We start from the raw sequence: 72,089 nt of genomic DNA on the forward strand, positions 1-72,089 counted from the left end.
GAAGAAAGATTGTCCGATGCTCAAGGCAAAGGGACAAGGTACGTCACAAGTTTTAGTAACTGAAACATGTTTAGCTTCGTTTTCTACTCATTCATGGGTAGTGGATACGGGGGCAACTGATCATGTTTGTTACACCTTGTAGGGCTTAAAGCCGACAAGGGAGCTGGAAAGTGATGAGATCACCATCTCCATGGGCAACGCGTCGAAGGTCGCAGCTGTTGCTATTGGAGATTTATCTTTATGTTTTGGTGATGACATTTTAGTTTTGAGAGATATTTTATATGTGCCGGATTTTCGGCGGAACATAATTTCTGTTTCAAAATTATTTTTGGATGGATATTCTGTTACTTTTGATAGAGGCGTCTCTATCGTGAAAAATAACATGACTATTTGTTCTGGAATTTTGAACAACTCTCTCTATACTATTACATGTCCAATTAAAAATTATGTCCATGTTGCATCTACATCACAAATCTGTCCTAATCCGAATAAGAGGAAACATTTTTCTCATGAACAATATACACATGCATGGCACCTAAGATTAGGCCACATCAATCTAAATAGGATCCAAAGGCTCGTCTCAAATGGAGTCTTGAAAGACTTTCAAGCTGTTCCATTTAAAACCTGCGAATCCTGTATAGAAGGAAAGATGACGGCAAGGCCTTTCAAGGCCAAGGGGAATAGGGCCTCACATGTGTTAGAATTGATTCACTCTGACTTGTGTGGACCGATGTCCACAAAGGCTCGTGGAGGGTATGAGTATTTCGTCACTTTCATTGACGATTACTCAAGATATGGGTATATTTACCTACTTCAACGCAAGTCTGAATGCTTTGAGAAATTCAAAGAATTCAAGGCAGAAGCGGAGAAGAGAAGGGGTAAATCTATCAAGTCATTGCGGTCTGATGGCGGTGGCGAATACCTCGGAAACGAGTTCTTGCAATACTTGTCAGAATGTGGGATTACATCCCAATTGACTGCACCAAGTACTCCCCAACAGAATGGTGTAGCAGAGAGAAGAAACAGAACTCTTATGGAAATTGTACGATCTATGATGAGCTATGCATCATTGCCTATTTCGTTTTGGGGATATGCCTTGGAAACAACGGTTTATTTGCTAAATAGGGTACCGTCCAAATCGGGTCCTAAAACTCCTATCGAGTTATGGTTAGGGCGTCAGCCCAGCTTGAACCATATAAAGGTATGGGGTTGTCCTGCATACGTGCTAGATAAGAAAGCGAAGAAATTGGAGCCTAGATGCAAGTTAATGCTGTTTATAGGATATCCTAAGGAAACGAAAGATGGTTATTTTTATAATCCTAAGGATCAGAAAGTGGTTGTTAGCACCAATGCACGATTCTTGGAACATGATTATATAAATGAACACAAGTCAAGGTCCGAGATTGTCCTTCAAGAAATCGAAGGCAATGGACAGGCGATTCCATCACCCCAGCCAAATGTGCAAGTGAATGCACCACAAGATACTGCACGAACCATTGTCACAGCTGTACCACCACCGCTTCGTCATAGTGGGAGGGTTGTAGTCCAACCCGATCGATTTATGTTCTTGGGAGAGTCTTCGGATCTTCTTCCTGTTGATGAACAAAAGGATGTCGACCCTGATAACTATAGACAAGCGATGAAAGATCTGGATGCAGATTCTTGGTACGACGCCATGGTTTCTGAAATAGAATCCATTACTGCTATGGATGTATACGAGAAAACTGAACTGCCTGATGGCTTCGAAGCTATAGGTAGTAGGTGGGTCTACAAGAGAAAGCGAGATTCGGATGGCGAAGTCGCTGTTGGGAAATCAGTTCCCCATCCAAACTTGGTAGAAGCAAGAAATAAGAATAAAAATAGACACAATTTAACAACACAAGAATTTAACGTGGAAACTCCAAATCCAGAGAAAAACCACGACACACTGAAAAATTACTATATGATAAATTTCTACAATCACACAGTATTTCTCACCCTCTCGACTCACAACCACTACACTCTTACAAGCCTTTGAAAACCTCTCACCCCTCTAAAACAAAGAGCAAGGAATTTCAAACTAGAAGTAATCACAAGACTAAAGGTAGTGATTGGTGCAATTGAATCAAAGACCTTGGAACTCCTTAAATAGCCTAAGGGTCTCCACCTACTTTGATAGCAAAACCAATGTGGGACAAAAATCCCCACTTTCATTTTTAACACAATTCCAACAATCTCCACCTTGTTAAAAATGAAAGAAAAACACCATTGTCTTCACCGACAATTATGATTCTTATCACAAAGAACCATCATCCTCAAAAGAGAATAAACCTACTCCATCAAATGAGTAGAACACTTAGAATAAACCATTCTAAGAATTTTACTTCGGCACATGTCGAAAAAACCTTGCTGAAATTTTTGGTGCAACCTTCTAGCTTTTGGCCCTCCTAGAAGTCATCAGCCATCGACATACTTTTCACCACACACCTGCATCCATGCCAAAAGAAAAACCATGCACATGTGGTCCAACTAACATCGTCACATCCTCTATCATGGCCATTGGACATGCCATAAGGATATTCATGTCCTCAAAGGACATCATCAAACACGATGTTAGCTGATTGTTCGGAGCTTTCTGCCGAATCCGCTCCACCTTGACAAGCTCCACCTGGACAGTTTCGCTTCGTATGGCCGGGTTTTCCGCACCTCCAACAAACAACGCCCTTGGAGTCTTTCTTTCTCCCTCTGCTAAAGGCCATCATTGCTGAATTTTCCGATGAAGTACGTCCTTCACTCATCAGCCTTCTTTCTTCCAAAAGAAGTTTGCCCGTGACTTCAGCAAAGACCAGAGTTTCCTTCCCATAAACTAATATTGGCTTCATGTGTTCATAGGAACGTGGAAGAGACAAGATGAGTCTCAACGCCTTATCCTCATCTTCAATTTTTGCTCCAATACTCTCCAGTTCAGAGATAATGCCATTGAGAATACTCAAGTGATCTGAAATCTTCACACCTTCATCCATCCGTAAGGTATGAAATTGTTCCTTCAAATACAACCGATTCGAGATGCCTTTTGCTTGGTACAGAGCTTCCAGCTTTTCCCAAAGCTCCTTCGCACTCGAAATCCCATGTACATTTGCAAGTACATTCTTGCCCAAGCAGAGACGAATTATGCTTGCCGCCTTCAGATCCAGATCCTCCCAATCTTCATCACTCATACCGGACTTGTTGTTTGCGTCATCATCTGCACCGGGCTTTTTGACTGCACCCGGACTTCCTTTCAGGGCCTTGTGTAACCCAGATTGTATCAGCGCATCCTTGACTTGCACTTGCCACAAGCCAAAATTTATTATTCCATCGAATTTCACCACGTCGAACTTCATTTGGACTTGAAGTTGACTTGACGTACCGCTTCTCCACCAAAATGAACAGCCGTCTCGCAAGAGACACCCCGCCCGGATCTTTCTCAAGAAATCCTTTCTGATGTGGAAGATCAGACAATGCTGCAACCACAGAGCATACTTGGAATATCAAGAGACCTCAGCCAGGCTTTGATACCAATTGTTGGGAAATCAGTTCCCCATCCAAACTTGGTAGAAGCAAGAAATAAGAATAAAAATAGACACAATTTAACAACACAAGAATTTAACGTGGAAACTCCAAATCCAGAGAAAAACCACGACACACTGAAAAATTACTATATGATAAATTTCTACAATCACACAGTATTTCTCACCCTCTCGACTCACAACCACTACACTCTTACAAGCCTTTGAAAACCTCTCACCCCTCTAAAACAAAGAGCTAGGAATTTCAAACTAGAAGTAATCACAAGACTAAAGGTAGTGATTGGTGCAATTGAATCAAAGACATTGGAACTCCTTAAATAGCCTAAGGGTCTCCACCTACTTTGATAGCAAAACCAATGTGGGACAAAAATCCCCACTTTCATTTTTAACACAATTCCAACAGTCGCAGCTTTTAAAGCTAGACTGGTGGCGAAAGGCTATACCCAGGAACAGGGTATAGATTATGATGAAACTTTTTCGCCGGTTGCCATGCTTAAGTCTATCCGAATACTCCTTGCCATAGCAGCCCACATGAACCTTGAGATTTGGCAAATGGATGTCAAAACCGCTTTTCTAAATGGTTTCCTTGAAGAAAGAAGGGATATCTATATGCAGCAACCCGAAGGGTTTGTGAAAAAGGGCGAAGAACATCTTGTATGGAAGCTGAAGAAGTCCATTTATGGACTTAAGCAAGCTTCGAGATCATGGAACAAGCATTTTGACGAGGTGATTAAATCCTATGGATTTACTCGTTGTGAAAACGAAAGTTGCGTGTATCGTTTAGATGACAATGGCGACGTGGTTTTCCTTGCACTTTATGTGGATGATATCCTCCTCATTGGCAACAATGTTGAGCTATTATCGGACATAAAGAAGTGGTTATCCGAACAGTTTCAAATGAAGGACTTAGGAGATGCAGCGTACATCCTGGGGATCAAGGTTGTCCGTGATCGCCATAAAAGGATGTTGAGCTTATCTCAAGCGACCTACATTGATACTGTGATTGCTCGTTTTAGCATGCAAAATGCCAAGAAAGGCTTGCTACCTTTCAGACATGGCATTCCTCTGTCTAAGTACATGTGTCCTAAGACGCCTAGTGAGGTTGAGGAGATGAGGAAGATACCCTATGCTTCCGCCGTAGGTAGCCTCATGTACGCAATGCTTTGCACGAGACCTGATATTTGCTATGTCGTTGGCATGGTTGCAAGATATCAGTCGAACCCTGGACCAGGACACTGGACTGCGGTAAAGCATATTCTCAAGTACCTGAAGAGGACTCGAGATTATAGGCTAGTTTACCAGTCAGACAGTCTATCTCATTTGGGTTACACCGATTCGGATTTCCAGGCTGACCGGGATGAGAAGAGATCTACCTCTGGATATGTGTTTACCTTGGGAGGTGGAGCCGTATCATGGCGGAGTGCAAAGCAGAAATGCATTGCAAACTCCACCATGGAAGCCGAGTATGTAGCTGCTTCCGAAGCTGCTAAAGAGGCTGTATGGTTCCGGAACTACCTCTTGGATCTAGGAGTGGTACCTAATTTGCCTAAGAGTATCATAATTTATTGTGATAACTCGGGTGCAGTGGCAAATTCTAAGGAACCCAGGAGCCACAAGGCGACAAAACACATAGAGAGAAAGTACCACATCATACGAGAAATCATAAGCAGAGGAGATGTGCTAGTTGAGAAGATTGATACTTTGGAGAACTTAGCTGATCCTTTCACGAAGAGCTTACCGCAAAAGGCCTACGAGAAGCATGCTCGAGGGATGGGGCTGCGGTTGATGCCACCCACTTAGAGAAAAAACTTTCAGTATAAGTGGGAGAAGAAGTGAAGTGTGAAGTGGATGTTGTAATAGCTAGTATTTAGACACATTGTATACTAAAAGTTTTGCTTTAGTATAAGTGGGAGATTGTTGGATTTGTATACTGAAAGCAAGAACGTTTTATGCTTGTATACAATGATTCCTGTGTTCACTATTTAATCTCCTATCTGATTGGGTTCATGATTGCATATGTATGTTCTTTATCTCTATATAGGTAGATTATATGGTGTACAGAAGACCATATAATTGTATTAACCTTAAGAGATATAATATGATCACAACCGAAATAACTCTAGGACAAGTTATTGGTTTAGGTTGCGGTATAGATGGAAGTAGTTTGTCTTGACTACTTATCTATACTGGTACGTTATACGTATTGATAGGACCACAGTGAGATATATTATTCTATCTGACTTAAGTGAAGAATTAAAGATCTTGGTGACTTGTAAGATCTTAATACTAATAAGATGTCAGATATATATGTTGATTCGTTTATCACTTTGACTTACTATGAGCGAGAGTTATATAGTAACTTGAGTACTCTGTATCTTGGGTGATAGCGGTTAATATATGATATCTGATTATCTGTATTGGTAATCGTATCCGTATAGGATAATGACATCCCCTTAAGGAGCTCAATAATGTTTATTGCGCTAAACCCTGCAGGTTGATTAAGTTCAGGCGCAATAATAAGGTTTGAGTGGTACTGCTTAAGGATTACAAAGAGATTAATTAATTTAAGCTGTCAGAGCTCTAATTAATTAATGGATGTCGGATATTTTAAATATCCGGATTTAATAAATCTAAATACAAGCCCCGACTCATCACCGGCAATAAAGGGGTAAGTCAATATTGGTTCTCTAGTGGAATGAACTGATATTTATAAATTAATTATGGTCTGGGCTGACCATAGATAAATTAAATTATTTGAGGCCCATCTTTATTCCTTGTATCTGGTCCCTGGACTGCCCAATGTCTCCTAGCCCAAGTGAAGGAATATTAAACTGAATTAACGTTCCGCTTTGCCCGATGATCGTTTCTTGGATTATTATTAATTTATCATACAACGATTAATCCTAACATGCTCCTATGAATTTAACAGCTGCACGTTGGAGTTCAGAAATACCTGAAGAATTCAGAAGAATTCGCAGATTCGCATCTGAACAGACCAGTCAGATTCAAGCCTTCGTTTGAAGCCTCAAACGTCCTCAACTCGTATTTCGCCCAGAAATACGACATCTTCGCCTTCGAGAGAGCTTTCCGTGGCCGCCTGATTCGTCTGAATCGGAGTTCTGTGGAGGAAGTTATGGCCGTTTTACGGAGACTGCCAGAACTTGGTTTCCTGCGAAAATCTGACTCCAGCTCTGATCTTCTCGACTGTATCCCGCTCAGCTTTCACCGTTGGATGGACAACGATCTATGAAAGTCCCAAGAGAGAAATAAGCCCCACACGTTTTTCTTCCCTGCGCCCCACAGCTCTCAAAACCCTAATATTTTATCAGTCTATTTTCCTGAGAGCTGACAGCTGTATTTAATTAAAATTAAATACGTGTGGGCACAGAATTAGTGTAGGAGGCGTCTTTCTCTCCTTCTAGGGCTAGGAGACATTGGGCCAGTCCAGGGACCAAATACAAGGAATAAAGATGGGCCTCAAATAAATTAATTTATCTATGGTCAGCCCAGACCATAATTAATTTATAAATATCAGTTCATTCCACTAGAGAACCGATACTGACTTACCCATTTATTGCCGGTGATGAGTCGGGGGCTTGTATTTAGACTTATTAAATCTCCGTATTTAAAATATCCGACATCCATTAATTAATTAGAACTCTGACAGCTTAAATTAATTAATCTCTTTATAAATCCTTAAGCAGTACCACTCAAACTTTATTATTGCGCCTGAACTTAGTCAACCTGCAGGGTTTAGCGCAATAAACCTTATTGAGCTCCTTAAGGGGATGTCATTATCCTATACCGGATACGGGTACTAATACAGATAATCAAATATCATATATTAACCGCTATCACCCAAGATACAGAGTACTCGAGTTAGTATATAACTTTCACCCATAGTAAGTCAAAGTGATATACGAATTAACATATATATCTGAATACTTATTAGTATTAAGATCTTATAAGTCACCGAGATCTTGATTCTTCACTTAAGTCAGATAGAAGAATACATCTCAACTGTGGTCCTATCAATACGTAATGACGTACCAGTATAGACAAGTAGCCAAGACAAACTACTTCCAACTATACTGCAGCCTAAACCAATAACTTGTCCTAGAGTTATTTCGGCTGTGATCATATTATATCTCTTAAGGTTATTACAATTATATGGTCTTCTGTGATCTACAACACACCATATAATCTACTTATATAGAGATAAAGAACATACATATGCAATCATGAACACAATCAGATAGGAGATTAGATAGTGAACTTAGGAAAACATTGTATACAAGCATAAAACGTTCTTGCTTTCAGTATACAAATCCAACAATCTCCCACTTATACTAAAGCAAACTTTTAGTATACAATGCGTCTATTTACCAATCACCTAACACTTCTCCCACTTTTACTTAAAGTTTCCTAAGTGGGTGGCATCAATCTGGCATCAATCGCATTCCCATCTTTCAATGACCATTTGCGATAAGCCTTTTGTGAAAAGATCAGTAGGTTTCTCCAATATGTGAGAATTTATTCTTTGAGCACATAACCTCGATTTACGAATAATCGTATAACTTGGTACTTACTCTCCATGTGTTTGACCCCTTGTGGTTCTAGGATTCCTTAGAGTTTGCAACTGCACTTGAGGTACCACGAAGGTGATGCTCTCACGCAAACTAAGAATCACTCTTAGACCCTGGAGGTAGTGGTCAAACCAAAAGGTTTTACCTCCCAAGGAAAACACATAGCTCGAGGTAATTATTCTTTGTTCCGGTCAGCCTGGAAATCCGAAACCGTATAATCCAAAAAAGGAACTAAACTGTCTAACTGGTAAACTACCCTTATTCTCTAGTCAAGGACTTGAGAATACAATTTACCACAGTTCAGTCTTAACTAGAACTATACTGATATCTTACAACCATGCTAACTGCATAGCAAATATAAGATCTCGTACATAGCAATCCATACATGAAGCTATCTACTGCGGAAACGTAGAATACTGCCTTCATTTCCTCAACCTTAATAGGCATCTTAAGACATAGTCTTTAGATAAAGGAACGCCATATCTAAAAGGTAGCAATCCTTTCTTGGCGGTATTCATACTAAAACGAGCATTCACAGTATCAATGTAAGACACTCGAGATAAGCCCAACATCCTTTTCTAGTGATCCCTTATAACCTTGATCACAAAGATGTATACTGTACCTCCTTAGTCTTTCATCTGAGACTGTTCGGATAACCATTACTTTATGTCTTGACAATAGCTCCATATTGTCGCCAATTAGGAGGATATTATCTACATAAAATGCAAGATAAACCACATCACCGATGACACGAGAGCGATTGACACGAGATGCTTCTCTCCCTCTCTCACGTAACCTCGATGGTTTAAGTGAGCTGCTATGGGTAAAATGATCCGAATGTTCTGAGCATGGCACTGGCAAAAATATCATCATAACCTATACCCTTATACTGGGCATAACTTTTCGCCACCAGTCTAGCTTCGAAAGCTACGACCTTGCTCATTCGGGCTTATCATTATCTTGTATACTCACTTACAACCTAAGGCTTTACTGCCTCCTGGTAGCAAGATTTTCTAGTATACACCCATATTCTTAATGGATTGCTCCATTAAGGCGTGCCAGGAATCTACATTCTCGTCTTCCACTAATTCCAAGTAGATATCTGGGTCGATTCTCTTATATTCACTACTAGGGACTGAATCCAAAGATCTTCCCAAGAACATAAATCGACCGGGTTGTCCCACAACCCTCCCACTACAATGGATCTGTGGTGGCACATGTGTGTCAACAGTGCGTGCAGTGTCTTGTGGTACAAAACTCTTGCACACTTGGCTTGGGTGATGGAATCGCCTGTCTAATGTCTTCAATTTCTTGAAGCACACTATCTGACTTGGATTAGTAATTATTCCCATAGTCCACTTCTAAGAATCGTGTGTCATTGCTAATAACCACATTATGATTCTTTAGGACTAATTGCAAAGATGTATAACTCATCATCGGACATATTTTTCCAAGAGTGACCTATTTCTTCTCTCCACCACACCATCTTATATAGGGATTACATGGTGTAGTAAACTGGGTTGGAATCCCAAACACTGACAATGAATCAGAAGAGATCATTCCTAACACATTATTGGCCCTTTATCCCCTTTGCCATGAATGATCTGGTCTCCATCTTTTCCTCTATACAGGATTCGCAGGTTCGAAATAGTACAACCTGGATTGAATCCAATGTACTTATTCAGACACGAGCCTTTGGATCCTGTTAAGATAGATGTGACCTATTTCTAGGGTATCAATATATGTGTAAGATCCTCATGAGAGATTAGCCTTAACTTTTCTCTTTCTTTTGTTCGATGATGTAAATGCAATATAAAGGTATTTTGAAGACAAGTTATAGTATGAAGAGAGATGTTCAAAATACCAGAATAGACAACTTTGTCATTTCTTATGATAGAAACACCACTATCAAAAATGACATAAGATCCATCCATTCAAAATTTTGGAACATGATAAGGAACTCTCAAAAAACTAAACTATGTCTTTAGGACTTAAAGATAGGTCTTCAATTGCAACAACTGCGACTCTAGTCACGTTGCCTATGAAGTCTATCATCTCATCACTTCTCAGCTTCCTTGCCAACTTATAAAAAGGCCATGCAAGGTGTAACAATCATTATCAGTTTCTCTCGTTATCCACTACTCACAACTGAGTAGAAAATGAGCTGATATGTCTCAGTTACTATAGCAAGTGAAGTACCTTAACCCTTTTCCTTGAGTATTGAAATAAGAAATCTTCAATACTCAATCTTATCACACCACTACTCCCACTATTTCCCTTATTTTTCTTGCCCCTTGGACCCTTCTTCTTCCCGTCTTTTGACGAAGAAGATGACCATCCTTTGGCAATAACAAGTGTTTGCACATCTCTTTCCCACAACTTCCTTAGCCGTAACTAGAGTAACTCAAAAGAAGTATCTTTCTTGCTCATAACAGCATTGAGGCGGAAGTTCTTAATTAAAAGACTTGGGAAGAGAGTTCAGGATAATATCGACTTTTGCCTCACCATTGATACTCCCACTGAGCAAGTCAAGTCCGTCAAAAATTGCATGACATGCTCGTGCACTGAGCTGTGCTCAATCATAAAAATAATAAGATTACTCTCATCAAATTTAAATGAGCAGCTCAGTCCGACTCTCCGAACACTTTCTTGAGATTCAGCATGATGCTAATAGCATCGTCCATGCCCTGATGTTGGAGCTACAAGGTTTGTGACATTATACTCATAATATAGCATATAGCCACATTATTCGTCTTATGCCACCTTTTATGTAATTACTTTTTCTCATCAGTTGACTATTGTTCGGACCATAAGAACGTGGAGTAGTAAGCAACACAAAAAATTGTGTTAGTTTGTGATAAAGATAAAAAAACCAAAAACTGCGTTTCCATTTTATATATGTGGACCGGTTAAAAGACTTTGTGCAAGAATAAATAAACAATAAGAGACATAGACATATCTGAAAGTAACGAACATAAAGCACATAATTCGTAACAATAATATTGTAACCTTTTGATAAAACAATATTAGTGAAACCTCCAACTGCCCAAGAAGTCTCACGAGTAAGCCACGTTAGGGTGGTCGTTTACACATGAATTCCTCAACCAGACTATTTACCTAGTCGTTTAACTTCCATCCATGTCAACTTGACCTTTTGACAAATGAAATTAATTGTTGGACTTTAACTAGACCATATCATATTCAAGAAGGGACTGCGTTGGGGAGTTGTACATTGTACTTGAAATGATATCTAAGCAGCGACCACAATTTAACCTTGAGCATTAAATTCTTGAAATTGGCATACTCACTAGGACCATACCGCTTTCAATTTAACCTCTTGGTTATCTTATTTAAAATCCATCCTCTAAAGTACTAATGAAAATCATACGAGTAAGCCACGTTAGGGTGGTCGTTTACCGTATAACTCTCACTACTTAAATGTATTTAAATATTTTTTAATAGAAATCTCAACTTAACAAACTTGTGAAATCAAATATGAAGTAAGCCACGTTAGGGTGGTCGTTTACTCATATTCTCAATCACTTTGTCTTGAGACCGCATGTGGAGGTCTACATAATTTTAAGAATAAAAATTATTTAGTAATAACCACAATCTAACTTTGAAATTAAATTCTTGAATTTGACATACTCACTAGGACCATGCCGCATTCAATTTAATTTCTTAGTTATCTTATTTAAAATCCATCCTCTAAAGTACTTATGAAAATCATATGAGTAAGCCACGTTAGGGTGGTCGTTTACCGCATAACTCCCACTACTTAAATGGATTTAAATACTTTTAATAGAAGTCTCAACTTAACAAACTTGTGAAATCAAATATGAAGTAAGCCACGTTAGGGTGGTCGTTTACTCATATTCTCAATCGCTTTGTCTTGAGACCGTTCGTGGAAATTTAAATAATTTTTAATCATCTATAAAATTATTAATACAGCTTAGTCTTTTTACTTTCAAAAGGTTTGATCATGCTCAAACACATAATCCTAAACATGCTCGCAGAATTCTAAAAACATGCTTAAGAAAACGATAAACCTAGCATGCTTGTCTAAGCGCAGTTAATAAACACATATTAACAAGCAAAGACAAAACAGCATGCAAAGAGCATAAAGGATTAACACCACGACATGCAAAGAACAGAATAAAAGATAAAGTTCTTCGTGACCCATTCGTGGAATCCCAATTTCTAATCTATTACATTTAAAACAGAAAAGAAAAGGCTCAAAAACGTAAAACTTGGCCCGAACAGCTTCATCAGGCCCGTCTTTGAAATTAGGGTTTGGGCCCCCTAGGGTTTGTAGAAACTCGCGCCTACCTAGGGTTTGGGACCCCCTAGGCGGCGCCGCCACCTGCTCTTGACAGCAGCTGGAGCAGCCCTCGGCACCAGCCACAGCAGGCGCACAGCCCCGGCGAGGAGCAGCTGCCCGGCGCACGCAGCAGCCCTCCGGTGCGGCAGCAGCCTCCTGGCGCGAGCAGCAGCAGCAGCCTGGGCACCTGGTCCTCGGCGGTCTCGGCGCACAGGCAGCAGCTCGGCAGCAGCGGCCGCGCGACGCCCGCCGGGCGCGCAGCGCGCAAAGCGCGCACGCGCAGCCCTGGGCGCGCACAGCCCCTGCTCGCCCCCGTCCAGCCTTGCCTCGCCACCAGCCCACCTTCTCGCACAGCATCCAGCACCGAGAGCAGCAGCGACCGCGCGGCGCCTGACTGGGCACGCTGTGCACGGCGTGCGAGCACCCGCGCGCGCGCAGCCCCTCGGCGCCCGCAGCCCCATCTGCCCGGTCCCGTACGCAGCCAACCTCCGTTCTTCGATGTTGATTCGTCGTCGTTCTCGTCTCGATTTTCAGTTTTACAGATTTACAACGGAAAAACAAATAAAAAAGAAATCCTAATCTAACCACGGATTTTCTCGTGGTGAAAAACGATTACAACGTCAAACGACGCATCCCACGAATCAACAGACCACGAAGAACAACAACAGTTAAAACAACGCACATTATTAATCGTACATAAATTAATAATAGAGCCAAGAAATTAATCCTGGGCTCTGATACCAATTGAAGGAATATTAAACTGAATTAACGTTCCGCTTTGCCCGATGATCGTTTCTTGGATTATTATTAATTTATCATACAACGATTAATCCTAACATGCTCCTATGAATTTAACAGCTGCACGTTGGAGTTCAGAAATACCTGAAGAATTCAGAAGAATTCGCAGATTCGCATCTGAACAGACCAGTCAGATTCAAGCCTTCGTTTGAAGCCTCAAACGTCCTCAACTCGTATTTCGCCCAGAAATACGACGTCTTCGTCTTCGAGAGAGCTTTCCGTGGCCGCCTGATTCGTCTGAATCGGAGTTCTGTGGAGGAAGTTATGGCCGTTTTACGGAGACTGCCAGAACTTGGTTTCCTGCGAAAATCTGACTCCAGCTCTGATCTTCTCGACTGTATCCCGCTCAGCTTTCACCGTTGGATGGACAACGATCTATGAAAGTCCCAAGAGAGAAATAAGCCCCACACGTTTTTCTTCCCTGCGCCCCACAGCTCTCAAAACCCTAATATTTTATCAGTCTATTTTCCTGAGAGCTGACAGCTGTATTTAATTAAAATTAAATACGTGTGGGCACAGAATTAGTGTAGGAGGCGTCTTTCTCTCCTTCTAGGGCTAGGAGACATTGGGCCAGTCCAGGGACCAAATACAAGGAATAAAGATGGGCCTCAAATAAATTAATTTATCTATGGTCAGCCCAGACCATAATTAATTTATAAATATCAGTTCATTCCACTAGAGAACCGATACTGACTTACCCATTTATTGCCGGTGATGAGTCGGGGGCTTGTATTTAGACTTATTAAATCTCCGTATTTAAAATATCCGACATCCATTAATTAATTAGAACTCTGACAGCTTAAATTAATTAATCTCTTTATAAATCCTTAAGCAGTACCACTCAAACTTTATTATTGCGCCTGAACTTAGTCAACCTGCAGGGTTTAGCGCAATAAACCTTATTGAGCTCCTTAAGGGGATGTCATTATCCTATACCGGATACGGGTACTAATACAGATAATCAAATATCATATATTAACCGCTATCACCCAAGATACAGAGTACTCGAGTTAGTATATAACTTTCACCCATAGTAAGTCAAAGTGATATACGAATTAACATATATATCTGAATACTTATTAGTATTAAGATCTTATAAGTCACCGAGATCTTGATTCTTCACTTAAGTCAGATAGAAGAATACATCTCAACTGTGGTCCTATCAATACGTAATGACGTACCAGTATAGACAAGTAGCGAAGACAAACTACTTCCAACTATACTGCAGCCTAAACCAATAACTTGTCCTAGAGTTATTTCGGCTGTGATCATATTATATCTCTTAAGGTTATTCCAATTATATGGTCTTCTGTGATCTACAACACACCATATAATCTACTTATATAGAGATAAAGAACATACATATGCAATCATGAACACAATCAGATAGGAGATTAGATAGTGAACTTAGGAAAACTGATATTTATAAATTAATTATGGTCTGGGTTGACCATAGATAAATTAATTTATTTGAGGCCCATCTTTATTCCTTGTATCTGGTCCCTGGACTGGCCCAATGTCTCCTAGCCCAAGTAGGGCTAGAAATCGTTCCCTACTAAAAGTTGGCGCCCCCTCTCTATTATGTATTATAAAATACAGCTGTCAGCTCTCAGGAAACACACACTGATAATTATTAGGGTTTGAGAGCTGTGAGGAGGCGCAGAAAAACGTTGGGAGCTTTTTCTGCCTTGGGACTTTCATAGTTCGTTGTCCATCCAACGGTAAAAGCTGAGCGGGATACAGTCGAGAAGATCAGAACTGGAGTCTTTCGACACGATCATCAACAACTTGTGCATCCGATTTACAAGTAAGTAATTCCTAACACCTACGTGCAGCTGTTAAATTCATAGGAGCATGTTAGGATTAATCGTTGTATGATAAATTAATAATAACCAAGAAACGATCATCGGGCAAAGCGGAACGTTAATTCAGTTTAATATTCCTTCAACAGTGGTATCAGAGCCCGGTTTCACGTTAACGTGATGCTTTTGGTTCGTTGTTGGCATGATTTAATTGTTGATTATGCTTGAGTTTATTTTGTTATTCAAAGAGTATGAAGGAAATCTGAAAATTCGCATGGTTTTTAATGAAAACTTGACTGTGGCATTTTGTCGAACACCTTAAAGGCGCAAATTGTATGGTGATGATTGGGCACGAAATTGCCATGGCTGGTCATGGCGTGCGACGCCTTTACCACTATGGACATTGAGGAATGCCTTAATATGCACCATGTCACTTGTGTAGCCTATAAGTACCGAGATTTGTCTCGGTTTCGCTCAAACTCGCTAGGGCAATGGAGCGCGCGAGTTTGGGGCTGAATGATGCTGAGTTTTGGGCTGTTTTGTGAGCAGCCTAGGCTCCACAATGCCATAAGCATGCTGCTGTTGTGCAGTTCGCACAGGTGGTGCGGGCTTGCTGGTGCGCTGCTGCGTTTCTGGCTCGCCCGCCACCTGTTTGGCGAAATGCCTCAACGAAGGCTGCTGTGTTGTGCAGCCTGTGTGCGTGCGTGCTGCTGTGTGCGTCGTGTGCAATTGTTGTTGCGGCTCGGCGTGCACAGTAGCTCTCACGGCATGCCGATGCGAATCGTGATTTTGACATTTTAGAGTTAATAGTTAATTCTAACAATGTGATAAAATTGTTTTATGCAAAATCAAAACTTTATGCTTTGAATAATGAAATAAATCATTAAATCCACTTGGTAAATTTATTATGCTTTATATCATGTGATGAATGTTAGCATGATTTATTTTGGGGATGATCATGAGCCTAAACCCATGTGATGGTTTTATTTATTTTATACTTTGGGTTTTAAAATGGGGACTGTGAGCCTCTTATTCCTTTCTATGTAATTGTTTTTCATTTATGCAATGAGTGTAGAATAGAAAGTGAGGTTTTTATTTTTCATTGTATTTTTGGAGGACATTCGTGGCGAAGAAATAAGAGGAGCTCAAGGCCCATATATGTATGGGATTACATATGATGTAATAGATAGGTCTTTCATTTTAAAATCCCTTAGATTGTCCTTTGACCCATTTTTGGCTCGAAACGGGTCGCATAGGAACGGCTATGATCATCCCATCGCTTTATATATTTAGCATGTTTGCTAGTATTTTTTTTAATGCTTATTTGCGCGAATCATGTGATGATGTTTGCATTAATATAACCCACCTAGTTAATAGGTTTCGATGAGGTCTTGAAAATTAAATCCCCAAGTTTTTGAAACTTTTATAAAGTTATATTTCAAGTTAAATTGGACAGGTTGAATTGGATTCATCGTTCCAAGCCTACCATATCAAAAGTAAAATCATGAGATGCTACCACACTATATCACTTGCCATGAGTCATGGAGTACGTGGTTTGGTGATGGAAAGCTGTGATTTTTACTAAGTATATAGATACTCATGGAATAATTTATCACTACGTTGTCCATGAGTCGTGGAACGCATTGATGCTTTATTTACATGAATGTTTGATGGGTATAACTTGACACTTAGTACTATATGGGCTCATAAATTTGAGGTGTTTAGGAAAGGTGATGTAAAATAATATTGAATGTTATATAAAGATATAATTGTCAAAGAGTTGACTACCGATAAAAGTATTTCATGGGCTCATAGAATTGAGGTATGGAATATATTTTGTTGGGCTTCAATTCCCTCTAGGAAATTTGATTTCCCGAATTTCATTTGGGGTTATGGAATTTGAATAAAATAGTGGGAGACAATTAATAATTAAAGACCTTATATTAATTGAATATATTTTTCATCATCTGCTAATTTTCTGCATCTTACTTGTAGATTGTCTGCACAATGTCGAAAAATCCATTAACATCTATCCTTGACCAAAACAAACTTACCGGTCCTAACTATGTTGATTGGGTTCGCAATTTGAGAATTGTTCTTAATTGCGAAAAGAAGGCTTATGTCTTGGATGCCCCAATGCCTGAAAAACCTGCTGATGACGCTGAAGAAGCGGTGCTTACGAAGTACCAAAGTCATGTGGATGACGATTTGCAGGTTCGTTGCTACATGCTAGCATCGATGTTGAATGAACTTCAAAGGCAAAATGAAGGTGTGGCTTCGGCTTATGAGGTCCTTCTCCGTTTACAAAGGTTGTACGGAGAAAGTGTTAGACAACAAAGATATACGATATCTAAGGAACTTTTCCAATGTCGTATGACTGAGGGCTCTTCGGTCCAAACTCATGGGCTGAAGATGATAGGTCTCATGGAAAGGTTGGGATCTCTTGGAGTCGAGATAGAAGCTGAACTGCAAACTGATCTCATGTTGCAGTCTTTGCCACCATCATTTGACACTTTTGTCGTCAACTTCACTATGCATAGCATGACAACTAGTCTTCCCGAACTTGTCAATATGCTTGTGACGGCGGAGTCCACTATGAAAAAGGACAAGCCGGTTCTTCTTGTTGGTTCCTCCTCCTCGTCAAAAGCTCACAAGGCCAAGACTAACAAGGGGAAGGGGAAGTGGAAGGGAAAGATGAAAGGTTCATCTAAACCAAACAAGTTGAAGGCACAGGGTGGAGTTGGGAAAAAGAAAGGGGAAAGTTCTCAATCCAAAGATGTTTGCCATTTATGCAACAAGCCTGGTCATTGGAAGAGGAATTGCAAAGAATATCTTGCAAGCCTGAAATGTTCAGGTATGTACTATGTTGAAGTTAACTTATCTGTTAACGATGCTTCGTGGGTATTGGATACCGGTTGTTCCTCACATCTTTGTAATGATTTACAGGTGATGGTGGAAACTAAGAAGTTGAGCAAAGGAGAGACGGTTCTACGCATGGGCAATGGAGCAAGAGTTGCTGCCTTAGTTGTAGGAACTGTTCACTTAGCTCTTGATAGTGGTTTTGAGATTGTTTTGAACAATTGCTTATACGTACCTAGTTTGATTAAGAACATCGTCTCTATTCCAGTTTTGGATAGAGAAAGTTATGAATTTTCAATAAAGGGTGGAATATGTTCTATCTTTAAAGATGCTTCTTTAATCTATTCTAGTGTATTGGTTAATGGTCTTTATACTATTATGCCTCGAAACCCTGTTTTGCATGTTCAACAAAGTAAAAGAAAATTAGATGATCGTAGTTCCATAGATCTTTGGCACTCAAGATTGGGTCATATTTCTGAGAGAAGGGTGAATCAATTGTCTCAATTGCTTGGTTTTTCAACCGAGGAAAGGATGGCAACTTGTGAATCTTGTCTCAAAGAAAAGATGACCAAATCACCATTTGTGGGACAAGTGGAACGATCACAACATATTTTGGATTTGATCCATACAGATGTTTGTGGACCACTAAGTGTGGGTGCTCGTGGGAACTATCACTATTTTGTAACTTTTACCGACGACTACTCTAGGTATGGTTATGTGTACCTCTTAAGGCACAAATCTGAAGTATTTGAAAAGTTCAAAGAATTCAGACATGAAGTGGAGAAACAAACTGGCTCTAGTATTAAAATTCTTCGATCTGATCGAGGAGGTGAATACTTAAGCGGTGTGTTTCTTGATTATCTAAAAGAGAATGGGATTCTCTCACAGTGGACGCCACCTGGCACTCCTCAACTCAATGGAGTTTCTGAGCGCCGGAATCGGACCATGTTAGACATGGTGCGATCTATGATGGGCTTCACTACATTACCTCTTTCATTTTGGGGTTATGCTTTAGAAACTGCAACACATCTATTAAATAGAGTGCCATCTAAAGTTGTACCCAAAATGCCGTATGAATTATGGTTTGGCAAAACACCTTCTTACAAATATCTTAGGATATGGGGGTGCACTGCTTATGTGAAGCAGTTAATGGGAGATAAGTTGGATATGCGATCCATCTTATGTAATTTTGTGGGATATCCAAAAGAGTCTATTGGATATTATTTCTATGATCCCTCGGAACAAAATGTGTTTGTTTCGAGAAATGCTACTTTCCTTGAGGAAGAATTTCTGTGTAACAGAAGCAATAAGATTGTAGAACTTGATGAAACTCAAGAACCACAAAGTACTCCTGTTGTGGTAGAAAATACTCAATCAGAAAAGGGTGAATGTTTTTATACACAGCCCCGTGAAAAGTCCAAAAGAGTTTCGAGGCCGCCTGATAGGTTGAACTTATTGATGGAAAATGATGAGGAAGAACAACCTATGGATAATGATCCAAGGACCTTTTCTGAGGCAATTAAAGATATTGACTCGGATAAGTGGCTAGAAGCTATGCAATCCGAAATGGAATCCATGTACTCTAACGAGGTATGGATCTTGGTGGATCTACCAAATGGAATAATTCCTATCGGATGCAAATGGATATTCAAGCGAAAGCTTGGAGTAGACGGTAATGTGGCTACCTTTAAAGCTCGTCTGGTCGCAAAAGGTTATACTCAAAAACAAGGAATTGATTATGAGGAAACCTTTTCGCCAATGGTGATGCTTAAGTCCATTCGAATTCTACTTGCCATAGCTGCATATTATGACTATGAGATATGGTAAATGGATGTAAAGACTGCATTCCTTAATGGAAACATTGAGGAAGACATTTATATGGTGCAGCCTGAAGGATATGTATCTAAGGGGAATGAACAAAAGGTTTGTAAACTCCAAAGATCTATCTATGGACTCAAACAAGCTTCAAGAAGTTGGAACATCCGATTTGATGAAACAATCAAAACGTTTGGTTTTCATAAGAATCTGGAGAGCCATGTGTGTATAAGAAAACTAGTGGGAGCTCGGTGGTGTTTGTTGTGCTCTATGTTGATGACATCCTTATCATTGGGAATGATATAGGATTAATGCAATCAACAAAGATGTGGTTGTCAAAACAATTCTCCATGAAGGACTTGGGAGAGGCATCTTTCATCCTTGGAATCAAGATCTATAGAGATAGATCGAGAAGGATGATTGGATTATCTCAGTCCATGTACATAGACAAAATGTTAAAAAGGTTTAACATGGAAGAATCCAAACGTGGATTCTTGCCAATGAGTCATGGTGTTTCTCTCACTAAAGCTATGTCTCCTCAGACACCTGAAGGGAGAGAAAAAATGACACGTGTGCCTTATGCTTCTACAATAGGGAGTATTATGTACGCTATGCTATGTACAAGACCTGATGTCGCACATGCTCTGAGTGTCACGAGTAGATATCAGTCTAATCCAGGTGAAGAGCACTGGAAGGTCATAAAATCAATCCTTAAGTACTTGAGAAGAACTAAGGATTTATTTTTGATCTGGAGGTGGGGAACTGAAACTAGAGGGTTTCACCGACTCTAGTTTTCAGTCTGATAAAGATGACTCCAAATCTATGTCAGGGTTTATATTCACTTTAAATGGTGGAGCAATTTGTTGGAAAAGTTCTAAACAAGAAACAGTTGCTGATTCCACCACAGAAGCTGAATATATTGCTGCATCAGATGCTGCAAAAGAAGCTGTTTGGATAAGGAATTTCATTCAAGAGTTGGGTGTCGTTCCTTCAGCTGTTGATCCAGTACCTATATACTGTGATAACAATGGAGCTATTGCGCAAGCTAAAGAACCAAGATCTCATCAAAGATCCAAACACATTATGCGAAGATACCACTTGATTCGAGAAATCATTGGTAGAGGTGATGTCGTTGTGGAGCGAGTTGCTTCAGCAGAAAATGTAGCAGATCCACTTACTAAACCGTTGTCACAAAAGGTATTCGAAGGACATCTTGAGAAGATGGGTCTAAGATACGCGGGTGATTGGTGCTAGGGCGAGTGGGATATTGAAAGAGTTACACCCGGCGCACCAATTAGATTGGTCATTTTTATTTATATGTAAATTCAATCTCATTGGAATTTATATTAATAAAGGCATTTACTTATCTAATGTATTTGTTTTTAATAACTTATGCGATTTAGATGAAGTCCTTAGACCATAAAGAGTTATAAGATATGATCATGCATATGATGGTGATTATGAAATATGTCTTTAAAGCTTTGGTCTTAAAATAGTTCCGAGTGAAATAACTATTCAAGAAAAGGATATTGAATTGTTGGAAATAGCTCGCACATATGATGCACACTCATAAGATGAGAATGTTGCGTTTCATCAACATTAACGTAGTTGACGTAAGTGTATATATGTGGGTGCTTGTTGGAGAACAAGTACACCGAACTGACCCGAAAGAAATTCTTATGTGGAATTTGTTTTATCGAAATAAGAATTACTATATTATGATAGTATACGATTAGTCCTTTGACTTGAGACATCATAGTAATCTTGTATTAGTTCTATTTCATTTTGATATATTTTCTGATTGCTAGTCAATCACTAAAGATTTTATGTTGGATGAAATATGAACTTATATGGAGATTAATGAGTGGTCAATAAAGAATCTATTACTTGTGAGACAAGAGAATTTCCTATAGTTTTCATTGTTCATAACTTGAAGACCTTGGCCAGGGCATAATGAATTATGATTCATTAAAGAGTTATTGAATTCAATTGAAAATATGATTATTGGATTATATTGAGTTTTCGATTTAATTCCATACTCAATATCCAATTGGGAAATTAGATGATAGAAGGATTGTACGTGTATGACGATTCATAATCAAAATAGGTTTACTCGCTATTTCACATAGTGCTAGATGACCATGCTACTTGCTAGATGGTCCCATGGTTTATAGGTTCTTGAAATTAAATAGTTAATTTCAAGTGAATTAATTTATCTGATAAATTAATTAAGTTGTAAAGTGTTACAAGCCTGTTACTAGTGCTACTCGTGAACCTAAGAGGGTCACACACAATTTAGTAGAATGTGTCAGATTGAATCGATTTAATAGTTAAATCCAATTAATTAATTTGATTAATTATATTGAGACTTGTTCTAAATTAATGAGTTAATTTAGATATTCAATTAAATTAGTTTTGTTGAATATAATTCGATTAACAAGTCTGATTCTATAATAAATTAATAGGATTAATTTAATTAGAGATAAAGTTAATTAGATTAATTTTAAATCTAATAAAATCAGATTTATATATATGGATATATATGTAGCTGTATCCGGATATAAGATATCCGGGTATTCTCTAGATTGGAGAAAAAGGAACGCTGCGTCTATTGAGTAGACGTAACTATAGAAATAAATTAATTCTATAATTAAGGCAGTTAATTATAGGGTTAATTGGATTGTTTCTCTACAGAGTTAAAAAACGGTTCTACAGATTTCTTTTCTCTCTCATTCTGGCTGCTCGCTCTCTCTCTGATTTTCTCTACAACACAAGAGTGCTTAGTTTTGCTAGCGAAGAACTAATCACTTGACACGGTCGCCACTCCAATTTTGATCTTTTCCCCGGACGCTCTCTCTCTCTCTAAACCGCGCAACCTCTAGTCTACTACTGCCTCCTGCTGTGGGGCAGCGGCGCCGCCGCTGCCCCTCTCCCCCTCCCGTGCTCAGCCTGCAGACCGCAGCCTTTCTCCCAGGTCCCAGCCCCTTTCTCCCTCCGCCAGCCTCGCCATCTCTGCCGGCGATCCCTGCGCCAGCGTCGCCCTCCGCTTGACAAGGCGGATCCACGAGAGGCCGCGGCTGCCGAGACAGTTGACGACGGCGGCGGTGGATCTGAGTGAGGCGGACTGCTGGAGGTTAGACCGGCGACCTCGATCCGATCTGGTGATAACCACCAGAGGACTCTCTCTCTTGGAGGCTCCTGGGTTCCCTCCGACCACCCCCTCCTCCTCCGCCGCCTCAGTTCAGCGTCGCCCTCGATGCACTCCACGCCTGGATGGCCACCTTTTCAGACGACTTTCAAAGGCATCTTCTCCGACCCATCGTTTTCATGGGCATTTACCCGATCTACCGATCTGCCGAGCGCCATCAGCCGATCTGCAGCAGGTGCCTCTCCTCCGGCTCCGACTCCATTGCCGATCTGCAGCAGGTGCCTCAGTGCAACAGCTGTTTGTGGGAGGTGATGAGGGATTTGGACGGCCGGGGGAATGTGTGGACTCGATAACTTTCCGTTGAAGAATTTGGCCAATCCTTTTCACGGAGAAGTTTGGATGGCTGCATAATGAGGATCCCGATACCTTCTTTGTTCCTGATGATTATTTTGTTTTGTTTGTTCTCTTTCTTTTGGAGGTTTTACTGCATACACTTGGATTTAAAGTGGAAGATACAATTGTTGTTTGGACCTCAAAACTTGTATCCTATTTCAACATGTTTATTATACGATTAACGATGCCAGCGGAGGTACCAGAGCTGACCGTCTCTCCAGAGCGGAGGCGCTAGAGCTGACCGCCAGTGCGGAGATGCCAGAGCGGAGGCTCCAGAGCTGACTGCCAGAGCTGAACGACATACCAGAGCAGAGGCTCCAGAGCTGACCGCCAGAGTTGACACGCCAGAGCTCACGGTGCTGACCACCAGTGATGTCAGCGCAGTATCGACTGCAGAGCTGTACGCGCAGAATTGATAGACAGAGCTGACCGCCAGATACCAGCAGAGCTGATCCATAGCGGAGGATCCAGAGCTGACCGCAGAGCTTAACGACATACCAGAGCGGAGGCTCCAGAGCTGACCGCCAGAGCTATCACGCCAGAGCTGTCCGGATCTGACCGGCTTCAGAGTTGCCCGCCCGAGCTGCCCCCTCCAGTACTTTCCGCCAGAGCGGATTTCCTTGCCAGCGCTTTCCGCGCTGTGCTGACCGACAGATCTAACCTTGCAGAGCTGACCGACATAGCTGACATTGCAGAGCTGACCGCCAGAGCAGACCAACAGAGCTGACCCACAGCGGAGGCTCCAGAGCTGACCGCAGAGCTGAACGTCATATCCGAGCGGAGGCTCCAAAGCTGACCGCCACAGCTTTCACGCCAGAGCTGTCCGGAGCTGACTGGCTTTAGAGTTGCCCGCCAGACCTTCTCGCCTGAGCTGCAAGGCAGAGCTTCCTGAGCTATCCGCCTGTGCGGATTCTCCTGCTCTGTTTCTCAAGAGCTGTCCTCTTGTTTTTCTTTTTCTTTTGTTTGTTTTACCACATTTTGTGGTTCTATTCCATAGCACACATCCTTTGGATTTTCTTTGTGATTGTGTCTTTGGGCCTTGTATTTTCCTTGGGCTTGCCCAATTTTTTTCCTTTCTCTCTTTTATTTCAATAAAATTTTCAATTCAGCAGAAAAAGAAATTAAAAGAAAAAAAAATCACTTGACACGGTCGCTAAAGTGTGGACTTGATAGAGGGGATACGCTTGGATCCCTGCGAGCAGCCGATTGCTTCCAATCCCGACGTCAACCGGAGTGCGAAAAGGTATGAGATTCTTTTCTCATTCGTTCATCATGTTAACGTGAAGTCGTTAATGCCGTTGGAATGAAATAATAGTTGTTTCATTTATAATTTCGAAAAAAAAATTATTTTTGCTGCGTTTTTCGATCCGATCCCAACAGCGCACAGAATCCCAACCCTCACGAATCTCTCCATCACTCCCTTGGGCCCTTCCTCCCTTATAAACTCATGGAAAACTTCCTCCACCTTATCGCTCTTCACGAGCTCCCACGCCCAATCCGTGATCAAGATTTTGGAGCTCTGCGAGGGGTTCAGCACCCTCCGGCCGCTCATGATCTCGAGAACGACCACCCCGAAGCTGTATACGTCGCTTTTCTCTGTCAGCTGCCCGTACAGAGCATACTCTGGCGCTAGGTAGCCGTGAGTTCCCGCAACCCTGGTGGCGAGATGGGATTGGCCTTGTGTGTTCTGCTTGGCTAGCCCGAAATCCGCAACTCTGGCCTTCATCTCCGCGTCGAGGAGAATGTTTGTGGCCTTTATATCGCGGTGGTAGATGGCGGGCTTGATCCCGTGATGCAGGTAGGCCAGCGCTTTGGCTATGTCGAGGATTATGTTCTTGCGCTGGGGCCAAGATAGCTGCTGATGGTGATCGTTGGAAGTGAAGATGTGATCGTTCAAGCTGTCGTTTGGCATGAAGTCGTAGACGAGGAAGCGCCTCCTGCCGTGGAATCTGTCGCTGGCGGCGCAGAATCCTCTCAGAGGGAGGAGGTTCCTGTGGCGGATCCTGCTTATGATGAGCGCCTCGTTGGTGAAATCGTCGTCCGTTTCTGTGGAATTTGAATCCAGAATCTGCTTCACTGCGATGTGTGTGTTTTCGGGGAGGGTTCCTCTGTAGACAACTCCGAAGCCGCCCTGTCCGATCAAATTCTTGTCTGAGAATCCATCGGTGGCTCTCTCCAGCTCTCGGAGATGGAAAAACCTAGCTCCGATGTTGGGTTGCATGGATTTCACAGACGTCACGTAGCTTTCATGGATGGAATCATGTTTCCTCTTCCTCTCCCACTTTGTGTAGAGCAGGAAGAGGATGACGAAGCCGGAAACCCCCACTAGACCCCCTACGAACCCGAAAACAAATCTTCCAATTCTGTGGTTTAATCTTGGACGTCTGGACAGGGGCAGGCCGAATATGCAGGCGGCGGATCTCACGTCTTCAGGGCCCAAGTCGTTGGCGATGGCGGCGGCGTAGAGCACTGCGAAGAAGAAGCATTTGGTGGAGTTGGGATGCGAGGAGACGAGGTAGGAGTTGACCCTGAGGCCAGCGTCGACGCACATGCTGCAGCGGGTGAGGCCGGTGAGGTCGCCGTTGCAGGCTGACTCGAGAGGGAGGGAGGCGGGGGCGGCCGTGTCGATCCAGTCCTGTACGGTGGCGATGCCGGCGCAGGAGGCGTTGTTGACGAACTCGGCGGTGTCGTTGAAGCAGATGGGGAGTGGGGATGTGATTATGGACATGGATGCGATTTTGGCTTCGAATTGGGCTATGCAGGCGGAGGAGGTGTTGAGGTTGGGGAGGTAGAAGGTGGAGGTGCGGTTGAGGTGTTGGGCGAGGCCGACGCCGAAGAGGCTGCGGAGAGTCTGGCAGCAGCCGGGTGATTGTAGGGGCCGCCGGCAGAGGGAGGCGTCCCACGGCAAGGTTCCCACGTAGTCGAAATTGATGGGGCATGAGGCTGAATCTGCTGCTGCTTCATTGATGATGAAGATGAACAAGGAGAAGAAGAGAATGCTCATTTTGTTTTTCTGGTCGGGGAAAGAAAAGTAAAGCATTTTGCATGCTTCTTAATCTTAATTTAATTAATAGGATTAGTGTTGGGTCAGCATCAAATTTGGCTGCTGCAGGTGGTTCAAGTGCACGTTTTGGGATTAAAGAGTTCAAATTTGAAATGTAGATGTGTCAACTGTTTAAGCTCAACTTTCCTGTATGATTTGTTGGTTCAACGGTCAAAACCGAGAAAGGTCAAACCAACCGACCCTTCACGTTTATAATCATTTGGTTAAAAGGGTACTTCAATTCAAACTCCAAATGTGGGGCTTCCTTATTGTTTTATATTGCACCAAATTTCCTGCCTTTTATTGGCAGGCATAAGAGATCAAAAATCTAAACACTAGCTTATAGTCATAGACTCATAGCATTATTTTACCCATTAAAGAAAAGAACATTGATCACATGTGATGTATTGAAATATACAAGAATTAAACATTCATTTTAAGAGAGAGATTATAGAGAGAAATCGATAGACTTGTATTTCAAATAATAATAAGAAATGTCACGTAACCGAATAAAGCTACTACTCAAAATATTCAGATTGGTTAGGCTATTTTAGTAAATTAGATCTTAGTTCAAACTCCATTATTTTTTTTTCTTTTCTTTTTTTTGCCGAAACTTCGACGTAGCGGCTCCGCGGGAAAAAAACAACCCAGATGCAGCAAGTCAAGGATCCGCCGCTGCCGCCCGCTGTGGAGCTAGGAGGCGGAGCCGCCGGAGTGCCCGGTATGTCTGCAACTCTTCGACGCTGTGACGGCCATCCCGCGCGTCCTGAGCAGCCTGCGAAGCCTGCCTGAAGCTGCGGCCATATTTTCTTACTCTTATTTCTATCACCGTAGAATTTTTCTCCAATCAATTATAGTCATAATTTCAAGCTTGTGGTTTTAAATATATTTTCAAATCAGTTTTATCTCCATTAAATGTTTAAATTTTCCATTGTAGATTTTAATAACTACAAACCAAATCTTAAAAAAATAATTAAGTTATATTTTATCTATAAAAATCAATATATTTTTAAAATAAAATTACATCTTAACATAATTAATCGATTAAGATTTGTTAAAATGTTAAATGTATCAACATTTTTTTAAGAATTAAATGTATCAACATTTAAAGGGTTATTTTCTTTTTCTTAAAAAAAACTGAATTATATTGAGTGTGAGAACCATAATTTAAGTATTTTAGAAAATCAATTATTCGTATGAATCAAATCAATTATATTGTTAATATTTTTTGTTCAATTTTTTATTAAAGTGGTAATTTGTATGAACCGATCAATGATTTGATTCTGAAAATAATCTATACTACGGAAAATAATTTTTAAGAGGAAACCACGGAAATATGTTATTTCAAATTTCAATGAATAATATCCGTAAGCCAGGCGGGGAAACCTTGCTTTCAGATCATTACACCATCAGACCAATTTATACTATATTAGAAAGACAGTTTTCATTTTTAAATTGATTTCAAATTGAAATCAATTTGAAATTGATTTGAATGACAATTTTAAAAATAAATGTAATATAAAGGTTATAAATAAATTAGAATACACTCACACCCCACTAATTCACCATCATTCAGGCATGAACTAATTCAACACCATTAAATTGAAATTACCCAATTCACTATATACGGTCAAACAACCAAATAAATTATGTTATGCAAACATTTCAAAAAAATTATGTCAGGCAAAATAAACCAAAATTAAAATAAATGTCCACCAATTTCTCAATTCAATACAAAATCAATATTCAATAACATATTAAAAAGATAATTTTTAATTTAAAATTAATTTTAAAGTAATTTGGATGGCAATTTTGTAAATTATAAAAAAATTGTAGTAATAATTTATAAAAAAAATCAAATAACTACGTTAATCAAATTAACCGTTCATTATTGACTAGGTAACCATCGTCTTTTTTTTGTAGGGACCAATATTAATCTTCCATTTTACATATTGCTATGTAAAGATATTATAATAAGGCAATAATTATAAAATTAAATATGGGTAAATGTTTAATAGATTTAATAGTTGGTTTGAATATATATACTCCCTCCGTCCACCAATTCAAGGCCTACTTGTCTTTTTGGTCCGTCCACAAAAACAAGACTTACCTATTTTTGGTAAGTTTTTATTCATTATTTAATCAAAAAAGTCAAAGATTCTTTACAAAAAAGTGGGACTCTTTCTCCACTCAACTAATAAAAATACACTTTTTCTTAAAAAGTGGGACCTTTTCTCCACTCAACTAATAAAAATACATTTTTTCTTAAAATCCGTGTTTTTTCATAGAGGCCTTTAATTGGTGGACGGAGGGAGTATATATATATATATATATATATATATATATATATATATATAGGGTTGCATTCAATGACAACCATTGCCTTAGATGGAGAATAAAGACCAATCCTTGTGCATTGATCTCAATAATATCAACGATCAAGATTTCTTTCGAATTGATTGTTTTAATGAATTTAAATATTATTTGTTTGGTTTTAATGAACCGAGAAGGGTAAAAAGGTGAACTCATAGTTCACAGAACTTCAGCCGTTCCACAAATCCCGTGAATCACGCCATTGCCTTTCGTAAAAATATTGTTTGTTACGCTATACTGGCAATGATATTTTTTATTTTAAGCATTATTTTCACAGAATATAGATTTGAAGATTTGATCGCCCTGGTGATTCGTCATCGTCTCAATCGACTGTGAGTTCTGCATTTTTTTTCGATTGAAATATAAACCGTTCATGGATAAAACTTTGCAATAGATTTCCTATCAAGCTACTAGTTATTATGCTGGTTGGGTTTTACGCAAATTTGACCTTTTTTGGTGTTGTGGAGAACAAAGATTCTTATTCGATGAACTGCTTGTATCTGATATTCTTTATTGTTCTGTTTTAAAGAACTTTTTGTTATATATCATGAACCAATATTCGAACAATCACTGATCATGAATGCATGCAATACATTTATTAAATAATTTCGTTTGTTGGCATTCTAAATTTTATTAATGTATGTTAGTGATGGAGTTGGAGCATGGCAATGATTTTGTCGTTGCAGGTAAATGTTAATCCAAATGAATTGTATTTTTAAGTTCATTTAACATGAGATTCTAAGTTTTTTCCCAGATACAACAAGTGATTCTTCAATTTCACCGGATAAGAAAAGAAAAAAGTTACTAAATTCACAGACTTTCAGACGTGATAAAGGTATGCTGCCAACAACGCGTAGTTGTATTACATCCTAATAGTTCATTAATACAACCACAATTTCTTGTTAAATATCTTATGTATATGTAGGAAAAACACCTATTTCATTTCGACCTGCTAGTCGCATCAATATATTTGATGTTACCCCTGGTAAGATCTGCAATTTTAATTGTTTGCTTATAGCTATCCATATATTGCTTGTTTTGTCTGTTTGTCCTACATTTTACAGTCTTTTTTTGTTTCGTTAAGTCAAATCCACAGGTTATAACAAGAAGTATCCAAACACTAATGTCAAATATTCTGAACCAGTAACCGTAAGGAATGAATGCATTGTTGTTGACGATGATAATGGTGGAGAGCTTGTAAGCAAAGCTAATTCCATCGGTTGTCCATCTCAGATAACTAGATCAAAAGTTTTATCTTTGAATACAAGGACAACACTAGCATCATTCCACGATTCTTTGTTGAAACTTAATGCTGCCCAACAAGATGCAATTCGAGATACTGGTTTTGGTTATCTATTGGATTTAACAGTGAAGGAGCTTCCTGGCAGACTTGCATATTGGGCACTGAAAAGTTTCAACCCAAAAACATGTGAACTAGAAATCAGTTCTAACTTTAGATTGAAGGTTACAGTAGATGATGTTTATCGTGTATTTGGTTTACCGAAAGGAGTTCAAAGGATCAAAAGATTTGATCGCCAAATGAACCATGCGCTATTTGATGAGTGGTTTTCCTTGTTTGGTGTTGGGAATCGCGATAAAATCAAGATTGGGCTTGTACTTAATGAAATGGTCCGTTGTAAGAATGGAGGAACTTGGTTTAAGAGACACTTCATGATTGCAATGTGCTTCTCACTATTTGAAAGCTTTTCTAATGTAACAGTTCACCCGCACATATTGTATACTCTGTTTGACGTCGATAATCTCGACAAGTGGGATTGGGCTGAATATATGCTAAGAAGTTTGGTTGAGAATAGAGACACATGGAATGGCGACGAATCAAAGATGTATATAGGTCCATCTTTATTTCTGGTGGTAAGTATATGTTTTGTAACAGATTATATTGTTGTTTAGCATGTTTTATTTAAATATGTATATTGTTACATTTTTTATATAATTTCTGTAAACCAATTAATATATTCTTTAAATTTTTTTCCAGCTTTTTTATGTTGATCGTATCAACATCAGTGGAGCAATCACTAAGAGAGTATTCCCCGTTTTGTTGAACTGGTCGAGCAATGATCTACGCGAACGCCAGCGAATAGAAATGAAACGACAAAGATTTGGTATAGGCAGATTGCGTGAACCATTGAAATTGCCGTCTAGGTATGGTTCAGATAATAAGCACCAACCGAAATCTCAAGCAAGGATATGTGTGGTTAATGAAAATTTAATTGATTACAATGAACGGAGTGCTATATTCAATTTTGCAATGAACCATGAGTTATGCAAGTATAAGAGGAGGCCGCTTCAACTTATAGATATGGTCAGTATTCAACTCATGTATGTTTGTAAACTTTATCCCACTTTTTTTCTCGCTACATTTTTATTGACACGTGCAACCATGTGTGTAGTTTTTCATACCAGTTACAGTGGGGAATAAGTATTTTGCTGTTTGTATTGATATGCGAAGGGAAAGGATGTTCGTTCTAGACAGTATGGTTAATTTGGATGAATCTGCCAATATGCCAAAGTATGAAGTTGTATGCAACTTAATTGTAAGTATATTTCTAAGAAACAATTTTATTTATAACGTACGATTTTTTGATATTAATGCTCATTTGTAATAATTGATTTTCTTTTATTTTTGAAGCGTAAATTGTTTGTTGATTACATGCATCACGTGGGAGATGAGCAGAAAGCGAAAAAGGTGTTTAGACTTAAAATTCACGTGGCTAAGTTGAAGTGGGCAGATCATTTGAATAAGGAAGACACCGGAGTGTACATGATGCGTCATCTAGAAACTTTCATGGGTGATTGTTCTGCTAGTTGGAAGTGTATGTCGGTAGTATCACAACTGAGGCAAATCCGCGTCCTTCGCGTTCACTATTGTGCTAGACTGATTCTATGGGAACATAACGAAAAGAGGATACTAGTGACAAATGAGGCACAGCAAAATTACGCTAAGATTAGCAAAGATCCAACCTTCAACTCCAACATGATATTAATTGGTTCTTAAATCATACTGTTGCCTGAATTATTTATGGTACTGATATTCTTAGCCCAATTTTTTTTTTTTTTCTGAATGCACTTGATGGTATTGAACTTATATACTTTCTGATTGTTGGTTCAGACGTTTTTGAATAATAATATTGTTTTGACATATGTCTTGTAAAGTTTATATATGTTCATTTGACCTATGAATGTGCATGCATCTTGTTTATATACATAATAGCATGCACACCCTGTTTAGATGAGTTATTCCAAACTTATAAAAGACAACATAAGAAGAATACAACAATTACTAATCGGTGCGGTTATTAAATAAAAAATATTCTCCAACATTATACCTCCTTAAAATTCAACATATAAATTCTCGAACGTATAAGGGGGTTCGTTAGTGCATAAACCGTTCAAATGTTATGTTCGCTCTATAAGTGCAAACTTGATATCAATGAAAGAGGTGCATAAAAAAATTGAACATGTCCAATGAACATGAAACAACATTTTAACTCTCAATGTTATGTTCGCTATGTCCAATGAACATTCAATGAAACAGCATTTGACGTATAAGTGATATCAATGTTATGTTCGCTATGTAAGTGCAAAAACTCAATAATTGAACATGTCCAATGAACATGAAACAGCATTTTAACTCCAATGATTGAAAAACTTGATGTCACCGCACTGACAATCTTGCGACTATTTAACAAATAGCATATTCACGCCTGATAAGTTTTATTGTAGATTTTATCAAATCTCAAATATGGGATGCATCACCAATATAAACCAAACTAATTTAAAACCAGAAAATCTAATAATATCAATATCTTTGAAAATAACACAAAACACGACAATTATAAAGTTCAAGAATTTATATCCTTTGTTGGACAGTTCCTAGAATCATGATGACCAATGGTTTTGCATTTCCTGCAAAGACGCTTAGGTTTATTTGCGAGAATCATCGCCTTCTCTTTTTCCGATTTTCTCCGACCACCTGCACCACTTCCTTTTGTTTTGGCTATGTCAGGAGGAAGTACACTTGGTGACTCAGTAGGAGCAGCTCCATAGAATTCATTGAACAACCTGGTCTTTGAGCAAGCAGGTGTGATAGTTGCTCCAATTTTGGAAAACTTATCTCGAACTTCAATGATATCATTGTACAGTTGCTCATATAGCTCTTCATTGCCACTCACATGAGATATTGACTCGCTAACAGCCTTAAAGATACGAAAATCCCAATTTGATATATTCTGACCTGAGTTAGGTGGCTGTACCTCATATGATTCATTTGGGCATAAAATGCTGAACTTGCACCATCGCACAGCAATGTACTTTTGTGGAATACTGTCAATATTCATATTTCTAAACACACAAAACATGTGCTTACACGGCAATCCTCTCCTGGTGAACATAAGGCAGGTGCAAGACACTTCATCCTCATCTTTCATATTGCGAACCAAGAAGACACCATCTACATTGTCGTCAACTTCATAGATTGTGTTGTTGCCTTCAGAGTATATCTTGTGTATTCCACAAGCCTTGCTTGCATGGTCTATTTCATCCTGTACTTGTTTGAAAACAGCATTAGTGTAGACAACAGATGCATTCGTTTCGATGGGTAAGTTTGTCACCATACCGGGTGAACGTGTCTCATCATCATGAGTTGCTAGTTTGTAGTTATACCTCTGTACATCTAGACCACTGCAGTAATTGGTATAAAGTAATACCAGATCAGATGTTTTGTTGATAAACCTTTTAAAGTAACTGTTCTCGCTTTCAGATGCAGAAGTTGTACGGAATAAGCCGCTCATAGGTATTTCTCTAAAATATGCCGGGATCCAGAAAGATCTGTCATCGAAAATGTCATTGAACCATTTAATCGACGAGAGATCAAACTCCTCAATCATATTTTTCCATTTCTCCTCAAAAAGCGAGACATCATCATGATCTGTCCAAACAATACTAGCATAAGTAGACTTGAAATTTGTATCTTCTCTCAATCTTGGTGGCACTTTCTCAGCAACTTTAATATTTATGTACCACATGCAAAACCTGTGGCGAGTTTCTTTCCAACAAGATGCAACGGCATTTTTGAGTGCTGGATCTTGGTCCGTGATTATGATCTTTGGTGCATGGCCCATTATTTGAACAAACCGCTCCAAAACCCAGGAATATGATTCTGTGTCCTCATGTGATATTAATGCAGCACCAAATGATACGCATTTTCCATGGTTGTCCTTACCAGTGAAGGGAGTAAAAATCAACTTGTACCTGCAGTATTGTTTCAAAAAAATATTCATGAACGTAAACGTTATGTTTAATCTTCAAACAAAACTTAATACCTAATAATTTCACAAGCAACAGCACCTGTTAGTATTATAAGTGGCATCAAAAGACAAAGCCTCTCCAAACAAGCTAAAATTCTTTATTGATGTCTGATCAGCCCAAATTATCCGACACAATTTATTCTCTTCATCTACGTCGTGGAAGAACTTAAAACCGTTTCCAAGTTCCTGCTTATTCGTAAATGTTTCCAATAACATATGTGCATCGGATCCTTTGGAATGCACTTTCAAATCCCTAGCAAAATTCTTGAAATCATTACTTGTGCATCCAACTCGATCGTAACTGCCCATTATCTCTCTGAACATACGGAATGAACGCATGGGACCAATATTCGCCTTTATTCCAGATATTATGAATCTTTGTTGAAATTCATCCACATTCCTATTACTTTGCATAAGGTCTCTGGTTGGTAGTGGAACCATGGAATGTGTATGACCCTCCCAAAATTCAGCAAACTTGTAGCAGTTTCCCAACACAATCTTAATTATAACTTTAGCTTTACAATCAACCTTGCAAGATGTTGTCTTGCGTTTCTTTGTGCCCTTATCACTGAAACGCACTCGAGGTTCTTTTGCCTTTTTCCATACTCCTTCTCTCTTACAAACCACATATTGCCTGGTAATTATATCATCTTTATTTTTCCTGTTTGTGCTCATTCGGGTGTCAAATCCACAAAGTTTGGCATAATCCTTGTAAAACTCAACAGCTTCATGCAATGTACTAAATATCATGCCATTGCGAGGTTTCTGCGAATCATCGCAAGGAGGATAACACAATTGACCATCTGGTGTTCTTGAATATGTGAATTCTGCAAATGGTAAATGTAAGGGTCAATATAATGAATACGAACATGGCCTCTCAACTGATGAACGGTATCAGGTTCATAAAAAAATGCTAGTGAACATACTTATACTGCCTATAAGTTTGATGTTTAAGTGTAAGTTTAATGAATACGGACATGATCTGTATATTGATGCACCAAATTCGGGTCATAAAAAATTGTGAATGAACATAGTTAAACTGTCTATCAGTTTTTACATGTTGTTATGGTAGAGTCTTATGAACATAATGAATGCGAACAAGGTCTGTCAAAAGATCAACGGAATCAGGTGGCCGGAAAAAATTGTGAATGAACATAATTATAATGCCTATCAGTTTTAACATGAAAACAAAAAACAACGAAGAAACAGTGCCAAAATATGATCAATGTGACATCCGGATAACAATATAAAGGAACATAAAACAAATAAACACGTAATGTGTGTTTGAAAAGTATGAGTAAAAACACGTATAACAATTCGAACAAATAATGTTTAACAGTTCGAACGAAATTTGTCAACCATACCGGGTGAATTTAATAACAGTTCGAACGAAATTTAATAACAGTTCACATAGAATAAATAACAGTTCGAACGAAATTTCTACGTATAAACACAAAATTTTCATATATATGCAACATGTATAACAGTTCGAACGAAATCGATTAAATTCACATAGAATAAATAACCTTGATTCTCCATAAAATATTCTGCAAAAACTCGAAATTTTCTTCAATGGTGGACTGGTTTGGAAACGATGAATATGAGAAACAATGCAGCTAATACGTTTCTAAATTGTAACAAACATATCTTAATAGTTATTTACCATAAATAAGAGATTTGATATGATTCATATCTATCTAATAACGGTTAAATGAGGACCGCAAGATTACATGGATTTAACGCTTTAGATTTGGTCTTCGTTCTCTGTATAGGGGAGTGGTCTTCATTGAACTCTCCCATATATATATATATATATATATATATATATATATATATATATATATATATATATATATAGGGACGCGCTCCAGTGATACCCTATATTTTTCGTGTAACAGTGAGGACAATGAATAAGACATATAATACCAATGAACAAGACGTATATCTAGCGAACAAGATGTATATACTGATGAAAAACAAAATTTAAAAATTTGGTAATGAACAAGACATATATACTGATGAAAAAGGCAGTATATAATGATGAACAATGCAGTATATACTGATGAACAACAAAATTTAAAATATTCTGCTCCCTCCAGGATTCGAACCCTGCGAAAAAAATTCTCCCTCCAGGTATAATATCAGTCATAGGATTGATAAAATAAATGCACCAGATCGTGCCCTAGATCTCACTAAAATTAGGGGGTCTCATTGGAGCCCCCCCCTATATATATATATATATGTTCCTTACCCACACCCTTCATATAATTTTATGTATAATTTAAAATTTTAAAAGTATAAAATATTGTTCGTGCATCGCACGAATGATAAATCTAATATTATCAAAAAGGAAAGAAAAAAAAATCACATAATACCTTCCAAATCAATTCAGCTGCCAAAATGGGTACATTAGTCATGGAAATAATTAAATCGGTCCATATAAGGGTATTACATACTCCCTCCGTCCACCAAAAATATGTCACAATTTCCTTTTTCGTCCGTCCACAAAAAATATGCCACATCCATTTTTAGTAGTAGGGTCCACACAACTCCACTCACATTTAAAGTGGGACCTTTACTCCACTACCAACTTTACTCCCATTTTATTAAAACCCGTGCCGAAAGTAAAGTGACATATTTTTGGTGGACGGAGGGAGTATTATATATGAATATTATTATTCTTAAGAAAAATAGTAGTCAGAATCTCAATGAGCAATTCAAATGTAAATTATCTCAATGAGCCATTCATTATGCTTCGAGTAGTTAGAATAAATTTATGCTTCAAGTAGTCAGAATCTCAATTATCCATTCATTATGCTTCGAGTAGTTAGAATTTCAATGAGTCATTCAAATGGAAATTTATGCTTAAAATCTAGAAACAGATCATGAGAAATAATCATATACTATTAATTAGTAGACTCTATCATCAAATAATTCCTGCAAGAATTAAATAAGTATAGTAATAAGCAGGGTCGAATCACAGAGAACATATAATTGTAATCAATTTCCTAAAGATTAAATTGGTGTAGCCACCACACCTTAAATTGAGAGATAATACTAAATAACTATGAACGCAAATAAATTAACAAAAATTGCAAATAGAAAATAATCAAAGCAAGGTAACTCGGCTTGAATAAATCCATATTAATTTAAATAACTATGTTCATCGACGCAAAGATAAATTAATCCCTATTAACCAACCAGTTATAGGATACCGTAAATGCAACGGACGTACCCCAATTCCTATTTACTGTGTCGATAGACAGCTGGAGACACCAGACTTGCCTACTTCCCTTATTAAAATACTCCCTCCGTCCGCCAAAAGTATGTCACTTTGGCTGGGCACGGAGATTAATAAAATTGGTGATGATGTTGATGTAGTGGAGAAAGGGTTCCATCACTTTTTGAGATGTGTGGTGGAGATTGAATTTGGGGTGGATTTTTTGTAAATAAAGAGTGTTTGTAAGGATAAAATATAAAGGTGGATGGTGGGACCATGGCTTAAAAAGGAAAGTGGAATACTTTTTGCGGACGCCAAATATAGTAATTGTGCCATACTTTTGGCGGACGGAGGGAGTATAACCTAGCTGGAGGCGTCAGACCTAGATTTAATATTCTAATAGCATTAAGATGAAAGAACCCGATTTAGACAAATTACCCAAGAACGCAAGTAATAATTCGTCTACCAATTTATTTCTACTACGAACATGGTAGCTTTATCACTAATCAGCCTTATTCCAACAATTACGGATTGAAGGTGTCAATTGACTTTAATCCAATTAAATCTAAGAGACTTAAATAAAATCATAATTGTCTTTAAACACAAGGAATAAATCGGAATCAATAGGAATCAATTATATGCTCAATTAGGTCTTACATATTATTATTAAATCAATACTTCATTATTCTCGCCGAATTAAATATTTAGCTACTCATAATTAAACTAAGAACGATCAAATAAATAAAAGCAAACATAGAATTAACAAACACTAAATAAACGAAATTAATTGCAATTCAAATTAAAATAAATCACCACCAAAATATTGAAGAGATCGTCTACTGTTACTTCAATAATCCAGCCGTCAAGTTCCAAGCAAAAGTCAAAAGCAAGAAAAATTAAGAGAGAAAGACATAACAAGCCCATTACAAATAGTAGACCTCTTATATAGCAAGGAAGATAAAAAAGGGAGTTTTATGGGCAAAATATATAGAAAGACTAATATACCCTTATTAAATTTAAAAAGAAAAGGAAAAGATATAGAAATATTTGAACTTCATCTCTCTCACTACCATTTTTCTCGGTTGAAACAAAAGGCAAAAGAATAGAAACTTGCCAATAGAAACCCTCTTCACGCCCAATAGCTCGATCTCTCCCAGTCTGAAACTTGCCAGCGCGCGGCAGCGAGTCTTCCATGTCCGGCGAGCCCTCCATGGCCGACAGAACTCCCTCTCTCTCGTCACTTTGAAATTCCACCCTCTGGCGAAATCTCCTCCACCGACGCTCTAGCAATGAGCACTAATTCTTCGCCGTCTAAGTCGACGGCGGAAGGAGAGCTGCCGAACTCGCTACTGCCGCAGACGAAATGTGACTCCAAAAGGCGACCTCCGCCGAAGTCAGCGGCCGATGAAGAGTCGGCGACGGCGGAGGAGGAGACCACTGCTGCAGAGGATGAAGTATTAGCACCGGCGAACGAACCACATCCTCCGGTGAGTATTTATGGTGTAAAACGATTGTTTATAGGTTGTGTGTGTTGAGGAATTGTTGATGATTGTTTATACGTTGGTGACTTTGAACTCCAATCTAAGATATATAGATGCGTGTTGCTATTGTTTATACGTTCTCTGTGTGTTGATGATTGAGATTGTTGGTTTGTGGCTGAGTTTGCATTTGCTTGTTGTTTTGTTGCTCGTCATTCGACTGTTGGAATTGAATTAACGCACAGTTGAAATACACAGTTGATATGAAGTACACAATTGATACAGAATATACAATTGAGCTTACACAGTTGATATCCTCTACACAGTTGGATATTTGATTTATGTATTTGTTTTACCTTTATTGCAGCCTAGGTTTACATGGGCGAGACCATTAATGCAAGGATATAAGGGCCGTATCAACCAATATGTGCGCGATGAGGTTGTGGAGCATGTGAGGTTGACATTAGAGCAAGTAGGTGGCGAGGAAGCTATTGAGAGATTCAAGGAAGGTCCATTTGGTCATTTCCTTGATTTGAGGATAGGAAATAGTGCTAATAATGCGCTACATGAGCTTATGGCCCACGAGCTAGAAGATGCTACCTTCTCAGAGCAGGAGAGATGGTTTCACATTGGTGGAACTGATATTGTATTCACTGCACAAGATTACACGCTTGTGACTGGGTTGGCGTTTACAAAAAAGAACTATGATCCCAATTCGAAGAAGCATGTGATTTCTAAAACCTCCATGTACCGTAGGGTGTCAAAAGGAAAAAAAATGAAAATCGACATGCTTCGCCATAATTTTAATGCACAACAGTTTGGTGACAATGTGGATGATTATTTGAAAGCTGCTAACATAATTTTTCTATACCATCTCCTCATATGCGGCGGTAATGTGTGGATAGCAGATTGGGTGTGGGCATTGGTAGAAGATGTGGAGCGTTGGTCAAGTTTTCCTTGGGGAGCATACTCATATCAGATTTTGTGTCATAGTATGAGCATTCTGTATAAGCATCCGGATTTTTTCAGCGGTAGTACATATCACTTCTTTGGACCTATTTGGGCTTTACAGATTTGGTCCTACGAGGTCATTCCGGCTTTAGGACATGTTTGCGGAACCCGAGATGATGAGATGCGATTTCCTCGCTGTTTGATGTGGAAGACACATAAAAGCACGACTGATTTGACTTCTTTTTTCGACCAGGAGGTAAGTAAGATTAAATTATGTTAGATTTTATAAAGTGTTTGATGTTTCTTGGTTTTTTAGTAACAAATTCATTTATTTGTGTCCAGTTACAGGTTGAGCCATTGGAAGTTACTTTGACTGAAGAATCTAAGAATTATTATATGAAGTTTGTAGAATGGCAGAGAGGGAAGCTGGATGTATTATTTGTAGCATCCAAGAGAAATGCCTGGAAGAAATTGCCTTATGCAAAACAAATGGAGATGTTTGGTAAGAAAACAAAAACAATTTCTCGTCGAGCAGATTCGGGCCCTTCTAAAAGAAAACATAAGGATATCGAGCATCCACGTCTTGAGGCACGCCACACATCCGGGCATGCCCGAAAGCGTCGCCCGAGTGCTTCCAATGAGGCTGGACTGGAGACGGAGCCTTCTCTTAAATGTTGTTTGCATGGACTTCCATGTCAGTCTTCTGAGATTGATGATGATGCTCATTTTGCTCGTCTTGCTCAGAAAATTGCTCCACATATGCCAGTAGATGTTTCTGAGACAGGTTGGATAGCTGTGCTTGGTCGCCAATTAGTGCAGATGACCAGCGGTAGACCGAGCACTTCACGAGCTTGCTCTAGTTCTCGTAGCATCCCTGCTACGAGAAGTCATGATAACTTTCATCCGATGTCATTCGAGCATGATGTTGAGCAGCCAACTAAGGATGTCGTCGAGCATTCTCAGCCCCTTGTGCCCTCCGAGCATGAGCACCCATCCGAGCATGGTGTTGAGAAGCCTTCTGAGCATGTTGTTGAGAAGCTTTCTGAGTATGACCAGCCGGCTAAGCGTGATGTTGACCAGCCAACTAAGGATGCCGTTGAGCATTCTCAGCCCCTTGTGCCCTCCGAGCATGAGAACCCATCTGACCATGCTGTTGAGAAGCCCTTCGAGCATGAGCAGCCAGCCGAGCATACCGGTGAGGATATAGATGGCGATGGAGGTATGTGTTGGACGTCTTCAGATTCCAAAGATGGAGGAGATGAGACTTTGGCTCCACGACAAAGTAAGCCATCTGCCCTGCTACGTAGTCCTTATGTTGCTCCAAGTTCTCGTACTCCTGCAATCATAAGGAAGCTATATAAGGAGTTTAGAGAGTCCAGTGCAGAGCTCGCACCTCCTATCATCTCGAATGGACATCGATTACCTCAGGAGTTCTTTATGTCTATTGAGGATTCCACATCCGAGTTTAGTGAAGAGGTAACATATTAATTATTTTGACTTCAATTTTTAAAGTTTATCTAACATCTTTATTGTGTTGTTGTAATACAGGTTATAGATTTGTACTTGTTGTACAAAAGAGGGAGACTTAACAACCGTACAAATATATCTATTGAGGATGTGTACTTCTATGTAAGTTTAAAATATAATATACTCAACAATAGTTTGAAATGATTAGTATTATTAATCGATGATTTCATATTTGTAGATGACTCTGCTCCGTGAGTTTGAGAAGTACCATGGACCGAATCCACAGACCAAGTCTATTTGTGGGAAGTATTTGTACAAAAAGTGGTCATGTCCGAAGGACCTAATTGACATAGCAAAGAAGTGGAAAGTTAATGGACAGGTAACTTTAAAATTTAATTAGTTTGTTTATTTGAGCTTGAGTCTTAACCATATTTATTTTCACTATTTTAGGTTGTCATGGTATGCAATGTGGACAAGACTCATTGGGTCACAGTTCGAGTATTGTTACAGGAGTGGGTAGTCGAGTTGTATGACTCGAAAGCCTTTTGTTTGACCGAGAATGAGTTAAATGACAGAAAGCTTTGTGTGAAGCCCGTGACTCGTCTGCTACCTCGTCTACTTTATTGGGCAGATTATTGGAAGAAAAACAAATCATCGTCGGAGAAAGTTTATGAGATGGAGCTGAGAGTTATGCCACAGTCTGAGACTTTCTGTCAAGTAGACTCTGTCAGTTGTGGTGTCTTCTCATGCATGTATGTTGACCGTATCTTGAACACATCTTCGAATCGTCGCAAGACCGTTGACGAGAAGTTCTTGGCTGATTACAGGTGTCACATTGCTCGTAGTATATTTGGACTAACTATGGATAAATGATGATGTTATTCACTAAGTATTGTATATTTTAACTGGTGTTGTGACACACCTTTTTTTGGATGATATATTTACTGGTATGTATTTTGGATGCTATTTTGGATGATATTTTGGATGATGTTTTGGTGTTTCCTTAGATTCTGTAATGAGTTATTGAACTGTGTTTAAAAATTAATTGTGTATTGATTGTATATAACTGTGTTCTAAATAACTGTGTACGCAACAATTGTGTACTGGATATATACATTAATTTTAAAAAAATTTATTTATCAAGCATACTTAAAATGATTGTTTTCTTAAATCATTTGATAAAATCTTGTGTAAGTATGTATAAACTATACATTTCCCCAATTGTGTATTCTAACTGTGCATTCGTTACCACATATTAACTGTGAATTGTAATCTTCAATTGTGTACTCATTATAAATATTAATTTTTAGATTTTATATTGATGAAACAAATTTAAATTGATTGTTTTATTAATTAAGTTAATTAGATAGTGTAAAACTTTGTATGAGATAAAATTTTTGTTAATTGTGTATTCTAACTGTGTACTGAAAAACAATTCACTTTGTTCAATTGATTTAATGATTTTCACCAATGAAATAAAGAAAATAGTCTTATATAGTTGAACCAAAAAATACAATTAATCAAATTTGATAAGTATATTTATTGTTTTTTTATAACACAATGTAACTTAGTAGTAACATTGTTTTTTAACCAAAGTCAAAATACTTCTACAACATTTGTTCAAAGTTAGTGATATGTAATCAAAGCTTCTTTAGAGCACTTTATTAGATAATTGTGAACTGTAATCTTCAATTGTGTACTCGATATACACAATAATTTTTTTATTTTTTATTTACCAAACATATTTAAATTGACTGCTTGTGTAAATCGTATGATTAAATCTTGTTCAAGTATGTGTGAAATCTAAATTTCTCCAATTGTGTATTCTAACTGTGTACTGGTTACCCCATAGATTAACTGTGAACTGTAATTTCAATTGTGTACTCGATATACACAATAATTTTTTATTTATTTTTTAACCAAACATACTTAAATTGACTGCCTGTGTAAATCGTATGATTAAATCTTGTGCAAGTATGTGTGAAATCTAAATTTCTCCAATTGTGTATTCTAACTGTGTACTGGTTACCCCATAGATTAACTGTGAACTGTAATTTCAATTGTGTACTCGATATACACAATAAATTTTTTTTTTTTGAACCAAACATACTTAAATTGACTGCTTGTGTAAATCGTATGATTAAATCTTGTGCAAGAATGTGTGAAATCTAAATTTCTCCAATTGTGTATTCTAACTGTGTATCATGGATTGCGCAACTGTGTATACCAACTGTGTAACAGCAACTAAGATGAAAACAAATGAGCTTCAAATAACTTAAATGAGCCTCAAAAAACAACTAAAATATGAGTCCATTTGTCATTAACGCTCCCAATAAGGTGCTCAACAACCAACCAAAATACAAGTCCACAGTTAATGCATTATTCCGACAAGTTCACCTTGCATTTATTCTTCGTATGTTCTAAACTCCCACATTTGCTGCACTTCTTCTTCTGACGTCTCTTCTCAGTTGTTGGCTCAATATTTATAGGTGTTGTGCATGCTCGTTTATTGTGTCCAGTGCCCCGACACCTAGAGCAAACTTGTTTACGTGCAGCGGAAGAGCTCTCAACTGCTGATGAATGTCTATGTTCCTTCGGTCGACCGGATTGTCGATCTATCTTCGGTGGACGCACAACATAACTTGAGATATATGACGGAACATGCCATGACTCAGGTTCTGGTACCGGCGAAATGATATAACCATAAGTCTGCAATAAAGCTTGATATGAATGAACAAAGTCATACACATTATTATTCACATGCCTGAAATAACAAAAAACCCTTATATAAAATGAAAGATTATACAACTAGACATTACTAATTTATAAAAATTAATAGAATATTAAAGGTAAAATGACATACCTAATAACAGCACAAGCGTGGCGACAAGGTATGTTGTCCAACTCGAACTCGCGGCAATCACATGTCCAATTCATTAAGTCCACCACGTTGGTCCTGTTATCAGCCTCAACTTTGAATAGATGAGTCGCAGTTCCTCGAACAGTATAGTGGCGTCCCAATTCTACAGACGTAGAAAGCTTTTTGAAAGCTTCCTCTGTGACCTCATGATTTCTCGCCAAAGCTGATGCACGCCGCTCGTCAAACCATTTCTCAATAATTGAGCGATAAACCTCAATCATCGAGCAAACAGGCAAACGTCTTGCCCATAGCAAACGAGCATTCATTACTTCAGCTGTATTAGAAGTCATGAAACCGAAACGTCGTACCGGACACTTTGATTTCGCCCATCTCTCAACCCCTATCTCGAAAAGGTGCTTGTGAGCTGCCGGTTTCAACTCTTTCAAAGCTGAGAAGTTTGCCTCAAACAATTCATTCTTATAACTGTAAGCTGCAATTTTGAAGACGGCTGCTACATGATGACCGTATCGCGCCAAGTTCTTTTGTATATGGTAAAAACACAACCCGTGTGTGACATATGGATAAATTGAATTAATGGCATTATGGATGCTCTTGTGTTGATCAGACACAATCAACAAGTCATCTGGGGGATCACCTAGGGACATACGTAACTTTGACAAAAAATACGTCCATGATTCGTCATTCTCGATTGGACCAAGACCAACTGCAAGAGGAAATATTCCCTCATTCCCGTCCTTAGTAACAGCGAGAAACATAATCCCTTTATTCCTTCCCTTAAGATGTGTCCCATCTACTACGATGACGGGGCGCAAATGATTATGAAATGCATTAATCGACTGTCCAAGAGCAAGAAACATATAGCGAAACTCACCATCTTGAGTAGTTTGAATATCATATACCGTCCCAGAATTACGCTCTCTCAACATATAAAGATACGATGGGAGCCTTTGGTAAGACTGCTCAAACCCGCCATATGTCATCTCTATCGCAATATTTCTCGATCGCAGAGCAAACTTATAATTCATATCAATGCCAAATAGCCTGAGCATCTCAGCCATCATCTCTTTCGGCTTCAAAACAACCCCTTCAGTGGACAATCTACGTGCAAAGTATGTAGCAATAACTTTAGTTGGCATATGTCTCGGTGCTGTGCGGCTCAACTCTGATTGACAATTATGGTCCGGTTGAAACTTAATAATTCTCCAAATTCCAACAGCCTGGACTGCACGTAGCTTAAACGTGCATTGCTTAGAATGCTTGCAAACGTAACCTACACGTATGCTATTGGACCGATCCGAACTGTACTCTACTTTCTGCTCCATGTGATACAGTCCCACTGCAATTGCCAACTCATCCTTCGACCCAAATGTGGCATTCATGGATAACTGCCCTTTGTCTACAAAAGATGGTTCATCCCAACGTAATGGTAATGCACTATCCAAATTAGGAATTGCAATCATCCAATTACGTTGTTCATCACTCGCTGAATTATCATCATCACGATGGGCGTCTGCACCTGCATGATGCTTAGATGTTAAATTACGTTGCCCGATAAGTCTCTCGAGGTGCCCCGGTTGGCGAATCCAACATTCATATTCATGTATGCTTGATTTCACGATCTCTTCCCGGCGCTTGTCATCCTCATCATCTGATGACTCTGAATCGTCATCATCTGCTTCATTCTGATCTACATCATCTTCTCCGGGTAAGACAGTAGAACGCTGTGAATCGTTGTGATATGGGACACTTGCTGGTGCTGACTGATTACCTTTCTTGATAACATAAACTACTGGATAGTCATTCTGTTCTACAAGCAATCGAAAAAAATCAGTATCACTCTTCAAGGAAACCTTTGTCTTCCTATCATTGCCCGTGCTCGTCGTGTAGTAAATCAAATAATCTGAAGTTGCATCGCTATCCACTTGCTCGTGAATCTCTTTTACTAGATTATCATAAGATAATTGACCCACGGGCATGTAAACCATAACCTCATCCCCACCTATGTAATCTGATCTATCCCAATGTCCACTATGACGAATAACGACACGCCGCGAAGACATGTCTGCAAAAAAAATTGTCAATTAATAATTGTGTCCTTAATACTATAACAGTGTACTCTTAATTGTGTCGTGTTAAACACAAATTCATTTTCAGATTGTCTATTATTAATGTAGTCATATAATGTGAGAGAGTGTATCTCAAATTGAAAAATCGGCAAATCATAATGTTGGTTCAAATATTTAACTAATTGTGTCATCAAGAACTGAACTGTGTACTCATAACTGTGTGCACACAACTGTGCTTTCAAACACTAATTGTGTTGTCAAGAACAACAATGTACTCTCAATTGTCTCTTAATTGTATACTCGAACTGTGCACTGAATATTAAAATTAATATGAAATTTAGTAAGTCAATAATTACCTAAATTATTATGTAAATTACTTTTTTTTGAAAGATTATTATGAAAATTAATTAATTATTCCATTATTATTAAGGAACAACAGTGAAGTTGTGTGTTAACTGTGTAATCGAACTGTGTACTTTCAATTGTGTGTTAGTAAACACAAACAAATATATATTTAAATTGAGCAAGTATAAAATGATGATGTTTATAATCATCTACAAGTAACTGTGTCCTTAAGAACACAATGTGTATTTTCAACTGTGTCCTTAATAAGACGCACTTATTTCAATTTATTATTCTTTAATATGGTCCTAAACATGATAAAACTTAATTTTTTTTGTTTAAAAATAAAAAATTATTAAGATCATCTAAACATACTTTCAACTGTGTCCTTTAGAAGTATGCAACTGTGTATTTAAGAACACAATGAAAAAAATAAAAATACATGCACAAAATACACAATGAAATCGTTTATTACAGATTACAACATACCTATATCACTTCAGGGGCAAAATGACTCCGAATCGAACCAAACTTGTTTCAATTTAATACATTCAAAGATGAAGATGATTTCTTTACACATGTAGCACCATTTTTTTTAACAAGATCTGAAAAATTACAAGATCAGATAGTTACGAAGAGAGAGAAATGGAGGATTGTGTTGAAGAGAGAGAAAGAGTGTTGAAGAGAGAGAGGGAAGAGTTGGGTGTGTTTCACGCAGAGAGAGAGAGTGTGTTGAAGAGTTTTATTTCTTTTTCTCTTTTTTAAAATAATTTGTGGGGCCCACTAAGGTTATATTAGACTTTTCATACATTTTTGCCTATCAAACTACCATTTTTATCTTCCTTGCTATATAAGAGGTCTACTATTTGAGAATGGCCCTTTATGAGTATTACCACAAAAATTAAACACCTGATCTAAAAGCAATAAAACGTGTAGTGCTAAGTAATCAATTGAGAATAAAACCTAACTAACTTCTAAAACTTGCGGCTATGAGTAATAAAAATAAAGTTCAAGGGAATTAAAATCCCTTAGGTAGCCGACCCTAGCTCCAATAAATGGGCTAATCGGCCCTCAACAAAATAAGAGCCCAAAAGATAATTAAAACAAGAGTTTTGAGCTTAATTAAATCTAAAATAATTAATTCCAAGCCCAATCTCTAATTCTCTTCCAATTCACACGATCACTTCATCAAATTTACTCCTTTCCCCAGCTTTCTTCATCACGAGCCTTCAACCAAGATACATGCAATTCCTGCGCCAAAACACCAACAAACTTGGTAATATCAAATAAAAACACACGGTAATAAACACAATTTAGACAACTAAATCACACACATAAACTCTTAGCAAAGCTAAGAGTGAGTGATTTGCAAACAACAAAAACAGATATCAAATATTGATTCATTTGGGCAATGCATAGTAGCAAGCAAGTTGTCCGTTGCTGTGGCAGATGCTGGAGACGAAGAAGCCATGAATGTAATTGAAGTCGAGCTTATCTTCATTGTTGGTGAGAGCTGCAGCAGCATGACAAGCTCTCTTCATAGCCATAGGCGAATATCTGGAAGGAGCAGCCTCTGCTTCTCTTTAGCTCGCTCACAACAACACCACCCGTGATGAAGAGCTTCCCGTTTGTGCATCCACCAATAATTTTACCTGATCTCCAACAATCCATCCACCTTCAAATCATCTTTTACCTCGAACATTTTCTTCATGATCCACTCGTCGTCACCTTCATCATAGCACCATAAATCAATCCCTTGTAACCAATCCCCATATTTCTTTACACATTTGAGCATTGCAATCGACCCTTCCCAGTTGACAATCGACGCTTTTTCTCAAAATGTCAAGTTTGGGAAATGGCACAACCTTGAATTCCATATTGGTAGCATCAAATCCCAACAAAGCACGAGCCTCCTCAACTTCGCCATCTTCATTTAGTCTATCGGCAAAACAAGCGTCTCAATAGGGATCTCCGATCCATTGACAGTCACATGATTCTTGGGGTACTTGACTCGAAACTCGATTCCAACATCATCGAAATCGAATGTTGTCCATGAACTTAACTTGGAGGAATAAACCTCAACCCCAACCTTCATTTCGTAACACGAAATCCTCACCACCTTAAAGTCATCTCCCTCGGCGTTGCACCAGCGAGACCTTCTTCACAGTGCCAAATTTTTTGCAGTGGAAGAATTTTCCACAAATTGGTAGCAGCGCAGGGACGGATCCAAGATTTATGTTTAGGGGGGTTGAATTTGTCGAACTATGGCATCTGAACATATTTACACGGCCAGATTTTTTTGGACATTCTGTACAGTTCATTTTTTTTAAAACATATAAAGACCTACTTTTATAATTTTTTTTAAAAAAATTGTTTCTATCTTCTAAAAAGAATGAACTAATTTCCATTATAAATAGTTCATATTATTAAAATGCGATTTTATTAAAAAAGGAAAAGAAAAAATCAAAGAAACCCTTGAAAGTACAGGAGAAGCAGACTAAGGGCCGAGCCTCGTTAAAACCTTTCTACGGAAAACCCATAGGGAAAAACCGTAGAAAGGAAAAAGAGTACCCGTCTGAAAAAAAACGAAAAGAAGGGGGGCGAGAGCGGAGGGTTAATTTTCCGGAACTCCGGCCTAACCATCGTCCCCAAACCAACCCGGCTCTCACCCCCGAACAAAGACCAAACAGAGGCAACTGGCCGATGAGACGCCGTCGCCAAGTAGCCCAGAAAGGAAAGCTATACGGCCGGTTAGACTCCGTCGCCGTAAGCTCGAACAAAGAAGACAACCAAAAGTAAGCAACACAGCCGGTAAGATGCCGTCGCCGTGAGCTTACCACAAAACCACGATCAGAGCTAAAAAGGTAAAACATCGGCCGGTTATACTCCGTTGCCAAGATTACCACCCAAGCAAAAACCGAAGAAATAAAACGAATAGTTTCGGCCGGAGTGAGGCCGTCGCCTGAAACTAAAACGCTGTGAAAACTCCGATTGCGCGATCTGCCCAACAAGCAACGACCACGCCAAAAGCAACTCCAAAAACCAAAGCCGCAGCGCAGCTCATCAATGCAGCCCTTCCAAAACTCCCACGATCGCCATCCAAACAAAAACTTCCAGCTAACCTGCGATCCGAATATGACTATGACAAGAAATATCCAGTCTAACAGCATCATGAATCACCTCAATCTCATGAGGCCACCAGCCCTCATGTCGCTCTTCTGCGGCTAAAATATCAGCCACTTTATTCCCCTCGCGATAGATATGAGAAATTTAAATTTGGAAATTCTTTAGGAGCAAAAGAATCATTTTCCAAACAGCCGCAAAGCGCCACGGAACCGAGGTTGATCTCTCATGCAGGAGATGCACGATATAGGTTGAGTCAGACTCAATCCAAAGTTGACGCCAGTGTCTTGCATGAGCAATCTGAATTGCCGTAATCACAGCAAGAAGTTCAGCTTCAAACGCAAAATCGATGCCTCCTTTCACATGAAAGCAACCCCTAACCCAACAGAACTTATCTCTGAAGACACCTCCGGCACCTATCTTGCCAGGAGCACCAAGCGCCGAGCCGTCGGTATTAACCTTAATCCAATTATTGACGGGAGGCCACCAATAAACATTGATAAACTCCGGAGGAGGAGACGCCCGCGGTCTGACCCCAATCTTTTTGACCACCAAAATATCATCACAAGAATTATGCATTGAACCTAATTTAGTGAAATTATTCTCCATATCCAAAAAAACTACCTTGACCACCTGCATGATACGCATAGGGGCAAAGCTCTCATCCTCAAAAATGCATCTGTTCCGTTGACTCCACAAACTCCAAATCAAAGTAATGATGATTTACTTTAACATGATGATTGACTTGAATTCAACATTAAAAATTAACTAACAAAAGAAAATAGGATAAATATAATAAATCAATGTAAAATGTTAAGCAATTAACAATGGATACTATAATTATTAAAACTTTGTATTATAATTTTCATTATTACTATATTTATTTTTAAAAATCTCAAAAATTGGGAGGGGGGCTTCAACCTCCCTAGCCCCGCTAGATCCGCCAGTGGTAGCAGGGTTCCAAAGAACAAGTTTATCGTTGAAAGCAGGGTGGGCCATGCAAAGCAAGCCGTTGCAGTGATCCAAGAAGATTTCGTATGGGTGGTCTGCCTTTATGGGAGAAACCCAGTTGGGGTGGATGCCTAAAATAGGGCATGTTAGGAGATGGGTCTGAACTACGGAGGCTCTCGAGGACACATCGGTATGAATCTTTCTGAAATTTGGATTCGAGATGAGGCTGCACCACATGCTTTTGAAGCGGCACATAGATTTCACCGCCAAAATAGCTATCATCGTGTCTCTAGGTAACTTGCACTCGGCGATCCTTGTTCTTGTTGTGGGATTTTGAGCGATTGAGGTTTGTTTTGTGAGGTATTGTGATTTTGTCGAGGGTTTTAGAAGGCAGCGTAGTATTGCAGCAAGTTTCTAGAATATGCCAGACAAATGTGATTTGTTGTGATTGGACGAAATTGAGCAAGGGTGGCAGGTAGAGCAGAGAGAAGTAGCGCCCAAGCTACAGTAATTTTTTTTGGCAGGCAGAGCAGAGAGAATTGAGCGAAGTGAATATATTGCAAAATGAGAGGTGTACCATAACTCAATGGACTTATTACTTTACCCAACTCGGTGTACCATAACTAATAAGACTTATTACTTTACCCAACTCGATGTGCAAAAAACAATATCATCAATCGTTCTAGTAATATCAAGGATCCTATCTTTAAAGATTCTCTCGTTTTTAGCTTTTCAAATATTCCAACAGACACATTACCAAGTAGCATTGAAAAGTATATTTCCAACCTTGTTCCTGCCCATCTCAACAAACTCAAAAAAGTGATTCAAAATCGACGTCGCATAAATGAATGAGATCTTCAATCAGTTGCAGACCTTATTCCACACTAAAACAGAAAAAGAGCAGTGTAACAAGATATGATCAGAGGTTTTCATATGAGAAGAGCAGATTGGGCAATTGTGGTTATTGTCGATGATAATGCTTATCTTCATTAGATTTTCTCTAGTGGAAATTCGATCTTGAAAAGCTTTCCAAATGAAGGATGACACTTTGCACGGGATGCATTTCAACCAAATTTTCTTAAAAGATGTCGAGATGTTGTCCATAGTCATCGGTGCTTTGTGAAGAAGAAGATACATCTCTTTTGTTGAAAAGCTTCCTGAACTTGAACCCTTCCACAAGATGGAATCAACCTTCGAATGATGGAGAGATACCCTGCATAAGATAGACCACAAATCCATAAGCTTAACAAATTCAACATAGTTAAAAGATCTATTTCAATTAAAATCCATTATTCCTCATTAAAGTTGCCCATCTCCCCGACCTTAAAGCGTTTATGAGAGGATAATATATATATATATATATATATATATATATATATATATATATATATATAGAGAGAGAGAGAGAGAGAGAGAGAGAGAAGGGTTCAACAGAGAAGCTAAATATTATGGAGAATAGAGAATTCGTAAAATAAAAACGAACAGATCTATAATTTTAATGAACAGATCAATGTACTGCATGAACAACAATTTGCCTCGGGTTCGAATCCTGCTGGTGGCGAGTTTTTCTATATTTTTACTAAATACGTCTGTTCATTACTTATGTTGATCTGTTCATAAAATATATAGATTTGTTCGTTCTCTCGAAAAAGATAATTCTCTGTTGAACTCAACCATATATATATATATATATATATATATTCCTGAATTTAGTTTTAAAAGTACCCCCCTACCCCTTTCAAATCACGGGTTGTTGGGAACCTTGTGGAATATCATAATCCTTATTTTGATGATACCAAAATTCATAGGTCTTAATTGTAATAGACTAGAACTGTTTTGAACTCAAGTGTTAGAGTTCGTTTCTAGTTTAGCTTGCGGTTCTGAAGACTGAAGACTGAAGGACGAAGGACTGAAGACTGAAGAATACCAACTGAAGTATCAGTTGAAGAATAAGTTCGGAAACTGATTACTTAATGCGTGCCGCGTGGACTCAGCGGACTGATACTAAAGTCAAGTATCAGTTAAACATTCTTCCTCGGACTGAACTTCCAATGTTCAAAGACAGCCACGTACTCACAAAAGTACAGCCGCATTAAATGCAGAGATCTCAGGATCTCCTTATCTCTGCAGAGGTCATTCCGATTTGGTGGCTACTTTATCAGAGACGTCACATCTCCTGTCCCTCAAGAGAGCCGTTTCCACCAAACAAGGAACCTCGAAGATTGAAGCCTCAGCCCAAATTCGAAATGCTCTCCAACGGAAGAAATCTTGAAGACGTTCTTCGCCAACGGATCTATTCAAGAGCTCTCCTATAAATAGCGCTCGAGGATCACTTCAATCTTCACCGATTCAACGACATAAGCTGAAGCTCTGCCAAAATCGCTACTCAGCCTAAAGCTTAACCTCTCCAAAGCTTGAATCGAAGAAGAGAATTCCAAAGCCAAAATCAGTCACTGCTGATTACATACATTCTCTTAGACCTTAGGCAAACCTCTGTTTACCCAAAAGCCAAGGTCAAACTTGCTCCAAAGAACTTGTTCTTTGCAGTATAGTTGGCACCCGTTCAAACCTCCTTTCAGAAAGAAAGAGTAGAGTGTTTGAGTGATTCGGAGTTCAGGAAGGTACTCTGACTCTGAGAGTCTTAGCGCGGGTTGTGCTAAGCGAGAGAAATCCGACACGAGTGAAGTGTGGGTACTAAAGAAGCGGTTTTTTCAGTGGTACGGTTGTGTGCATCCGGCAAGCACACGGTTTGGTTTGCAGTGCACCTGTTAAGCACTTGCGGAGTGGATTGTTGGTCTGATCAACCGACCGTGGATGTAGGAAATAGTTTTTCCGAACCACGTAAAAGTCTCTGTGTTATTTACAGCTTTCAGTTTTACATTCCTACTTGTGTTGTTTCAATTGATAAACTGAATATTGAATAACTGCAAAGAGAAACCTAAGACCAACAACGTGCTCAACCGAGACTATTGCGAAACTAAATTTATTTCCGCTGTGTATGATATCAGTCTGACTGATCTATCTTCTGATAGTCAGGAAGAGTGCTATCATCTCTGTTTTAGCAAACTCGACTGAAGCCCTTACGTGCATCAGTTAAGTTCCAGTAACTTAACTGATAACTCCTTACTGAAGAGCTTTCAGTATCAGTCGTCAACCCTGTGTGGTCAAAACTATTTTCAGTTAACAGGCGTCACAGTTTGCGTGTAAAGTTTCGTTCTGATCTTTATCTGGAGATCCCTCACTTTGAGGAAAAGAAAAATAACACATAGGTGTATTCCCCCCCCCCCCATACACCTATTCGAGACCTTCCGGACCTAACAATTGGTATTAGAGCAGGTTGTTCGCAAGAACACTCTGTATCTGATTAGGTTCTAACTGAACTAGATCCTACTGAGGGTATTTTGTCTTTGATCAAAATCTTTTCTCAAGATTTTTCTTGAGATTGCTTGCTCCGTGTTCTCTTCTTGTTTCCCGTGTGTTTCTCTTTGTTTTCTCTCCAATGAACATGAACAAGAAAGACTCCTCCAGCGACTATGTCCACACATACTTTCGAGGAGTCAACGGACTTGAGATTGGGACATTGGATTCTGATCAAGACGACATATTCATCTTTCCAGAAGAAAATCAGAGTCCAACCCACTCACAGTCAGAAGGAACGAGCAGATATGATCAAACTCGACTAGAGTATCAACACCTAAGAACGAGATTTGAAAATCTCCTTAGGGAGCACAGACAGATCATCAGAGAGATCGATCATGTGCAAGATGCTCGAAGGATCATCATGCGCTACTTCATTTTAGATGAAGACGAAGCTGACAAAAGGGATGTTCAAGAGTGCAGACTGATCAACAGACTGAAACTGCTTCAGTCTCAGAAATAAGAAAATCTGGCACGTCTCGAGGAGACAGAGACAGAATTCAAAAGGACGTCAGAAGTATTTGAAGAAGTGATTCATGAAGAAACACTTCAGTTCAGAAGGAAGATGAAACGAGAAAAGAAAGTGCAGCAACAGTCAACAGATTCGTAACTGAAGGAGAACCAGTCATACATTCCAGGGGGAACTTACTCTTCAGTCAACGACTAATCTAGTGGTAGTCACTGTGTAAGCTTCTCTCAATGAACTCACTTGTTTTTATGACTGAATTTCTTTATCTACTTCGACTGAAATTTGTTTTTAGGCTGACGTGTCATTAGAATTACTTTCTCATTTCCTTTTAAATGACACGTAGAAATTTTGCTCAAATATGGATGACACACGTTCACACGATCCCACCCTTTTTACTAACAAGCGGATTGATCCACGTGCCACGTCTCCATTTGCACGGATTTCAAAAGTTTATTGAAACCGCCTTGTGCACGATCTTTCACATTCTCTTCAAAATCGTTTCATCTTCTGAAAAAGATGTACTCAATTTCTGAGAAATCATTTGTGCAAAAATCTTTGAGTGTGCTATCTCTTCAAGGCTAACAGTGAAAATCCACAGTTCAAACTCTATGAGAACCAAGTTACAGTTTTTTGCAGAAATCTTCTTCTTTCAAATTCCACATGGCAAAATCCACATCTCAACAAGTTGTATGTTACGAATCCATTGTAACATCTGAGACACTCCAGAGTCTCGCTGAGTTCAACAAGATTAATAAAATCTTGCAACGCCATGGATGGATGAAGTTCCTTCAATGCTCACCGGAGTTCCTTCTCGACAAGTCGACCATCAGAGAATTCTACGACAACATCAAGACTGATGAGTCAACTGGTGATCTCAGAACTGAAATCTCTGTTTTCACAAATGAAAATTTCTCAGATTCCACGAAGGTCTCCATCAACATTTCACGAGTAGCAAGAGAAGTGTTCAATCTCCCAACCGATGGACCAGCACCATTCTTCGCTGATGACGAAGCCACGAATCTCATGAGAGATACACTAATGAGTGATGCACCAGCCGACCTCAACATCACAGATGTTTTGAGCATATCAAGACTACATCCTCATCTCAGACCAATCACCAAAATGATCAAGAAATGCTGGTTTGGCACTCTTGGATCTCCTGGTCATCTCTCGAGACCACACAAACTGGTGCTGATTGCATGCTCCAGAAAGGCCCATTCAACTGGGAGAAGGCCTGTCTTCAAATTCTTGCTGAAGAAAAGAAGGAATCCCATTCCACCAAGCATCTTCGTGAAGGAACCAGAGTTTCATCACTGATTCTTCACAGTGTGAAAGAAACTCAATGCTTCTGGAAGAACACCATTCAACTGTCTTCCACCATTCGTCTGTTCGTAGGACATAAAAGCTCAATCAAAGGGAACGTCAGTCTGTCAACTGAAACCCCTTTCTCCACTACAGAGCCACGCTACAAAACTCGAGGCACAATCAAAAGGAGCCTTGAAAGTTCGTCATCTCCAGTCAAGATCTTACTTGGCACTCCTCAAAAGTCTCTCAATGAGGATCCTGAAGAAGCTGCCCAAAAAGCCACAGAGGAAGTGCAAATTCCAAGCGCTGAAACATCTCAACAACGGCATCCCACTGCTCCTCCACAAGATGAAGGAAATCGACAGTCGAAGGAGATACAAGCAGCTGACAATAGAAAAACTGATACAGAAGAGCATGCCTCACCTCCTATCAGAGGATTCTTCCACTTCTGTCTGGAAGGATTTGACAAGAAAGTGAAGTTCGAAGAGCCTGCTAACATCAATGCCGCATCCTCATCCTCATCCTCTGTCAATCAAACTGCTCTTCTCAGAAACTTCGTGACACTTCTGGCTCAACACTGTGTCACAACCACTTTTCCCACAATCATGGCAACCCAAAATCCTGAAGAGTTTCGGGATCTTGTCAGCTACTTCTTCTTCATCTTTGTCAAAACCTTGCCCAAGTCTCAATACAAGGAGATTGATGAAGTTCTCACATATTAAGAATTAGATGCTTTAGAGAGCAGTGTCTTTAGAAAACTCAAAGTCACTAATCTCTGGGATGCAATTCATGACTGGGCACCCAACTTCAAACTGTACCTGATTTCCAAAGGTCTTCTCAAAGAAGATGACGCTGAGGATACTGAAGTCCATCATGAGTCTCCACCACGTCAGAATGCTCCTTCCGACGCAAGAAATGAAGACTCAACTGGTGAAGATCAGAGATCAGCAAGGCCTCTCACCGATGATGATTGATTTCACGAACAGTCTTCGACTTTTCAAAACTGGAAAATGAGAACCCAAACCTTCTCCGAAGTCGAAGGTAATCAATATCTCCTCCCCACAGTCTTCAGCTTCAGAAGCGCCTGAATCCCCCTCATCAAATCCTCTTGTCCATACAAATGTGCCCCGAAGATCTCGTTCCACCCTCCCCCAAAAGACATCCAGGAAAATTCCCAAATCAAATCAAACTTTTACCTCCAGAAAGCCTATCTCTCCGAAATCCAAAGGCAAAGTTGTCTTGGAAACTACCCCTGAACCAGCTCCTACTGGATTCTCAGAGAAAACTCAGGCAGTCGTTGAACTACATTCAGAAGCTCAACGAGATGCAACAAATCACCTCCAACGTCTCTTGGGTGATTTCGATACATCTCTAGAAGTCTATTAGAATCTTCATAGACTTCTCACGTATACTTTCCTGAAGAGGACACCCTGCCCTCAGATCAACAGTCTTCACAGCATTCAAGCCGAAGACTCATTTGAAATGAAAGAGGCGTCCTTGGTCAGCCTTCTTCAAATCGAGAAAGTTTGGGATGTAATCTATAGTTTTGATAGATTCGCCATGGATTATCTGAATTCATTCAATCAGTCCAGGCATCCCACCCCAATCAATGACGATGCTGACACTTCTAAGGTTTCTGAAGAGCCCTTGATCTCTGAACGAGTAGCTGATTTACTCAGTTCGTCGCCACACCGCCATGATCCCCAAGAAGCATTCGCTTGTGAGACTACTCATCCAGAAGAATCTGTAGCTGACATTGCTTCTTCTGAACAACTGATGACTAACCCGATGATTCAGTTACATTCTGAGCCTTCAACTATTCTGCCAACCTCAGTTGAAGATGATCAAGCCGGTGTCATTAACGTGGATGCACCTCTCTGCTCTTCGCCAACAGCAGAACTGAAATCAGCTGGCAATGCTGATCCCTCATCCCCTGAAGGACGAGTCGAGGACATCACAGAGACTCCTCAGCCTTCATCACCACCCCTCTTCAACACTGATGAGCCTACTCCTTTCGAAGGCATCACCATCAGTCAAGAGCGAACGAGTACTCAGCTGCCTGCTGAAGAAGAAGCTCAATGCTCAGGTCCTCCGAGCAAGATCGAAGCATCCACCTCAAAAGCTCCCTTTGGGGGTCACAAGCGAAGGCCCCTTCTGCCGACTCAGAAACACCAATAGAACACGTTGAGCTCCCTCGCCCAACTGGACCTGTTCTATTTGACTCAGATGAAGAAACTGACGAGCTCCTTACTATCTGGAAAAGCAGAAGACTGCACAAGAATCAGTTTCTGATTCCTGAAGGTGTAGAAGATTCGATTGTTGTCCTGCTCGAACACATTTCCAACCAGCAGCATGAAATCGAGTCACTCCAGCATGAACTCGATCGTCAGAACATCTACGGAGCCAAGTTTGTGAAGAAACTCCAGGAAGTTCAAAAACAAGCGACTGATGACATGATTCATCATGCCGTTTTGATCAATCAGCTTAAAATTGATTTGACGAATGATGAAATTGCTCTTATCAATTTCAAGAAGGAAATGCTTGATCCGGCCAAAGGCCTTTCCAAAATCAGGAAGGATCATAATGACCTGCATACCTTTTTGCTTGAAACAGAGATCAAGACAAAAGAGCAACTTCATACGCTCGAAACTCAGTTCAAGATGTTGCGAATTGAATTCATGAAGGAATTCATGCTTCCAGCCGATGCCAGATTGCTCGTTGCAAAAGAAATGTGTCATGTCCTGGATCGCCTTGCAACAGTTGAACAACAACTTCAACGTCCCCGAGAGTCCCCTGACTCTGCCCTTCTTCAGAAGATGCTTGACGATCTTCAAGAGCTTAAAAGCCAACTTCCCTCCTAATGATGCCAAAAAGGGGAAAGATGATATGAAGAAGCGCGAACGAAGGGAAGAGGATATGAAGAAGCGTGAACGAGAGCTGAATTTTGACATTCCTGATGCCTTGAAAAAGGACTTTGTCGAGGCTGAAGCCCGTTTCTCAAAATTTGCCCAAGTCCTCTGGTCAAGCTCCTTCCACTACATCAGAGGAACTCTACAGGAAAAGGCACAGAAAAGAAAGTTCTTCAAAAGAAACAGAGCCAAAGGCCAAGAAGGCTCTTCTTCAGGTTGAAAACAAGAAACTCGATTTCTTATCAAGTCTTCTGGATGAACAAAGGCTCCAGCACTACTTCAGCGAAGGTCTATTGGTATCATACTTGGACAAGTTTGAGCATCAAGACAAATGGATACCGACTGATCTGAATGACTGGTGGAAGAAGATAAAGGAATGCTACACCAAGTGGATGGTCTTTGCCAACATCCAAGGAGACAGGGATTTCCGGAATGAAGCCTGGAAATATTTCCTAATGCAGCAGCCTGAACGAGCATTGGTCTTGAGAATGCAAGATGCTCAAAGAAAACTCGAAACTAGCATTCCTGACCCTATGAAGAAGATGGTGACTCCACCAAGGATCAAGAACGGAGTCAACAGAGACAAAATCAAGGCAGAGATCAAAGCCATCTGCAAGATCTGGAATGTGAATCCAGACTCCCATTCAGCTAATGAAATCAGGAAAGCAGTCTTCAAGTTATATAATCAGAGACCTTGAGTCTTTTAGTTGTCTTCTCTTTATCTGTGTAGTTCTTTTCTGTCTCAACTTGTAATTTAGACTGATGGCTTATCAGTCTTTCATTAATGAAAAGAACTTCTTATTGATCTCAACCTGAATACAATGACCCTTTGTCCAGGCTCTGATTATAGTTTTTATGTCTTCTCATTGTTATGTTTTAGAACTGTTTCTTTCTTGACTCTAGTACAAGTTTTAGGTTCTATTGTTAAGGGAAAATTGTATTCACCCCAGTTTTAGAACTTGTGTTGTGAGTTCAGTCTTTTGTTTGTCTAGAACTGCTGTATGCTTTTGGCATCATCAAAAAGGGGGAAATTGTTGAGAACCTTGTGGAATATCCTAATCCTTGTTTTGATGATACCAAAATTCATAGATCTTAATTGTAATAGACTAGAACTGTATTGAACTCAAGTGTTAGAGTTCGTTTCTAGTTTAACATGCAGTTCTGAAGACTGAAGACTGAAGGACGAAGGACTAAAGACTGAAGACTGAAGAATACCAACTGAAGTATCAGTTGAAGAATCAGTTCGGAAACTGATTACTTAATGCGTGCCGCGTGGACTCAGCGGACTGATACTAAAGTCAAGTATCAGTTAAACATTCTTCCCCGGACTGAACTTCCAATGTTCAAAGGAAGCCACGTGCATATAAAAGTACAGCCGCATTAAATGCAGAGATCTCAGGATCTCTTTATCTCTGCAGAGGTCATTCCAATTTGGTGGCTACTTTATCAGAGACGTCACATCTCCTGTCCCTTAAGAGAGCCGTTTCCACCAAACAAGGAACCTCAAAGATTGAAGCGTCAGCCCAAATTCGAAATGCTCTCCAACGGAAGAAATCTTGAAGACGTTCTCTGCCAACGGATCTATTCAAGAGCTCTCCTATAAATAGCGCTCGAGGATCACTTCAATCTTCACCGATTCAACAACATAAGCTGAAGCTCTGCCAAAATCGCTACTCAGCCTAAAGCTTAACCTCCCCAAAGCTTGAATCGAAGAAGAGAATTCCAAAGCCAAAATCAGTTACTGCTGATTACATACATTCTCTTAGACCTTAGGCAAACCTCTGTTTACCCAAAAGCCAAGGTCAAACTTGCTCCAAAGAACTTGTTCTTTGCAGTATAGTTGGCACCCGTTCAAACCTCCTTTCAAAAAGAAAGAGTAGAGTGTTTGAGTGATTCGGAGTTCAGGAAGGTACTCTGACTCTGAGAGTCTTAGCGCGGGTTGTGCTAAGCGAGAGAAATCCGACACGAGTGAAGTGTGGGTACTGAAGAAGCGGTTTCTTCAGTGGTACGGTTGTGTGCACCCGGTAAGCACACGGTATGGTTTGCAGTGCACCTGTTAAGCACTTGCGGAGTGGATTGTTGGTCTGATCAACCGACCGTGGATGTAGGAAATGGTTTTTCCGAACCACGTAAAAGTCTCTGTGTTATTTACACCTTTCAGTTTTATATTCCTACTTGTGTTGTTTCAATTGATAAACTGAATACTGAATAACTGCAAAGAGAAACCTAAGACCAACAACGTGCTCAACCGAGGCTATTGCGAAACTAAGTTTATTTCCGCTGCATATGATATCAGTCTGACTGATCTATCTTCTGATAGTCAGGAAGAGTGCTATCATCTCTGTTTTAGCAAACTCGACTGAAGCCCTTACGTGCATCAGTTAAGTTCCAGTAACTTAAATGATAACTCCTTACTGGAGAGCTTTCAGTATCAGTCGTCAACCCTGTTTGGTCAAAACTATTTTCAGTTAACAGGTGTCATAGTTTGCGTGTAAAGTTTCGTTTTGATCTCTATCTGGAGATCTTTCACTTTGAGGAAAAGAAAAATAGCCTATAGGTGTATTCCTCCCCCCCCATACACCTATTCGAGACCCTCCAGACCTAACATGGGTCATCCCAAACAAAGGTAGACATCCCATTTCCTAAAGAAAAAGAACTATTATCACAAACGATCTTAACCTCAACCTCCTAAACCAGATTTTTCAAATCCCTCCACCAAAAAGAATCCAAAATTACCTCATTCGTGTCCATGTGATCGATGTAAAAAGCCCCCATGCTGATTTACATGCGTTTTTCACTCCTATGTCGCGTTATTCTTTAGTATTTTGGGCGTTTCTGATTGAGTGTTGAGTTGTCTATGGTTTAAATTGCATATTTTTGTGGAATTGATTACTCGTCCGTGCTCGTGTTGTTTTTACAGGTTTTGGACCTAAATTGGGATGATTTTGATGATAGTAGAGAGAAGTACTTGAAAAGACGAGTCTGTAGGCGCAAACAAAGGTCAAATCGGACACCGGACGAGGAAGAACGAGCGTCAAAAAGTCTGCGGGACGGAGCGCACGCGTTGGAGGTCGCGCGGTCCGAGCATGCGGCCGCATAGCCCGGCCGCGCGACGAAACAGAAAATTCTGGACCACCATACGGCTCGGCACGCGGCCGCGCGAGGTCACACGGGCACGGCATGTGGCCACACGAGCTGGCCGCGCAAGACGCTGATTTTTCGCCCAATTTTCAGATTTTTATCTGTTTTCGTGATTTTTGGGTATTTTGAGCTCTACAAGACCTAGGGTATATAAACACTCCCTAAGAACTTATTCTCCAGAGACCTTTGATCACCTTTCATCATATTTTACTTTTTCTGAGAGCTGTGAGAGACGGAGAACGGAGCCAGATCAAGAACTGAAGATTCTCAACTTCACTACGGTTTTATTGTTGAATGTTTTCCTATTTTATTGAGACTTTGATTCTAGTTCATATGTCTATGTGTGACTAGAATTCATTTTTCCCAAGGTTTAGGGAGTAAACATGATTTGAATTTCTAACTGTTTGTTTCAATCAATTGAGATTTTTATTCCTTTTTATGTTCTTGTGTATGTTGTTTGCTTTATTGATTGGCCACCAATTTAGCATAATCATAAGTTTTAATTTGATATCGAGAGATGATAATTAATACCTGAACTAAGAACATAGAACTCATTTATTTTAATTCTATTGGGAATTGATATTTGTGAGGGCATTAATCCTAGGAACTTTTAGGAGTTGCATGATAGAAGTGTGATCCGGAGACGGTAGCCTTGTATGTAATCAACGGTTTGTATGCCATGAGAGTGGGTATAGACTAGTTTTGAGATTGCCTTATGAATTATCTTGATGATTGATTTGAACTTGTTAGTTATGAGAATCTGTTGAAACCTTTGCCTTGGAAAATTCTTCTCATATCTGTTTCTCCATATTTCTCAGCTTGATTTATTTCTTTCCCGTGTTTATTTATTTTGTTCTTTAAAACAAAAACTCTTAATTCCCTTTATCCAGATAAAGGAATAATAATCTAGGATAGGCATTGATTTAAATTAGTCTATGTGGAATACGACCTTACTTGCTACTGTACACAATTGCATCCGTCCACTTGCGGCGTGTAAAGAAATTAGAGAACACATACCTAGACCTAAGAACCTTTGCCCACAGAGCATTATGATTCTTAGCAAATCTCTATAACCATTTACAAAGACGAGCTAAGTTAAAAAATCTTAAGTCTCTAATTCCAAGCCCGCTATTAGCTTTGCTCCTACACACTCTATCCCAACTGACCCAAGAAATTTTATTGCAATTTTCCTTCCCTCCCCATATAAAATCACATTGCAATTTGATCAAGTATCTAATAACGCTTAATTGGGTTTTGAAGAAAGAAATGTAGAAAAGCGGTAAATCTGACAAAACCGAGTTCAAGAGAATAGTTTTTCATCCGAAAGATAGAGTTCTCTTCTCCCACCCAGATAACCTCTTGCGAAACCTCTCAATCACTGAATTCCAAGTGTCTTTTTTCCTATGATTTGCACCGATCGGAAGGCCCAAATAGTAAAAGGGAAAATTTCCCATTTTGCAACCAATAATATCAGCAAGGGAGATAAAGTCCTGATTGTTCACGTGAATGCCATAGAGAGAGCTTTTAGACAAGTTAACTCAGAGTACATACAAGATTTCGCAGAGAAGATTTCGAACAGCTTGAGAATACCTTTGATTGTCATAACATTATTGGGTGAGGCTTTACCAATAATCACAATATCGTCTGGAAATTGCAAGTGGCTCACCATCACATTTTTTCAACTCCCTCAAAAAGATTAAGATCGATTGCCTTCTTTATTAAACAATTGAAACCTTCCGCTGCAATGAGGAATAGAAACAAGAAAGAGGGTTTCCTTGTCTGATACCTCTTTGGATAGGGAATTCACCTGAGGGATTGCCATTCACAAGGATAGACATAGTTGCTGACGATAAGTAGGCTTTCATCCACAACCTCCATTTTGGACAGAATCTCATTCCTTCCATCATCTCATCAAGAAAATCCCAAAGGACTGAGTCATATGCTTTTTCGAAGTCGACCTTGAAGATTAGGCCACGGTATCCCGATCTCTTGAGAAAGTCCGTTGATTCATTGAGTATCAAGATACTATCAAAATCTGTTATCAATACACATTAATTTTCAGACACTACTTTACTAATTACCTTCGCCAATCTTTTTGCCAACGTATTTGCAAGAATTTTGTATGAGCATCCAATCAGAAATATTGGACGAAAGTCCCTCACATATAGAGAAACACTCTTTTTAGAAATAAGAGTGACGAAGTATTGGAGAAAGAGGATCACCAATGCCATGAAGGAGAACAGAATCCGATGCCACATCCAACAGATGAGACAATAACCAGACCTAGTTCCAACTCTCAAAGGGTGCAATGGCAAGAGGATGAACGTCATGCTGATCAAGGTGATATGGGTAAGGTTGTGGCTATTGATTCTGTTTCTAGTCCCTCCCCATGGATTCAGAATCAGGCAAATTTCGGCCATAAACTTCATTTAACGGATGATGACCTTAAACTGGATAAGGACTTAAAGCCTAACTTGAATAGAAATACTCTTCTACTAACCCCTGATGATTACTGCCCTCTTGAGGTTTCCTGGGGTTTTTGCCTCCTTGGTTTTTTTGCAGGAAGATCTCCGCCCAAGGAACGTGTCCTTGAGCTCACCAAGATGTGGAATACACCCTGCCATACTTCATTCCATGACAGCGGCTGGATTGTATTCGCTTTTGGGACCAAAGAGGACCGTGAGCTTGTCTTAGCAGGAGGTACTTATGAGGTAAATCGAACCCCCCTATCTCTTTGCCATATGCCGAAAAATTTTGCGTTTGATTGTGCTCCAAAGGAAAGTTTTCCGGTATGGGGCTACCTACCAAACTTGCCTCTAGAACTTTGGAATAAATCGGCTATTAGTAAAATTGTGGCTACCATTGGTAAACCGATTAAGGTTGATGCTAGAACACTGATAAGATCCCAAATCTCAGCTCCCAAATTCCAAGTTCTGGTAAATATCACAAAAGAACCACCTAGAAGCATTTTGATTAAACTACCATGTGCGGAAAATAACCTTATTAATCAACAAATTAGATATGAATCCATCCCAAAAATCTGTTGTTTTTGTGGAAAGCTTGGGAACTTTGAAAATAGTTGTCGGCATAAACATGGTGACTTTTCTGACTTCCCTCATAGGGGAAAGAATGCTACTAACCCTGTTGCAGATTCAAAGCACATTCAACAAGAAGGGTGGACGGAAGTTAGGCGTAGGAAAGGAATGTTGGATTTGTATATTGAAAGCAAGAACTTTATGCTTGTATACAATGATTCCTGTATTCACTATTCATATCTCCTATCTGATTGTGTTCATGATTGCATATGTATGTTCTTTATCTCTGTATAAGTAGATTATATGGTGTGTTGTAGATCACAGAAGACCATATAATTGGAATAACCTTAAGAGATATAATATGATCACAGCCGAAATAACTCTAGGACAAGTTATTGGTTTAGGCTGCAGTATAGATGGAAGTAGTTTGTCTTGGCTACTTGTCTATACTGGTACGTCATTACGTATTGATAGGACCACAGTTTGAGATGTATTCTTCTATCTGACTTAAGTGAAGAATCAAGATCTCGGTGACTTATAAATCTTAATACTAATAAGTATTCAGATATATATGTTAACTCGTATATCACTTTGACTTACTATGGGTAAAAGTTATATACTAACTCGAGTACTCTGTATCTTGGGTGATAGCGGTTAATATATGATATTTGATTATCTGTATTAGTACCCGTATCCGGTATAGGATAATGACATCCCCTTAAGGAGCTCAATAAGGTTTATTACGATAAACCCTGCAGGTTGATTAAGTTCAGGCGTAATAATAAAGATTGAGTGGTACTGCTTAAGGAATTATTAAGAGATTAATTAATTTAAGCTGTCAGAGCTCTAATTAATTAATGGATGTCGGATATTTTAAATACGGAGATTTAATAAGTCTAAATACAAGCCCCGACTCATCACCGGCAATAAAGGGGTAAGTCAGTATCGGTTCTCTAGTGGAATGAACTGATATTTATAAATTAATTATGGTCTGGGCTGACCATGGATAAATTAATTTATTTGAGGCCCATCTTTATTCATTGTATCTGGTCCCTGGGCTGGCCCAATGTCTCCTAGCCCAAGAAGACACAATTTTCGGCCCTCACTAAGAAAGTGGCGCCTCCTCCCCTTTTCTGTATTATTAAATACAGCTGTCAGCTCTCAGGAAAATACACTGATAAAAATTAAGGTTTTGAGAGCAGAGGGAGGCGCAGGAAACGTGTGAGGCCATTCTGTCTTGGGAATTTCCATAGCTCGTTGTCCATCCAACGTTGGGAATTGAGCGGAATACAGTCGAGAAGATCAGAGCTGGAGTCAGAATCTTTCGACGCGATCTTCAACAGTCTGTGCATCCGATTCTCAAGTAAGTTTTCCTAACACCTGTGTGCAGCTGTTAAATTCATAGGAGCATGTTAGGATTTAATCGTTGTATGATGAATTAATAATGATCCAAGAAACGATCATCGGGCAATCGAGTATTAATTCAATTTAATATTCCTTCAATTGGTATCAGAGCACAGGATTAATTTCTTGGCTCTATTATTAATTTATGTACGATTAATAACGTGCGTTGTTTTTACTGATGTTGTTCTTCGTGGTTCGTTGATTCGTGGAATACGTCGTTTGACATTGTAATCGTTTTTCACCACGAGAAAATCCGTGGTTAGATTAGGATTTCAATTGTATTTGTTTTTCCGTTGTATATCTGTAAAATTGAGGAACGAAATGAGGATGACGAGGAATCAACGACGAGGAAGGTGTAAGGAGGTTGCCACGGACACGGTGTGGCACGGACAGCCGCGGCGCCGAGGGCCGCGCGCGCACGGGCGCTCCGGCACCGTGCGCTGCGCGCGCCTGGTCAGGCGGCCGCGCTGCTGCGTGCTGCTGTCACCGTGGCTGCTGGTCCGTGGCGAGGCATGGCGAGGCGAGGCAGACCGAGGAGGGCTCAGCTAGGGCTGGGCGAGGGCTGGAAGCAGCGGGCGGGGGCGGTGCGCGCCCGGGGCTGTGCCTGCGTGCTCTGCGCGCTGCGAGCCCGGCGGGCGGCGCGCTGCCATTGCTGCCGCTGCTGTTGCCACACACCGGCGCCGCTGCTGTCACCGTGCGCCGGGTGCTGCTGCTGGAGTCGACGAGGAACGAGGGCTGGGCATGCTGGGGTCGTGCGCACGCTGCCTGCCGGCTGTGTGCAGCGCGCCCAGCGCCGCACTGCTCGGCCGTCCGCCCGTCGACTGCTGCTGCGCGAGGATTGCTGAAGCTGCCGAGCCGAGGCGGCTGCTACCATGCCGGAGCTGCTGCTGCCGCGCTGGTTTGGCTGCTGTCGAGGCTGGGCGGCGGCGGCTAGGGTTTCCAAACCCTAGCTGCGATTGCTTCTCAACCCTAGGGGGCCCAAACCCTAATTCCAACGACGGGCTTGAAGTTTTCGGGCTGTTTTTAGTTTTTGGGCCTGTTTTTCTATTTTATTTTGTAATAGAATAGATGTTGGATTTCCACGAATGGATCACGAAGAATTTTAATTCTTTTATTACTGTTCTTTGCATGTCGTGGCTGTTAATCCCTTATGCTCTTTACCTGCTTTTGCACGTATTTGCTTGTTAATATTTGTTTATTAATTGCGCTTAGACGAGCATGCTAGTAGGTTTGCCGTTTTCTTAAGCATGTTTTAGAATTATGCGAGCATGTTTTACATGTTGCGTTCTAGAGAAGCATGTTTAGGTTTATGTGCTTGAGCATGAACAAACCTTTTGAAAGAAAAATGACTAAGCTGTTTAATAATTTTTATAGTGATTAAAAATTATTTTAGACCTCCACATGCGGTCCCAAGACGAAGTGATTGAGAGTATGGGTAAACGTCCACCCTATCGTGGCTTACTCCATGTTTGATTTCACAAGTTTGTTAAGTTGGGATTTCTATTAAAAATATTTAAATCCATTTAAGTAGTGGGAGTTATGCGGTAAACGTCTACACTATCGTGGCTTACTCGTATGATTCTCATAAATACTTTAGAGGATGGATTTTAAATAAGATAACCAAGAGGTTAAATTGAAAGCGGTATGGTCCTAGTGAGTATGCTAATTTCAAGAATTTAATGCTCAAGGTTAAATTGTGGTCATTGCTTAGATATCAATTCAAGTACAATGTACAACTCCCCATCGGAGTCCCTTCTTGAATATGATATGGTCTAGTTAAAGTCCAACTATTAATTTCCTTTGTCAAAAGGTTAAGTTGACATGGATGGAAATTAAACGACTAGGTAAATAGTCTGGTTGAGGAAATCATGGTAAACGTTCACCCTATCGTGGCTTACTCATGAGTTTTCTTGGGCAGTTGGAGGTTTCATTAATATTGTTTTATCAAAAGGTTACAATATTATTGTTACGAACTATATGCGTTTCATGTTCTTACATGTTTATTTGTTTACTTTCAGATATGTCTATGTCTCCGATAATTAACATTCTAGCAAACAATCCTCTCATCGGTCCTAATTATACCGAATGGAAACGCCACATTATGTACATACTTGACGCTGATGAGCACAGTTTTGTGCTTACCACTCCACGTCCCGCGGCCTTAACTGATGAGTCGACTGATGCGGAACGTGAGGCGCATAAAAGGTGGCCCAAGTCGAATAATATGGCCAAGTGCTATATTATTGTTTAGCCCTATTTTGTGATGAATTTGTGGGTGTTTACGTCTTATATTGACTTTTATTTTGGTCTCTTTCACTCAAGAGTTGATTGATTTGAGCTTTTGTGCTAATTTTGTTGTCTCAGGATTTTGTGCTCAAATTGATTGATATGTGGACAAAACTAAAGTCAGAATTTAGTTGATTGGTCTGAAGAAGAATCAAAGTTCGTCTCGATACGAGTTCGTAGGCGAAAACGGATCCACAATCCGACTTGAAACGAGGGAGAACGGACCAAAACAAAAACGCTGCGCATTGCAGTCTGCGAAAGGCATTGACGGCGGCCATGGCCGTCTGCGCGGCCTGGCAGTTACATTTTTTAGGGTTTTAAACCCATTTTTTAGGGGTTTCTTCCCCATTCCGACCCCAGCAGCCTCCAGGCGATTTCTTCTTATTTTCCCTTAGTTTTAGAGTAGTTTAAAACATCATCAAACATCTTTAGCTTTGTGGAAAGAAGATTATGTTAGCTTTCATACATTAGATTGAAGACTCGGATCGTACTCGCTGTAAGAACTCAGTTTACGTTTTCTATATTTTTGAATGCTAGTTTATTTTCCTTGCCTAGATAATTGTTGTTTCGAGTTCAATTGATGAATCGTTGTTCTTTTATCTCGCCTAGATAATCGTTGTTATGATTATTGATTTAATTATCGTTTTTTGGAATGCTAGTTAGAACCCTAGGTTTATTAGTCTCCTGCATTCTTAATTGCTTTCTATCTTTCGCCTAGATAGTTTTATATGCTTTCTGTTGATTCTGCATTAGATAAATTACAAGCTTATTTAATTACGCCTAGATTTAAAGAGAGAGTGACAGACCCAATCTACCCGATTAGAGTGTTTAGGTTTATTTCTGTTTCTTGTGAGTAGCACAGTTGAAGCCCTGCTAAGCCTTCCTTGAGAGACGACTTGAGTCACCTTACCGCCCTAGGACGACCTCGTATAAATTCGAGTCCATCTGCTAGGTGTTTTTGGATGAGTCAAATTTTGGCGCCGTTGCCGGGGAAGGCTTTAGGCGTTTGGTTGTGCTACTTTGTTTTCCGTGTTTATTTTATTTTTATTTTTGCTCGGTTATTTTCTTTCTCCCACCGGTGCGTTTGATCTATTTTGTTGAGTGTTGTGTTGCTTGGGAGTTAAAGTCTTAACAGGAATTTGGCATTCTACTTGACAACACTCACTGTGCACGCGAGGTGCTTGAAGCCTAGGAGAGGGTACCGAGCCTCTTTTTTTTTGTCTAGCGTTGGAGTTGAGAAGATGGCAGGAAGAAATTTGCAGTACATGGGGGATTTTACCCGGCCTGTCATAGAGGCCACGAACTCAGCTATTGTACTCCCCACCGCAGTCAGGAATTACAACCTGAAGCCCAATGATTCAAGTATGCTCCCCCTCTTTTATGGGCTGCCGAATGAAGATGCCCTGCAGTTTATCCGGGACTTCTGCGCCCAAGTGCAAACTTTTCCACTGTTGGAGATCACAGAAGATCAGCTGAAGCTTAAATGTTTCCAGTATGCACTAAAGGATCGGGCGAGGATGTGGTTGCTATCTCTGCCACCCAACTCCATAACCACTTGGGGGGAGGCGTGTGAGAAGTTCATGCTGAAGTACTACCCGAATCACAAGACACATGAGATCAGAGCTCAAATCATGAACTTCATCCAAGGAGCGGACGAGCCTTTTCATGAGGCTTGGGAGAGATTTCAAGAACTCCTCCGCCAGTGCCCGCAGCACCAACTGACCACTGTGATGTTGATGCAACTTTTCTATGATGGGCTAGTACAGACTGCTCAATTCATGGTGGACAGCACGGCAGGAGGTAACATCGCTAGGAAGACCGCCGACGAGCTTAAGGAGATTTTCAAGACCCTTGCTGAGAGCTCACAACAGAAATCAGTCTGTGGAAGGAAGGTTGAGGCCAGTGCAGTGGCACCCCAGTATGAGCTGCAGACGCAGGTGGCAGAAATTATGAGAGAGGTGCAGCAGTTGAAGATGAGTAGGGGAGAACCACCTCGCACCCGTGAGCCTAATGTCGAGAGTTATAGCATATGCGGCGAGTATGGCCATGGAGCCAACGAGTGTCATAGGATGGACGAGCGTACCTATGAAGGAGGAGTTGAAGTCTTTGCTGCACAAGGGTATTCGAGTAGGCAACACCAAGGTCACATGCAAGGACATGGGCAGAGTTCTCAATTTTGTCAAGTCCAGCAGCCTATGGGTTATCAGAACCAGCATCAATTGTACCTATCCCCGCAGCAGTTCCCCATGCAACAAGGGAATTTCCAACAGCCGCAACAACTCTACCCACCTCAGCAGCACCAACCTCCAGGCCCCTTATTTGAAGATCAGATGCAAGCTTTCATGCAAGCTAGCAAACAGGCGATAGAGGCTCAAAGTGCCACCATCAAGCGCCTCGAGACTACAGTTGGGCAACTAACAGGAGCCTTGAATCAGCTGCAGCAACAACAGCCAACTGGGAAGTTCCTAAACCAGGACAAGCAGCCGCATCAAGCTCATGCCGTGGCGGTAGTCAAGGAAAATGCCCCAATAACCATGGGGAAATGGAGAAGCAAAACCGTGGAAGCAATCAAGGCTACCCAATGCCCCAGTGAGCCACTGCCACCTGTCACTGTTGCACCAGACCAACCACCACCCAAGCAAGGAGATCCAGGTAGCTTTATTTTTGATATTAGCTTAGGTGGGGTTGAAAAGGTTTTGGGAATGCTTGATTTGGACGCGGCAGTCAATTTGATGCCGCTTGATATTTTTGAGAAATTGGGTAATAAAGAGCTGAAATGCACGAATATAAAGATAGAGCTAGCTGACGGCTCTATTAGCAGCCCACGGGGCCTTGTTGAGGATGTTGAGGTTGTTGTGAGTGGGATTAGAGTTTTGGCTGATTTTGTTGTCCTTGATGTGGGAAAAGGGATTAGAGGAGAGAATGGGCATCTTGTTTTGCTTGGCCGACCTTTTATGGCCACCACCCATACTCGTATTGACGTGAGTACTGGAAATTTGAGTATGGCGGGGGCAGGGAGGTCTGTAACTTTCTCTGTTTTTGATAAGAAATCTCCTACTCGTACCCCCTTATTGCAAAACTGCTCTTATGTTGAGACTTTTGATGTTTTGGATGAGGATTGTATTGTGCAGGACTTTCTTTATAAGTTACAGGAGGAGGACGAGATTGTGGAGGAATTCCTTGCTAACTTGCAGGATGAGGCTGACATTGAGCAGGAATTTCTGGATAAGCTGCAAGAGGAAGATGATATAGAGCAAGGCTTTCTGTGTGCCTTGCTACTGGAAGAGAAGCTTGATGAGGTTGTGTCACTCGATCTCGCTGGATGTATGGATAGAAGGACATCTTATGATATGAGCATGGAGCGCTCATTAGGAGGACCCGCAGCTGCAATTCAAGAAGATGTGTTTACACAGGCACTTAAGCAGCTGACGCTTCAATCGGATTTTGGTTAAGGAATCCTCTTAGTCGGGCTGGCGACTTAAAAACTAGCGCTGCATGGGAGGCAACCCATATTTTTCTTGCTTTCCTTTGTTTTCTTTTTTTCTTTCGTTTTGTTCGGGTTTGTGTTTCTGTTTTTTCTGTTGTTTGGTGCAGGTTGGTGCATTGGAGATTGTTTGTTCTATGGATGATA

The 72,089-nt window shown here is 39.8% G+C and overlaps 5 protein-coding genes and 1 long non-coding RNA gene across 6 annotated transcripts; 3 read left to right on the forward strand and 3 right to left on the reverse strand.

Moving 5' to 3' along the window:
• Positions 1–22,629: 22,629 nt before the first annotated feature.
• On the reverse strand, positions 22,630–24,407 carry LOC131011662 (uncharacterized). The gene is made up of 2 exons (XM_057939441.1): positions 23,919–24,407; positions 22,630–23,853 (listed from the first exon to the last, which is right to left on the reverse strand). Exons 1-2 carry the CDS (start codon positions 24,039–24,041, stop codon positions 23,449–23,451), a joined length of 528 nt encoding a protein of 175 aa, XP_057795424.1. The 5' UTR covers positions 24,042–24,407; the 3' UTR covers positions 22,630–23,448.
• Positions 24,408–24,594: 187 nt separating this feature from the next.
• LOC131009592 (probable receptor-like protein kinase At1g11050) lies at positions 24,595–26,302 on the reverse strand. The gene has a single exon (XM_057937007.1). The coding sequence runs from the start codon at positions 26,272–26,274 to the stop codon at positions 24,595–24,597; it is 1,680 nt and encodes a 559-aa protein (XP_057792990.1). The 5' UTR covers positions 26,275–26,302.
• A 2,876-nt stretch (positions 26,303–29,178) lies between these two features.
• Positions 29,179–29,522, forward strand: LOC131011663 (uncharacterized). Its single transcript, XR_009097067.1, has 2 exons — positions 29,179–29,372; positions 29,441–29,522. It is a non-coding gene; the product is annotated as an uncharacterized LOC131011663 (long non-coding RNA).
• A 1-nt stretch (position 29,523) lies between these two features.
• On the forward strand, positions 29,524–31,702 carry LOC131009594 (uncharacterized). The gene is made up of 6 exons (XM_057937008.1): positions 29,524–29,539; positions 29,612–29,671; positions 29,771–30,558; positions 30,683–31,009; positions 31,098–31,241; positions 31,337–31,702. The coding sequence occupies exons 1-6, from the start codon at positions 29,524–29,526 to the stop codon at positions 31,700–31,702; spliced, it is 1,701 nt and encodes a 566-aa protein (XP_057792991.1).
• An 847-nt stretch (positions 31,703–32,549) lies between these two features.
• On the reverse strand, positions 32,550–38,445 carry LOC131009595 (protein FAR1-RELATED SEQUENCE 5-like). The gene is made up of 3 exons (XM_057937009.1): positions 38,304–38,445; positions 34,054–34,840; positions 32,550–33,957 (listed from the first exon to the last, which is right to left on the reverse strand). The coding sequence occupies exons 1-3, from the start codon at positions 38,443–38,445 to the stop codon at positions 32,550–32,552; spliced, it is 2,337 nt and encodes a 778-aa protein (XP_057792992.1).
• On the forward strand, positions 38,311–42,002 carry LOC131009596 (uncharacterized). Its single transcript, XM_057937010.1, has 6 exons — positions 38,311–38,720; positions 39,079–39,918; positions 40,005–41,138; positions 41,211–41,291; positions 41,368–41,508; positions 41,580–42,002. The coding sequence occupies exons 1-6, from the start codon at positions 38,523–38,525 to the stop codon at positions 42,000–42,002; spliced, it is 2,817 nt and encodes a 938-aa protein (XP_057792993.1). The 5' UTR covers positions 38,311–38,522.
• The last annotated feature ends 30,087 nt before the right edge of the window (positions 42,003–72,089 follow it).

Source organism: Salvia miltiorrhiza, chromosome 2 (assembly GCF_028751815.1).
Source record: "Salvia miltiorrhiza cultivar Shanhuang (shh) chromosome 2, IMPLAD_Smil_shh, whole genome shotgun sequence".
Taxonomy (NCBI): Eukaryota; Viridiplantae; Streptophyta; class Magnoliopsida; order Lamiales; family Lamiaceae; genus Salvia; species Salvia miltiorrhiza.

What these genes read in the sequence shown, in the direction of transcription:
- LOC131011662 (XM_057939441.1), bottom strand. Translation starts at nt 24,041, where the DNA reads ATGACGTTCAGCTCTGCGGTCAGCTCTGGAGCCTCCGCTGTGGGTCAG. An exon ending in CTGCAAGGTTAGATCTGTCG is followed by an intron (nt 23,854 to 23,918) that starts GTCAGCACAGCG and finishes TGGAGGGGGCAG; the next exon opens with CTCGGGCGGGCAACTCTGAA.
- LOC131009592 (XM_057937007.1), bottom strand. Translation starts at nt 26,274, where the DNA reads ATGAGCATTCTCTTCTTCTCCTTGTTCATCTTCATCATCAATGAAGCA.
- LOC131009594 (XM_057937008.1), top strand. An exon ending in CGCTTCAACTTATAGATATG is followed by an intron (nt 31,010 to 31,097) that starts GTCAGTATTCAA and finishes CCATGTGTGTAG; the next exon opens with TTTTTCATACCAGTTACAGT. An exon ending in AAGTTGTATGCAACTTAATT is followed by an intron (nt 31,242 to 31,336) that starts GTAAGTATATTT and finishes TTATTTTTGAAG; the next exon opens with CGTAAATTGTTTGTTGATTA.
- LOC131009595 (XM_057937009.1), bottom strand. Translation starts at nt 38,445, where the DNA reads ATGGAGGGCTCGCCGGACATGGAAGACTCGCTGCCGCGCGCTGGCAAG. An exon ending in TGTTTCAACCGAGAAAAATG is followed by an intron (nt 34,841 to 38,303) that starts GTAGTGAGAGAG and finishes TACCATTTGCAG; the next exon opens with AATTCACATATTCAAGAACA. An exon ending in GCCACTTATAATACTAACAG is followed by an intron (nt 33,958 to 34,053) that starts GTGCTGTTGCTT and finishes ACAATACTGCAG; the next exon opens with GTACAAGTTGATTTTTACTC.
- LOC131009596 (XM_057937010.1), top strand. Translation starts at nt 38,523, where the DNA reads ATGAGCACTAATTCTTCGCCGTCTAAGTCGACGGCGGAAGGAGAGCTG. An exon ending in CATCCGAGTTTAGTGAAGAG is followed by an intron (nt 41,139 to 41,210) that starts GTAACATATTAA and finishes GTTGTAATACAG; the next exon opens with GTTATAGATTTGTACTTGTT. An exon ending in TTGAGGATGTGTACTTCTAT is followed by an intron (nt 41,292 to 41,367) that starts GTAAGTTTAAAA and finishes TCATATTTGTAG; the next exon opens with ATGACTCTGCTCCGTGAGTT.